Source organism: Vitis vinifera, chromosome 3 (assembly GCF_030704535.1).
Source record: "Vitis vinifera cultivar Pinot Noir 40024 chromosome 3, ASM3070453v1".
NCBI classification, from domain to species: Eukaryota; Viridiplantae; Streptophyta; class Magnoliopsida; order Vitales; family Vitaceae; genus Vitis; species Vitis vinifera.
The window spans coordinates 8,217,023-8,288,461 of NC_081807.1; the positions used below are offsets into that span (position 1 = coordinate 8,217,023).

General features: G+C 35.3%; 5 protein-coding genes, 1 long non-coding RNA gene and 2 pseudogenes across 17 annotated transcripts; 1 reads left to right on the plus strand and 7 right to left on the minus strand.

Moving 5' to 3' along the window:
- LOC100855413 (serine carboxypeptidase-like 17) overlaps positions 1-2,963 on the minus strand; it is a 4,157-nt pseudogene extending 1,194 nt beyond the window's left edge.
- Positions 2,964-15,084: 12,121 nt separating this feature from the next.
- Positions 15,085-18,319, minus strand: LOC132252646 (uncharacterized). The gene is made up of 4 exons (XR_009465398.1): positions 17,368-18,319; positions 16,966-17,290; positions 16,054-16,320; positions 15,085-15,974 (listed from the first exon to the last, which is right to left on the minus strand). It is a non-coding gene; the product is annotated as an uncharacterized LOC132252646 (long non-coding RNA).
- A 20-nt stretch (positions 18,320-18,339) lies between these two features.
- On the minus strand, positions 18,340-24,178 carry LOC100855373 (putative disease resistance protein At3g14460). 5 transcript variants are annotated; one of them, XM_059735957.1, is made up of 6 exons: positions 23,843-24,178; positions 23,705-23,754; positions 21,291-23,561; positions 18,667-20,091; positions 18,507-18,563; positions 18,340-18,385 (listed from the first exon to the last, which is right to left on the minus strand). In XM_059735957.1, exon 4 carries the CDS (start codon positions 20,083-20,085, stop codon positions 18,700-18,702), a length of 1,386 nt encoding a protein of 461 aa, XP_059591940.1. In that variant the 5' UTR covers positions 20,086-20,091; positions 21,291-23,561; positions 23,705-23,754; positions 23,843-24,178; the 3' UTR covers positions 18,340-18,385; positions 18,507-18,563; positions 18,667-18,699. The 5 variants fall into 5 exon arrangements, with proteins under 5 accessions (XP_059591940.1, XP_059591939.1, XP_059591941.1 ...); XM_059735956.1 differs by lacking the exon at positions 23,843-24,178 and having other exon boundaries at positions 21,291-21,399; positions 22,714-23,561; positions 23,705-23,782; XM_059735958.1 differs by lacking the exon at positions 23,705-23,754 and having other exon boundaries at positions 21,291-21,399; positions 23,843-23,930.
- A 9,424-nt stretch (positions 24,179-33,602) lies between these two features.
- On the minus strand, positions 33,603-37,242 carry LOC100266130 (uncharacterized). Its single transcript, XM_002265681.5, has 5 exons — positions 36,822-37,242; positions 36,220-36,421; positions 35,806-35,874; positions 35,571-35,703; positions 33,603-34,652 (listed from the first exon to the last, which is right to left on the minus strand). The coding sequence occupies exons 1-5, from the start codon at positions 37,033-37,035 to the stop codon at positions 34,113-34,115; spliced, it is 1,158 nt and encodes a 385-aa protein (XP_002265717.1). The 5' UTR covers positions 37,036-37,242; the 3' UTR covers positions 33,603-34,112.
- Positions 37,243-37,329: 87 nt separating this feature from the next.
- LOC100853868 (dolichyl-diphosphooligosaccharide--protein glycosyltransferase subunit STT3A) lies at positions 37,330-42,216 on the plus strand. Of its 8 annotated transcripts, none has more exons than XM_019219032.2 (5): positions 37,330-37,755; positions 38,202-38,329; positions 41,265-41,362; positions 41,833-41,922; positions 42,012-42,216. In XM_019219032.2, exons 2-5 carry the CDS (start codon positions 38,284-38,286, stop codon positions 42,117-42,119), a joined length of 342 nt encoding a protein of 113 aa, XP_019074577.1. In that variant the 5' UTR covers positions 37,330-37,755; positions 38,202-38,283; the 3' UTR covers positions 42,120-42,216. The 8 variants fall into 8 exon arrangements, 5 of the variants coding, with proteins under 5 accessions (XP_019074577.1, XP_010648025.1, XP_019074574.1 ...); XM_010649723.3 differs by lacking the exon at positions 41,265-41,362 and adding an exon at positions 37,882-38,074 and having other exon boundaries at positions 37,335-37,755; positions 38,192-38,329; XM_019219029.2 differs by lacking the exon at positions 41,265-41,362 and adding an exon at positions 37,931-38,074 and having other exon boundaries at positions 37,335-37,755; positions 38,192-38,329.
- Positions 42,217-42,959: 743 nt separating this feature from the next.
- LOC100855301 (replication protein A 70 kDa DNA-binding subunit B-like) lies at positions 42,960-45,391 on the minus strand (annotated as a pseudogene).
- A 9,978-nt stretch (positions 45,392-55,369) lies between these two features.
- On the minus strand, positions 55,370-59,992 carry LOC100265220 (serine carboxypeptidase-like 16). Its single transcript, XM_002272080.5, has 14 exons — positions 59,734-59,992; positions 59,489-59,625; positions 58,075-58,151; positions 57,846-57,968; positions 57,660-57,762; positions 57,528-57,565; positions 57,328-57,429; positions 56,668-56,754; positions 56,425-56,565; positions 56,255-56,326; positions 56,045-56,163; positions 55,848-55,961; positions 55,703-55,757; positions 55,370-55,604 (listed from the first exon to the last, which is right to left on the minus strand). Exons 1-14 carry the CDS (start codon positions 59,889-59,891, stop codon positions 55,521-55,523), a joined length of 1,410 nt encoding a protein of 469 aa, XP_002272116.1. The 5' UTR covers positions 59,892-59,992; the 3' UTR covers positions 55,370-55,520.
- Positions 59,993-62,900: 2,908 nt separating this feature from the next.
- Positions 62,901-63,356, minus strand: LOC104878845 (uncharacterized). The gene has a single exon (XM_010649721.2). The coding sequence runs from the start codon at positions 63,354-63,356 to the stop codon at positions 62,901-62,903; it is 456 nt and encodes a 151-aa protein (XP_010648023.1).
- Positions 63,357-71,439: the final 8,083 nt, after the last annotated feature.

Here is a 71,439-nt window from a genome sequence, read left to right on the forward strand (position 1 = left end):
ATCTTCGAATTTCTTTGTTTTGTTTTGGGGTTAAGAAACCACAATTTGGCTCCAAAATATTCTGGAGGCTTATTTGTTATATGCACTGCAAAGATCAGACAGAGTCGGTACTACTCATCCTTCGTGCCCAAAAAACTTAGAGAAATTAAACAACATGCAGAATGGAAAAGACACAAAGCTATTAATCCATCAATATTTTACCAGAAGGATAGATTCAATAGCCTCTACACATTTTGCATTGGAGGGCTCTACATCAACATATCTTCCATTGCAACTTGTTTTGGCAGCCTGAAAAAGCACAAACCATTAGATTTTCACAATAATATTTAGTTTATATGAGATTATTACACATTCAAGAAGAAAAAACAATGCCATTTGGGTGAAGGAATTAAGGGAATCAGATATAAGTGCCATCCGGTGAGCATATACTATTCTTGAGTTTTTTTCAAGAGTGGTATCAGTATGAGGACATCCAATCAAGTATCCCTGAGATCATTCAAAGAACATTATATTCATCTTCAAAGACTCAGAAACTGTAATACATAGATAGTCTATAGTCTAACTGGTCATATTACTTTGAGATTAATGTGGGGTTCTTCTCCAACTTCATTTCCTGCAAGTCAATAATCAATCAACCTCCAAGACTTGATATATAGGATGATTTGATTCAAAACATCAAATGAAAAGCCCACTTTTACAATATGTAAAAGATATCATAGAATTGAACCACGACCTCCCATCAAACTAAGCTCTAACATCATATTAAACAACTAATCCTTTTAAAAGCTTAAACTGATAAGATTTAGCTTCAATCTTACAATATGTCATATTACTCTTTAACACATAACATTTTTTATTAACATTACCATCTATTATTTCTTGAGCAATGATGGGAGCAAGTATGCCTGAATAGGAATCCGTCCCAAGAAAGAATGGATTCGAGTTGAAATCCAGGTGATCATTCAACCACTGCATCACAACTCAAATAAGACAGAAAATGAATTCAATTATAGCGATATAGGGCACAAATATCACTATAATTGCTAAACAAAAATTAGGCCAACTCAAATAATTTTCTTAATTCTTTGTAGCATCTCAACTCACATTTTTCAAAAACTCAATAGTCTGAATGGCGGACAATGTGTCTGAGGTGGTGTAGGCTTGGGTTGTCGTTGCATAGGAGAAGCCAGTGCCCACAGGTGCATCTAAAAATATTATGTTGGCCGTCTGGAATATCATCATCAACATTTGAGGAAATTAACTTTACTTCATCACCTAGTCCTACTAAATCAGATCCCATGAATTTGGAATTAAACACAAGTAGCAGTATGAAATTCTGTATATACATACCTTGGTCCATGAGTGTGGATAAAGTAGCAATGTTGGTAAGCCACATGTATAATCTGTGGTGTTGAAAGCTACTGGACCTGTTCAGGATAATAAAAATGTCTTTCGCTTTCTGTAAGTAGTTTAATCAATTTTGAAATTCTTAAAAATAAAAAATAAAATGGATCGGTTTTGATCCCAAATTCCAAATTTTCATGGATCGTTACCTAACTTTCCAAGTCATACACGAGCATGACTCTGCATGAGTGATGAGTGTAGTAGGTAAATAATCTCAACCAACTACCGTCATTGGTAGTTGGAACACCAATAGGTGTGGGCGGGTTCAAATGTGAACTTTAATATTTTTTTTATATTTTTGTAAAGCTCTTGTGCCCTTTACGTAGCCGAATTAGAAATCCTTAAAAGTCATATACAATCTCCAAACAAATAAAAAATTAAAAAATAAAAAATTGTTAGGTAGAATAAAGAGTAATCAATTACCTAAAATAGTCATTAAAATATCAAAATTATGAAAATATCGTAATTGGATTTTACTAAAATGTGGGGTAAAAATTTTCATCACAAATCTCAATAACATGAAAATTGATCAAAAAAACATTAAAAAAATTAAAATAATAATAAAAATATTTTATTAAAAAATTTAATGTATGATAAAATTTATAATGTTTCGTGATAATATACATATTGAATTTAAAAGTATATTGAGACAACAATGAATTTAATTTTCATATATTCAATAATATAAATGAAATGATGATGTATATATACTCATTTTTTATTTAAAAAATAATTATATTTTTTTTACATTTAATTATAAATAAAAATATAAAAATGATCATAATAGCTTTACATTTTCAAAAACAAGTAAACGTGATTTCAAAATTAAATAATCAAAATTTATTTATTTATTAAAGTCTCATTTTAATATTTCATGAATAACATATATAAAAAGGTGACAAACGTGCCCTAATGATTGCGCTTTTGGGCCTCCACATACATTCGGCGGCCTCGAGCCTCGCCCTTTTTATTTTTTTCCTTTTTAATGGGATGCTTACGTGGATAAATTATGATCAGAATATCGCTCTCAATTCGGCCCTTGCCTATAGTATGAAAAATCTAGTAGAACTCAACAATTAGAAAAAGAAGTGGAAATCTTGGCATACCAACTTGATAAACGAAGCCATTCAAGCCAGAACAACCAGGGCCTCCATTGATGTAAAGAATAAGAGGGTCAGCTCCAGGGTTGCACTGAGACTCCACAAAGTAGTAGAAGAACTCTATATCACCCACGCTCACATATCTGATCAATTCAGCAACTCCATTATCAATTCAAATGATGAAAATGTAACATAGACCATGAATTATGATCTCCACAGAACTGACAACATACTTACCCAGTTTCAAGCTTAAAGGGAAGCTCGCCGGAGAAACCAGGCAGAGTCCTGACAATGTTTTGAGACACTACTACAGTTGCTGAGAAAAGCAGTAGAGGTGGAAGCAGAAAATATTGCAGATTCATGGCTCTCGTAGTTGCTGCAGAGTGATCGGAGATCAACCCTATTCTATTTTATTTAAGACATGAAGGTCATAGATGTTTGGGTTCTTAACCACATGATTAGATGGGGTTGAATGTAGGTTAATTGAATATTAGGTGGAAGAAACATGAAGGTTAGATGAAATCAAGTCAATCTCACACAAATAGAGACTATTAATAGTCTGATGTGATGGGTTAATAAAATATGACTGTGCCCATTTGGAAGTGCTTTTGCAAATTTATTTAATTATTCAGCTAGATTGTGTGTCCTCGTGCTCTCATGATTATTATATGTATCTAATAATAATAATTATTATGACGCTTTTTTATAATTACTTCTCATTTTTTATTATATTACCTAACATATATAAATTTAAAACAATTAAGGCTCTGTGTCTATGTATATATATATATATATATATTTAGATATGCTGAGCTTTATAGTTGGTTAGGAGAAAGTTCCAAAATTCATATAGCACTTTTTGTATTCTGTTTTTTACACAGTTCAACGAAGGAAAAACCGAGCTATTTTTTCCTTTCTTCAATCTTCATTTTCTTGAAACCAGTAATATGGTATCGGAGCTTTCCCTTTTGCTCGCCTCTGTTTCTATCTTCTTCTTTTTCACCTAATGCCTATGAGATCTGGATAGACCCTTTGGGAAGAGCTTAAGAATTTTCAAACCCTATCTGTTTGCCATTGTGGTGGAATGCAAGCTTGGTCAGATTATCAATAGCAAGAATATGTAATCCAATTTTTAATGGGGTTAAACGATTCTTATGCCTAGACCCAGGGTCAAATTTTGATGATGGAGCCTCTTCCACCTCTTATGAAAGTTCTAGCACTTGTGATTCAAGAGAAACAACAACTGAATATCAACTATGGATGATCCTCTAATTCTGGGTAATTCCAATTCAGCTTCAGCAAATGCTCATACTGGCAGTGTTCCTTCTAAAGGAAATCGAGAGCATCCTCAGTGTGTCTATTGTGGTCTTCAAGGGCATACAATCGACAAGTGCTACAAGCTTCATGGGTATCCCCTTGGTTACAAACCTCGATCGAAGAATTCAATGGGTTAAGCTCAAGCCCATCAAACCACTTCTGTTGTATCCGGTGATACGGGCTCTACTTCATCAGATGCAACATTGAGCGCTCTTTCCTCCAGCTAATATCGACAACTTATTGCTTTGCTAAGTTCACAACTGCATCGAAGCACGATTGCCACTCCAGAATTGCAAGAGCAGGGAGCCCCTTCAGTCTCAAATTTCCTTGGTAAATATTATTTCTCATCTTCCTTTTGTCATAATTCGATTCCACCCAATTCCTGGATACTTGACATCGGTGCTACACATCACGTGTGCACTTCTTTGTACATATTTAAAACCTCTTTTCCTTCATAGAATTCTAATGTCACCTTGTCGAATGGTCACTTTGTTCCCATAACTTGAATTGGGTCTATTGAGTTTTTTAGTGGTCTTGTTGTTGATAATGTTTTATATGTGCATCAATTTTGATTCAATCTTCTTTCCATTAGTGCTCTCACCCAACTTTACCATTGTTCAGTACACTTTCTCTCTAAATCTAGTCTTATTCAAGACTGTATGCAAGGGAAGATGCTTGGGATGGGTAGTCGCTTCGGAAATCTCTATACCTTGGATCCTGAAAACCTTTTCCCTATGTTTTCCTATGTCTCGGTTGTTTGTAATAATGCCACAAAGTTTGATCATCAGCTTTGGCAGAAATCCCTCTCTTGTTAGGCTTAACACTTTGAGAAATGTATTGAACCTTAAGAATTTAGTTTTTCATCCTTCTCATTGTAAAGTTTGCTATTTGGCAAAACAGAAATGATTACCATTTCTTGTTTCTAATACCATTACACATTCTCCTTTTGAGTTGATGCATCTTGACATTTAAGGATCTTTTCATCATCTTACATATGAAAGATACCGTTATTTTCTTACTATTGTGGATGATTTTTTATATTTTACTTAGGTTTATTTGTTGTGTTCCAAATTTGATGTCATTAGCATCTTTCCTAATTTTTACAAGCTGATTCAAACTCAATTTGGTGTGCATAATGTTGCACCTGAACTCTTGTTTTAGTCTTGCATTCCATGGACTATTGGAGTGATTGTACACTCACTACCACATATCTCATTAATCGCATTCCTAAAAAAAAAAAAAAAACACTCTGCTACACTAATATGTTTCATAACTATTTTTTAAAACAATTCTAAAAAATAGTTTTCAAGAATAGTTTTTTAAAACTATTTTTTGTTATTGTTTTTTAGAACAAAAGTCTGTTTGGAAACTTGAAATGTATTTAATTTGTTTTTAATATTTTTAAATGTGTTTTAAAAATAATTTTCTACGTCTATAGCTTTATTTTTAATCATTGTATATGTTTGTATAATTATTTTTTAAAAAAACTCTCAAAAAACAAATGAAAACAACTAAAAGATGTTTTCAGAAAACAAAAAATAGTTTCTAGTTGTCAAACGTATTTACAGTTTGCTTTTGGAAAACAAAAAATTGTTTTAAAAAACAGTTATTAAACTGATCTTAACTTTTCTTTTCATAAAAAAGATTTGTGGTATTTTATAATAGAGCTAATCATGTATCTATGAGAACAAGTTGGAAAATACATCAATCTAAAACATTCTCTGTAAATAAAAAATTAACTTTAGTTTGTATTAAATAAAAGTTCATAGTTCTTCTCACTTCGTAAATTCTAAATTAAGGTTAAACACCGCAAAAAAAAAAAAAAAAAAAAAAAAAAAAAAAAAAAAAAACCTATTGAATCTATTTAGTAAAAGAGATTTGAGTGAGTAGTAAAGGCAAAATATGATAAGTTAATTATTAAATTTCATAAATTTTTTATTCTATGTTTATCTTTTTTGTGAAATAAATGTATAATTGTTAAATAACTTTGTTTAAAATTTATCTTCTTTTCAACCAAAACTTTTATTATTAGTTCTTTCATGTAATAGAATTAAAATCCTAGAAAAAAAAAAGACCATTTTTTAAAACTATTTTTATACTAAATCAATCAATATTTTTAATTGATTTACATTGAATTAAACTTTCTTAAAAAATAGAAATATTTATTTTTAATTATTTAATATAATAAAATTAAATTTTCAAATAAACTCTATTTAATCATTGAAAAGGACTAGGTTTAATGGTTAATTAGAATCTAAAATTATGATTATATTTATTTAAATGGTTTTGATAAAATAATAACATAATTATAAAATATTAAGTAATACATTATTATTATTTGTTATGAATCATTTATGTTGCATAATGTGACTATACTATTAAATAGATCGTCACATGTACGCTATCCTCGTGAAGCCAATAATGATATACATTTTCTTTTTAGGACAATGAGTAAAAATATTTTCTAGAATCATTATTAAAAATACTTTAAGTTAATTAAAATGAGAAATATAATAATAAAAATGATGGATTTATGATAAGTATATAGAATTCTTTTTTTTAAGTTAAACTACTTTTAAAATTAAAGTCTTCATTATATAAAATTAATTTAAAATATAAATGAAAATTTTTAATTATTTTTATTTTTATAATTAAGATTTATAAGTTAAAACAAAGTATTGGATGAGGTTTGATATTAATTCTTTCTTTCAAAGAAGATAATTATCCCAAAAAAATTTAAATATTTATACCCACTTCTGAAATGAATAATAGTTAAAAAATAGTAGTTACATTTTTTAAGAAGATCAAACACTTTTCAATTATATCAATTCAGTAGTTATAATTTCAATGCTTATAATTTAGCATTAAAATTTTTCATTACTTAATTTTATCAAACACCACCCAATAATTGATTATTGGATTCAAAGGCACAAAATAACTAATTTAGTTACACCCGACAAACCTTAACGACTCTTCAATTGAAATATTTAGCAATTGAGTGATTAAAATATGGAATTATGAGATTTGATCTTTTCTCTGGAGAAGTTCAGGTAGTTAGGATCTATGGTTGTCGGCTACAAGTCATCAAGTACTAGTCCTAATCATGAGGTTATATAGAAACCCATAACAAATGTAATGATACTGATCTTATCTTAAACCACTTTTTAAGTTCAATAATAATCCACTAGTGCTGGTGTAGACCCTCCATTTTGTTTCGTTAGCACATGTCTTTAAGTTCACTTCTAGTGCTCCATAGTAGTTCCTTGGTGACCTATTGCTACTCATACTACTTACCTTTTTTAGTCACCTTGGAGACTTTGATTGAGGGATTTATCTGTCTCTCCCCTTTGTAACCTTGGCAGCCCTTTGAGTTTAAGTTGGGCTTCACTTAGATGCACTTTAAGTTAGATTCCATTTAGTTCACCCTACGTCACTTAGGCACTTTTTGACTCACTTTCCTGCATGTTTTGCATAGTTGTATGACTCACATGGCTTATATAACTTGCATGTGCTTGATTCTTTTTTATATTGGTTAGTTTTATTCACTTATTTATTTATTTACTTGTTTTTAGGAAATTGCTTAAGATTAATGATTCTTTCTTTAAGTTATTTGAAATTTTATTTTATTATTATTAGTATTTAAATATGCATGCGTTCGATATTTTAGTTTTAATCGTATAATTTTAATTTTTAATTTTCAATTACATGATTTTTTTTTTTATTCTACTCTTTACTTTTTATTTGGTAGAGGGTCTTCATTGAAAGACAACACCATGGGAGAGGGAGGAGGAGATTCAACCCGTGGGCACTAGGAGGAGATTCAACCCGCGAGCACGATCAAGAGAATTTTCCACTGGCTGCAACCAGCAGGCATTCTAGACACGCTCCATGGATATTGAGGAGCAGATTCTTTCATAAGAAAATCATAGAGGCACCATCAATTTTTTTAGGCTCCACACACATATTGGGAACGATCAACTCTTTTGGAGATGAATACGGATAAGATTTATCACAGATGAGGGCAATAGATTTTCAAGAAGGTGCTGATGGTGTACACAGTTTGGTTATGCATAACCTCAGATTTTAGAAGTTGCATGAGCTTATGGTTTTTTTATGAAGAGCATCAGGTTTTTGGAGGTAGTGTGAATGGTTGTATGTGAATGATGAGCATCTAAATTCTCTAGATGAAAGCTAATGTTGAATTAATGAGTACATCAGGTTTTTGGAGGTAGTGTGGATGGTTGCATGTGAATGATGTAACGACCCGCTCCCAACCGTATAAATATTATCTGCTTTGGACCCAAGGGGGCCCTCACTGCTTTAAAACGCGTCTACTTGGTTAAAAAGAGTCTCTACATATATAGTGTCAGGAACATTCTCCCCTATCCGATGTGGGACATCACAAACACCCCGTGGGATTACGGGGTCAAATAGACAAACACCCCTTACGTAGCCAAACAAACCCCCACATCGGGGTCGAGGATCTAAATTCTCTAGATGAAAGCTGATGGTTGCATGTGAATGATGAGTATTTAAATTCTCTAGATGAAAGTTGATGCTGAATTGATGAGTACATGGTTCGATATTATTATTATTATTATTATTATTATTATTATTATTATGGTTGCATGTGAATGATGAGCATCTAAATTCTCTAGATGAAAGTTGATGCTGAATTGATGAGTACATGGTTCGGTATTATTATTATTATTTATTATGGTTGCATGTGAATGATGAGCATCTAAATTCTCTATTATTCCCAGAATATAACACGCAAAAGGGCGGCCATAAAAATTAGCCATGTACAGCCCACTGGGAGGATGCACAACCACCATTGGAAAGTGATTATCTGCCACTTAGAATACGCAGCATGCACCCGGGGAGCAGGAGAGATGGAGTGGTATGGAAGGTCATCTCAAACATAGGTATCTATTGAAAATTTTCTGACCACACGCATAGGTTATGAAGGAAGATTCATTGGGTATCTTAAGGATCAGATAGTAGAAACGCAGATCAAAAATCAGCCGCAACTGACAAAGAAAAGCATGATCACGCTACCAAGGGAGATCTGAAAAAGCAAGGTTGTCACTCATTGAGTCGGGACCATTGGGAGCATCATGACATATACATAGAGTCTCAGACTGAGGAACAGATCGGATGATCTGGAGGGTCCATAGCCTGTACACATGATCAATATCCCTTGAATGCATGATGATAGGAGCGGTCACAATCTCGACATACACAGTCCACTTTGAAGGACAACATACACGCATGCATGGAGATGAGTGGATGCACAATCCACCATTAACCCACACGTTTGTTGGATTTTCTCTCATGTGAAAGGCCCAAATTAAGAGCCCAAAATTAAAGGCCTCTTAGGCCTTTATATAAAAGGGTTAGAAGAAGAATCCCTCTTCTTCTTCTTCTTCCAATTTTTTGCAGCCACCGAAGGTAGAAGAAAAAGAGAGTAGAAGGAGAAAAGAGAGAGAAGGGGAGAACCACCATTTTTTAAGTTAGAGAGAAAAACTCAGTTTTTCTTCACTAGCCAAATTTCATCAAAGGTCTGATCCTGCTTTTTCTATGGGCCGATCGATCTAAAATTTGGAGGAGAGGTTCGTGACTCATTGATCTTCAATCTGAACGGTAGAGATCGGATTTGGAGATATAACGATTGTATTTCAGTCTGAGAATAGAGCTTCTGTTTTTTATGCATTTTCTATCCTGACAGTTTTGATCATGAACTCCGATCAAGGTTAATCCATGGTTCGATTGAGCCTATTTTTGGAGAGCACGTTCAAAACTCATTGATCTTCATTCTAAACGGTGGAGATTGGATTTGGAGTTTGGAACAGTTATATTTCAGTTCTAAAACAGTGGTGAGATCTTTCCATTGTTTTTATGCAAAGTTGTTGAAATTGCCAAGATTAATTTGTCTTGAGATATGGTTGATATATGTCTCTAGTTTTATCTAGAGAGAATTGTGTAACCCATTGATTATATTAGTGGAGTTTTTAAGTGGCTTAAGGGTCCCGTGGTTTTTACTTCTCATATTAGAGAAGGTTTTCCACGCTAAAAATTATTGGTGTTCATATACTTGTTGATTGGGTGAATTCTTGTTACTTTATTTGATTGATTCCTATTAGGTTCTCACAAGAGGGAATAAAAGCTGGTTGTGCATTGTTTGTATTTATCCCATCAACATTCACATACAAGTGTACGCCTTTGTGAGAGACATGCTACTATTGAAGAAATAGCCACATCTTTGAGACAGTTTGTGCACATGGGAAGAAAGCCGCAGTCCACGCATGGACCCTTCTCTATGCATTGGAAGAAAGCCGCATCCTTTGGGCAACACGCACCTAAGGGAAATCTACCAACAAAGGAGAAAGAATTTTGAAAAATGTGAGACTTTGAAAAGGAAAGGAACTCTCTTGAGCGCACCAAACACACAACTGCAACCATTAGGACTCTGGACATGAATACAACTATAGATTTTGAAGGAAAATCGGCCACACTCCTACATAGAGAGGCTCCGGAACACAGCACCATGGAAGGAGGAAGGAGAGACATGCTAGAATTTTCCATTGGGAGGAATTTACACACACCAGATTTTTTTTCTGAGAAGTCCATGCATAGGTCATGGGGAGTTTTCATGCATTAAGGGGTTTGCCTAGATTTTTCGAGAGAAAAGGCGGGCTGCCACTCAGCATATGGTAGCCATACAGTCCAACGCACCTCCATGTGGGTTGCAACATTGAGGGGAAACACTACAAGAAAAAGGGTCATTGTTAACATATATTATCTTTACTTAAAGTAGTATATGTCAATATCTTTTATTTAAATGGGCAACTATGACATATAAAACTTAGTTAAAAGAAATAATGACATATATGAATTCCAGTGATTATTCCATGACTTATGACAATGCAACCTTGACAGAAAATTTATAAGTCAATATAAAATTAATATATTCATATGTAAAGGTATGTAAATAAAGGCAATAATGACATATGTGAAATTTGCTAAAATTTTCTTTAATTTATAGTAATACAATCTTGACAGAAAAATTATAAGTCAATATATAGAGTTAAAATATTTTTATGTCAAGGTTGGTAAAAGGTATCGTGACAAATAATTTATAAGTCAATCTAATTTTATTAATAAATCTATCAAGGTTATATTAGTAAATATTGAAAATATCACTTCTCATTTTTTTTTCTTTTAATTATTTTATTTTTCTTTTAATTCTATCTAAGCCCATTCCCATCTACAAGCAACTTGAAAGAAAATCCTAAGACAATAGGCACCTGACAACCCGACTCTTGGTAGCTTGGCATGTAAGGGTATCAACAAAATTTATACCTAAGGTCCTTACACTAAAGTAGCAAAGCTACTATAGCATAGTGGTTCTAGGATCGAACACTGGGAAGGGTTTTTACTTTAACTGGTGAAGTTCGGAGGATGGAGTGAACTTTTCTTAATAAAAATTAGGTTTAAGATGAAAACATAAAAAGATGAAGGTGTTGTAAACTAAACTAACATGAAAATAGGTTGAAAGATGGAAAAAGAAGTTTCTCAAAGCTTTGGATAGCCATGCTTAACTCACTGTGTAAAAATGGAGATTTTGGAACTTTTCACCTCGAGTTGGGGAAGCAACTAAGGTGATGCTTACTTCCCGATCCGGTATGAGTTTAACAACTGAGTTTTAGTCCTTGAAAACTTACAAAAAGGGTAGTTGAACCTCATAAATGCTCTTTTAATGATATAGGTCATCTCCTCGACTTGCAATACAATAGCTCGTAGGAGATAACTAATGAACGTCAGTGGATCTAACAATAAGAATCCACTGAGACCAAAAGGTTATCAAGTATTGGTCATTCAAAGCAAGTCAGAGGGATTAAAAGCTTTGCTTTGAATGAAAACATTTATGACGCTCAGCTCCTTACATTTATGGCTTGGAAATCTCCATCCTGACATAGGAGCTTCACATGGCATCCATTACTTCAAGAAACTAAAAGGTTTTAGCCTCTCATCCTTGGGGATTTAATCCTCCAAGGATGTTTGGTTACTAAGAAAATGAGAAAGAAAAGAGAAAAGAAACGTATGAACAAAAGTGCTCTTATAACTTATAAAGTTACAGGTTACAAGATATTTTTGTCTGAGGCTCTTCACCTCTATTTAAAGACAATAACAAGCTAAATTACAAGAGCTATTACAAAAGCAACCTTTTCATTGGTTGATTACAAGGGTAAAATAGGTATTTGCAAAGCTAAAAATCAAGCAAAATATCTTGGAGAATCGGCAGTGGAATATCATCAATAGCGTCTCAAAACAGGGGATTTCAAAGGCATTTTTGCAAGGGGGAAGATGAAGGGTCCAAATTTCGCAAGGTGAAAAGCCACCTTACGAAAATTTGGCATTTCGCAAGGTGGTTTTCTTCATGGTGCGAAATGGCCAAATTTCGCACCATGAAGAAAATCTCCTTGCGAAATGGTGTTCCCATGGCTTGATGCAGTCGTCTTCCTCAAGCCATATCTTCCTCATTTCAGCTCCAAATCGTACACAGTTTGAAGCGTTGGATTCTTGACTTCCTGAGCTTTGAAATGAAATATAGCATGTAGAAAATGGACTTCGGGAAGTGCTCCAAAAGTGCGAAAGAAGACTGCAGCTGCTGTCCTCTGATTTCTTCACTCTGTTTTCCTCTTCTCCATTGTTCTTTCCTTGCATACTTTGAACGACTTTGGCAAAGGGTTATGGAGCTCCAAAGCTTGGTTCTTCATGAATTTGAGCTTCCAAAAGCTTTGTCATGAACTATATACAGCTCTCCCTCATTCTTGGATTGCTTTGGTGTAGCTAAAAGCTATCAAAAACACCAAAACTTAACACAATTTGATTAGAAACGATTGCAAAGGTCCTTAACATGTCAATTGAGTTAAAAGGTAATAATTACTACTCAAGGGTGTTTAAAAGAGCTAATTACAAGCTACAAAATAGCATGTTTTGAGTAGTAATCAGCACCATTAAAAATTTTGTGAAAAGTAAAAATAATTTTTATGAAAATTTATTGAATTAGATATTTATTCTCCATGCAAATATATATCCTTTATAGGGTTTTTGTTTTTGTTTTTGTTTTTGTTTTTTTTTTGTTTATTTTTTTTTTTCATTTTTTATGACATTTATTAAATGATGCAACATGACTTCCTTTTATTTTGTTTATTGTTGCAACCATAATAATGTACGCATGTAAAATGTATGCAGTCAGTGGTCTTTGTCACACATGGACAAATCATTTATAATGATATTTAGATTTAACAATTTGGTGTTATTTGTGCCTAATACTTAAATAGCCTCTGCAACTTTGACAGTGCTGATACCGTGAAGAGCGTTTTGGCCAATGGAAGTCCACATTATGTTTGTGGGGCTCGTGTTCTTGTGAAACCTTACAGAGAAAAGCCAAGGAACCTCAGATTGTCATGACCAGAGCAGGCAGCACCAGTGGATTGCATTAATGACATGAAAATCTGTGCACAAGCTTCAAATCTGCTTACGTTTGCTGTAGGATTTGGAACCCGGTTGAAAGGTTGTTGTTCCAACATGTGAACTTCAAGGCGAAGTAAGAAGCATGCATGGCCACCCTGGTAGCCACATGGCTTTCTTTCACTCCATCTTTGCTTTTTAAAAATAACTCCCTACACTCCCATTCTTTAAATGATTTTCCAGATTCTAGGTTTTTTTTTTTTTTTTTTAATAATCTCAACACTATAATTTTTCATCCTCTGAATTTTTTTAAATTCCAAAAAATCCTTCCATTTTTAATAAGATTTATTGCCATTTTCTTCGACAAGCAATTTTCACATTTTCTTTGATTTTTTTAAAATGTTTTAAAATAAACATAAATCTAATTTTGTAATTCCAAGTGATGGAATTTACAGAATTGTTCATGCAGAAATAAATCAGGTTTGGTGGGGCTCAACATGCGTGATTTTTCTTATTGATTGTCATGCTTGATTGATTCGCTTTGTGATGTACATGCGAATGTTCTATGTTTGTTCACTAACCTTTGTCTTCCATGAAGCAGTTAACTCATTACTCAAGTACATTCCTCGCCTCTCTTGTTTATTCGATTATTTTTAGATCGATGTTCTTCAGATATCCATGTTTAATCAATCAAATGTCACACGTATTTCATCTTATTTAGTAAAGACTCATTTTAGGGGCTTAGAGAGGTGCTACAGTCTGTACCGTACCTTCGCAATAAGTAACCTGACTTTAGAGTCCAGATTTGATTTTTCACAGACCATTTTTTCCAAATAAGGAGTCACATTTAGGGTTTTTTTTCTTATTTTATTTTCCTTTTAAAAATAAAACAAAAATAAGTGACGACTCCAAGTAATTTTCTAAAAAAAAATCATTTTTAAATAAAAATCTAGTTGCGCCATTGAGTGGAAGCGCATGAACAGAAATGCAGGGTCCACACCACCACATGGCAACACAGGAACAAATTCATAAACAACCATGAACCAACAATAAGTTATCATTTTTTGAATAGAGAAGAACTACTAAAATGTGTAGGAAATATTTTAAAAAGGAAAAATCCATTAACCTTCGTTAAGACTTGAACTCTATAATTTTCTTTTTAAAAAGGAAAAAATCCATGAATAAAAGTTGTCACATTATGAAGGTTTTTTTTTCATAATAAAATTATTTTTCGGTGATAATTTTTTAAAGTGTGCAAAAAGATACAAAACTTTAATGTTATGTTTGGTATTTGAAAATTTTGAGAGAAAATGTTGGGAAAAAAAAATAGGAAGTAAAATTTGAAGGAAATCAAAGCCCCATACTCAAATGGGCTTGAACCCCATGGGCGCACAAGACTCTCCCATACCTCTTCACATGCACATTCACTCATAGAAAGTGGACTAATTAATAAACCTACTAAAGGTGTTTCTCTTTTCCTATGTGGGACAAGCAAAAAAACATTTTTCACATTTAAACTCTTCCTACATATATCACCCTGGAAGGATCTAGATCAAAGGGATAAGTCCCTAAAGCTTGATCAAGTTTATGATGTTCAAGAATTGATGAGCGTGATATATATCAACATGATATTGCAGAAGACAATAGAGCTTCTGAAATATTTCAGGTTCAATAGTAGGAAATCTTTTCAGCTGTCACTTACTGTAATCCTATGCTCTCAATATTCAATTGTTGAAGAAGAAAGAGGCATCTTGAAAAAAAAAAAATTTGCTTTCACACTACTCAATTACGGGAGAATGTTCAATTATGGAAGAAAATAATATTCACTGGACTTTTTCAACTCACTCAACATGCAGAGAAAACCAGTTGGGTGACCAATTATTTACATGATAACTTACATACATAGTCTCTCTACGTCTACTTGTTACTCATCAGCCAAGCTTATAGTAATATAAGCTTGGATTCATCTCTCTATACCACTGATGCCAACTCTACATGGACTTCGCCTTCTGGTGATTTTGCATTTGGATTCCGACCCTCTCCAAGTGAAAAGGATCTATTCCTTCTTGCTATCTGGACTGCAAATGGAAGTTAACCGGTGCCAAGAGGATCAAAAGTTGAGCTTACCACCAATGGACAGCTTGTTCTCCTTGGAGGCCAAGAGATATGGAAGACAAAGACTGGTAATATGAGCAGCGAAGCAGTGCATGGTGCCATGCTTGGAGATGGAAATTGAATACCAGTATATGGAGAGCTTCAACCACCCAACTAATACCATATTGCCAACCCAGGGATTGGGTGTTGGAACCTACTGTGCAGTTGCTATTTTTGAGGACCTGAGGTTTGTAAATGGAACTGGAAGCTGTTGGAGGATAAGACTACCTCTTTCAAATGGGAGGTTGGATCAAACTGCTGTTGCCAGAAGTGCCCTAATCAAGATATTGAAGTCCAGTGAACTAACTTCAGGCAGAGGCAAGCAAAATAAAGCAATTCTAATCCTCTAAGTCCTGGGCCCCTCTGTTCTTCTTCACTTCTTCGTTGCAATTCTCTAGTTTTCTACTGCTTGAACCTCAAAAATCTGCAGCTTTATCACAGAATCCTGAGTACAAGCGATGGTAGAAGCCTTTGGCACTGTCTATAAAGGGATATTACCATCAGGTTCTGGAAATTCTGTTGCTGAAAGAAGTTGGAGAAGGTGGTGAGAGAAGGTGAGAAAGAATTCAAAGCAGAAGTGAATGTGATAGGCCAAACTCACCATAAGAATCTACGACACTTGCTGGGTTACTGCTGTGAGGGTGAACACTGACTTCTGGTGTATGAGTTTATGCACAATTGCTCTTTATCAAGCTTCCTTTTTGGAGGTGCCCGATGACTTGTGTACCTACATGAAGAATGCAGTAAACAACCAGACTTGAACACTCAGGCATCAGAGGGACTGTGGGGGTATATTCAGACCACTCGGGCAGCCTCTATCTCTTATAATAACACATTATGAAGCATCAGCTCAACGCCAGTGTTCAATCTGCAAAGCAAGGGATTCATCAATGTTTCCTTCAAACTAAATAATAAGGAACAGAAATGGATCATTCTGCATTTTCAGTTGTGTTTGTTATAGCATTTATACAAGAACTTTTGGGGTTTCTATGTATGACTTCATTCCTATTTTGTCAGTGAATGTGGTGATGGTGTTACATTATAAATCATAGTGAAACGGTGGAATTTTATAATTTAGCCAACTTCATCCAAAACCGTTTCACATTTGAGGGGATCATTAACTTTGCCATGGGCCAAGCAGCAATTTCTTAAGAAGCTGGGTAACAAAGAGTACCATAATTTGGACTAGTTTCAATGGAAACTCCCCTGTTTTTGTGCATAACATCTTCAGCTTCAGCTTTTCCTTTGCTTTTGACTAGGCTGAAACTGATCCAAATCTCTTCAATCGATTAAACGTATAAATGAATCCTATTCATTGTTTGAAGTAACAAACAAATTCTGGAAGACCGGGAAAGTATGACACTGGAGAGAAAACAAAATGACAAGACCATAAATTCTGGAAGAGGGCTTTGCTTTCTAACCATTACCATAATTTTACAGCTCAACCCGGATGAATAAATTATATTTCAGAATGTTCAGAAGATAATTCTAAACAGATGGACCTTCTACTCACAGTTTCTTGTTCTTCTTGAACAGAGCAATGAACATCAATAGTTCAGCACCCAGGAATCTCCCCTTCCTCCGATTCCTTCACTGGAAAAACTCTACCAAAATCAGAACAATCTATCCTCTTCCTTGGAGGAAGAGTCACCTTCCCAATCAAGAAAGCCTTGCTCAAAATCAAAATACATCAAGAGCTGCTATTTTCTTCTATTTCCTCTTCCCTGAATAGAATACCTTTGGACTTAGGCGATCAATGGTAACAGTCTAACACACTCCTTAAGCTCTGATTGAGGCTGACGGGGATTGGCATCTTTAATGACTTTGAAATCATAGCTCTGTGAAGGGAGACAAACATGAATCAGAGGATCATCAAGAAGTCAACAACTATCAATCAGCAAGGAAAAGGGAATACCTTTGGATATTTACCAATGAAAAATTTGAGAGAGTCCAGTTGCTCCGCACAGAAAGGCTTGAGCTTATTCCATGGCCCAGGCTTTAGACAGTTCTCAATTACAGATAAGAGGGCTGAATTTTCTTTTATTCTGCAATAAGAGTAGAAGCATCAATGAAACACTAAAAGTATATATGTAGAAGCCCTTCTAAATCACCTAAGAGACCCCACAAGCAGATTTGAAGAGTACATCAATGGAAAGTTCCTGAATCCATTGTCTAGCTAATTATCTTTCAATTTCTAAGGCTTGATTTTCCATTTGTAGTAGAAAATTTTTCTTATTACAATGCCACAAAATTGGTTGATCTAATTAAAACAAAAATGAGGCTCTTGACAGAAAATGATTAGGAAGGCATGCATGTAACAAATACAAATGATATATGATATAAGATTTTCACGGATTAAACAAAAATACATGGCAAAATAGAAGCAGGAGGATAAGGTCACAGACAGGACAATATTAAAAGAAGCAACTATTTTTCTGACCTGAAAATCGAGGCATTCAATTGATGGAAAAGTTGTAAATTTGAATTGAATAATTTTTTAAAATTCTTAATTATAAAACTATTTTGGTTCTCAAAAAATTTAAGGGAAAAGTTGTAAATTTTTTCTCTTGTTTGATTGTTAATGGAAAAATTGATGGAAAAACCTGAATCTATGAGGAATTTATTTAACACTTTTGAGGAACCAAAAATGTTTTAGATGTTATCAAATCCATAATTTAAAATTATTTCATATTTACTTCCATGTAAATGAGTTTGATCAAACAAATGAAATTGTGAATAAAATCATTTTAAAAGCCTTGACTTTTCCATAAAATCATTTAAAAAAGAATTAAATAAAATATTGAATCATAATATGCAATTATAAATCTTGTAATTTGGTATATTGAAGCAAAAAAAAAAAAAAAACATAGCAATTTAAATTACTCACTAATAAAGCAGCTAACTAGAATTCGTCCTTGAGTTTGCTCTGTGCCCTGTATATAAGAAATAAACAGAGAATATGAAAAAAAAAATCCATGTTTTTAATTTTTTTTCTTAATTTTTTGATAGTTATAAATGGTTCATTTGGTAAACAGAGCATGAAAATGTGAGTACCATTAGAATCAGACAATCCTCCTCTGCTTCTCTTTAATATTTGTTTGAGGCTTGAAGCTTCAAGAAAAAGAAAATTTTAAATCAAATAAACAGGACTAGCAAATGAATTGGAACATAAATATTTTTCTGAAGAAAAGAAGTTCATGCACAAAAGAATTACCTGACTGTATATTGGTGTAGTGCCACACTTTTATTAAAATAGCACATGGTTGATCACTACTTTTGGAATATGAGCCATATAACGCCATTCTTTCCCTTTCTCAAATTGACATGGCTTTTCTAGTAAAGGACACCCGTTGACACGCAGAAAAGAGAGGGAGTCTGGAAGTCTCTCTTTTGTCAAGTATTTGAGCTTACGGCAGTCTATGATCTCCAATGTTTTAAGAGAGATGAGGTGTTGAAGACCCTCTTTTGTCAATGATTGGAGCATTGGGCAGTCCTTGATTTGGATTTGTTTGAGAGAGATGAGGTGTTGAAGACCCGAGGAGTCTTGCAGTCTCTGTTTTGTCAAGTATTGGAGCTTAGGGCAATTCTCGATATGCAATGTTTCAAGAGAGGTGAGATGTTGAAGACCCACTTCTGTCAAGGATTGGAGGTTTGGGCATTCATCAATTTGTAATTCTGTGAGAGAGATAAGGTGTTGAAGAACTGATCCTGTCGAGAACTGGAGCTCTGGGCAGTTTATGATCTCTAATTTTAGAAGAGAGGTGAGTTGTTGAAGTCCCCCGCTGTCAAGAGACTTGAGATTGGGAAGCTTTACAATTTCAAGAGAAGTTAGAGAAGAGGGCAGCAGACACTCCTTGGGAAATAATTCAACGCCTTCACATCCACCTTCCATTCTTAAACGTGTAAGAGAGGTCAACCTTTGCAAACCCCAGTCCACCTGAGGCATGACTTTGTTACACCTTCGAAATTGAAGTTCACATAGGTTGGAAGGCAAACCCTCTCTCTGAAACAATAATTCTGGACAATCCCATAAATGCAGCTCCTGTATAGATGAGTGCATGTGCGCCAACGACCTGAGCTTGGAGGAACTCGAGATCCAACAACACTTCAAGTTAAGTGCGAGCAATTCGATAGATTCAAGATTAGGGCAATTAAGTAGATGCAAGAAACATAAAGATGTGGGATCTCCATTTGAAATAAAAATGGAGAGCTTCTCAAGCCCCTTAAGACCATCGATTGTGAAATAAGTCAACTTGGGGAAGATGCCTAATGAGAAGGATAACGAGAGAGAATCATCGATAACACCACCATTGATGCTTAGGCTTTCAAGGAATGGAAGATGGCATCTGAACAACTCAGGTAGGAGAAACTCTAATTCCAAACACTCAGAGATTGGTAGTAATTTCAATGCAGTGGGTAAACCAACCTTGTGCAGGGATCTGGAAAAACTACAATCATAGATTTCCAAATCATGTATGTTGGTTTGCAAGATTTCCTCCTCTAATAGAGATTCCACATGATCACATTTTCTGATTGAGAGCTGGTGTGGTGCCATTGGAAGTTGCTTCCACTGAGACACGTCTAAAATTTCAATTTCTGAAGTTTGAAGAGTTGTGAAGTCACAAGCTGGCATTTGCAACTGCAATTTACCAAAATCCACCATCCTCAATTCACGAATAGCAGGAACTGTGAGTGAAGCCATAAGCAGTTGTGGACATTCATGAATTTGAAGTTTCACCAGTGAAAGAAGCCGTTTTGGCAATTTTCCAGTGAGTTTGGGACAGTGTCGTATAGAAAGCTCCCGGAGATGAGGGAATTCTCCACAACATAACCATTTCTCCCAGTTCGGCATGTCCCCAAATGATAGTGTTTCTAGGGATTGAAAGGAAGCATTCCCATAAAACTCACTACCCACACACTCTAAGTAATGATTTTTCCTAATCTTAAAAGTATTATTTTATAAGGATTCTACTAAATTTAAATTTTTAGTTGAAAATTAAATAATATACAAGTTATTATATTTTGTAAAAAAAAATTCTATAATTAATTAGTGTTTTTCCCCTAAGTTTTTTTTTCTTTTTCTAATTTATTAAATATCCATGCATGCTAAGTTGCTAACAAATCCAAAGTTCAACACTTCATATTACCAATAAAAGTAATTGCTCATTTGAATCATTCACAGTTTTTCAATAATAAAATAAAAAAGAATATATCATAGGTAGTATATACATTACAAACAAATTAAAGACAAGGTTAAATATTAAGAACAGAGTAAATGACAAAACCACCACATGGCAAGACAGGAACAAATTCATAAACAGCCATGAACCAACAGTAAGTTATCATTTTTTGGATAGAGAAGAACCACTAAAATGTGCAGGAAATGTTTTAAAAAGTCAAGACTTGAACTCTATAATTTTCCTTTTAAACAAACAGAAAGCTCCTGCTGAGAAAAACAACGACAACCAATACCTATGGTTGCCCATAGAAGTGTAGGGATGGCAATGAGAATTCTACTAGTGAGAAGATAGCACAAGGAGAAAATACACGTGACATTGATTTCAATGATCATCTCCACCACACCAGAAAATATACAGAAACTCCTAGCTAGTCACAGTCCAAAACCTAAAAAAAAATTGGAACAGAAACAAGTGCATCAACTTCCTAACAAAGGCATATCTATCTGCCTTGCATTTGAAGGTTGTCCACTTGGTTAGTGCAAAATAGACTGGCTTTTGTTATAGGGACTCCCAATTAATCAATGCAGACTGCTAAACCAAAAGAGAGTTCAAACAACCAAGCAAGCAAACAGTTTTTGAAATGGTTATTGTTGTTTACCTCACTTGTTTTTCCATGGTCATATCCGAACTTTGTTTCTCATAAGAATTCTTATGCCCATCCTGGTAGCTTATTATGAAGCACAAGATGCTCTTGCTTTCCTCCATGCCTGTATAAGAGAAATGGATAGAGAAAGTGAGAAAAAAATCCAAAGCATCCATGTGTTTCCGTAGTTGTTAAGTGGTTCACTTGGCTTATTTAAAACTATGCCACAAAAAAAGAAGAAAACATTCCTTCCGTTCTTTCCTCAACATTCATAAAACTACAGCATAGATTACAAACTAGCCAAGAAGGTCAGAAAAATCAGATTCATAGGCGGGGGGGAATTCATTTGCATATACATATAAATGCTGTAAAGAGAAGAGTAACAGTTCAAGATAAACTGATGAAGACTCCGAAGGGGCGTGGGGGCACGGGAACTTTAACTAAACCATCTAGCATTTGTGTAACCTTCCTCATTGTTGGCCTTAGCCCTGGATCCTCTTGAATGCACCAAAATGCAACCTTTACCATCCTCTCCACCCTCTTTGTATCCTTCCTTGCTTCCTCATCATCGTCTACCATCTCCTCCAATTTCCCTTCCATATAGCATTCGTAAGCCCAATCCATTAGCACGTCCTCTTCTTCTTCGTTATCTGCAAATACAACACTGGACTTGGAACATATGATCTCCAGTAACATTCCACCATCACTGTAGACATCAACTTTAGCTGTGATTGATTCTTTCCTGAACCATTCGGGTGCAAAGTACCCTATGGTCCCTCTAATGCCTGTTCGGGTAGTTCGAGCTTGATCAGCCAACAAAAGCTTTGCTAGTCCAAAGTCTGAAATCCTAGGCGTAAAGTGGTCGTCCAGGAATATGTTTTGAGGCTTTATATCACAATGGATGATCTGGGTGCAGCACTCTTCGTGTAAGTACATTAGCCCTCTGGCAATCTCAAAGGCAATCTGGACTCTTTGGCTCCACTCTGGCCTGAATATTCCAAACAGCAAGTTTGCTAAAGATCCATTGCTCATGAACTCGTATACCAGATGTAGGTGCTCTCCCTCATTGCAGTAGCCTAGCAAACCGACAAAATTCCTATGGTGGGTCTGGCTGATTACAGTCACTTCTGTTTTGAATTCCTTCTCGCCTTCTTGAATCACCTTATGTAACTTCTTCACAGCAACAAACCTCTCGGGATCTGATGCTAAAACCCCCTAATAAACTGTTCCAAAAGCCCCTCTGCCCAATATATCTTTGAAGCCATGGGTTGCCTCTTCAAGCTCTTTGTATGAATAAGTTCTTACACTGGTTGTCGCAAATATGATTGAAACAGACTGGAGTTTTGTTGATTTCTTGTGATAGCAGAAGAGAGCAACTGCAAGAATAGCTGACAGTAAAAAGAGATTAAAGAAAGCAGAGCTGCCAAGGAGTACTGACCCAACAAGGATCAAGGTTGACTTATCCCGGCATCTTCGTGTAGCATTATTTGTGGGTACCTTGACAGTAGCGGTAGTACATTTAACAGCAATTTTGCCTCGTCTTCCATTTGAAAGAGGGAGCTTCTTCTTCCAACACATATTGCTGCCATAGATAGCAACGGCACAGAGGTGATCTTCTTTGCATGACTGTCTACACTTCTTGTCGAAGTCAGGTCCTCTCTGAAGTTGATAATCTGACAACGGCCGGTTAGTTGCTTCTAATTCTCTGAACTCTACTGCCTCCTTATTTGCTTCCCATCCATCTTTTTGGCAGCTGGGCAATTCAAAATTTGGCTAGCAGCCTTGTTTTATTTCATTATCATCAAAGATGGTTATAAGAAGCTCTAGCTCAAGCTCACAGGGAGAAGGTATTGAAAGAGGTTTTTCCAGTCAATTCTTACACTGCAGAACTATGGGAATGGTCAAACAGACATGAAATGAAAAAAACCATAAAAGAAGCCAATAGTTTCTGAACAAAAACAAAACTATTAGCAAAGCATAAGAACAATCTCTGAAAAAATCCACTCCTATGGTCTTTGAAAACAATTTTCATACTATTAAATACTATAGGAGTCAACAAAAATCAATATGTATTGCAATGAGTTTTGGCTCTAACATGCTGATTACTTCGAATCATTTCAAAGTTTATGGAAATAGTCCTAACACATTCCAAACCTACGAGTATATGCTAAGAAAATCCCAGCATCATTGGCCTTCCATCTTAACATGTGATCCCATTTCTGTGCCAAATCTCATAGTCATAGTCCAGGGTTCTATTAATATGGCATTTATTGACATGGAACTCCCCTGATATACAAAGAAAAATGCCATTTCAGAAATAGGAAAATGCAGTAAAATCAGAACTTTGATCAATATCACAGCCAAAAGCAAAAAAGAAACAAATATGAACAAAAATAATCATGAAAATTCTAAGACTCCAGAGATTAAACCTGAGTTTCTTGGAGCTTAAAGCTAGCAAATACATTGAAAGCTGGAAATTCTGAAAAATAGTGTGTACCAGGCATAAGCATCTGAATTCTACAACAGAAGTTTCAAGAGAGAATAAAGAAAAGTAGGGGCGTTAGTACTATTTAAATGTGAGTAGTTCTGCCGTCTCAGTAGATTGAATTCGAGGGTAAAGGGCATGGGGGTGCAGGAACTTCAAGAACTTCAAGCATCTGCATGACATTTCTGATGGAAGGCCTCAAAGCAGGGTCCTCTTGAATGCACCAAATTGCAACCATCACTAGCTTCTCCAGCCTCCTCATGTCATTTCTTACCTCATCATCATTCCCCACCAGCTTTTCCAATCCGTGACCTCTATAGCAATCATAAGCCCGATCAGTGAGGATGGCTTCCTCTTCCTTTTCTGTTTAGAAATCAATGCACTTCCTGCAACTAATGATCTCTAGTAACATGACCCCATAACTATATATGTCCACTTTTGCTGTAATTGGCTTGTTCCTGAACCACTCTGGTGCGATGTATCCTGTCATGTCTCTTATGGCTGTAAGTGTCCGAGTTTGATCACTCATCAGAAGCTTTGCCAATCCAAAATCTGAAATCCTTGCTGTGAATGAATCATCCAGGAGTACATTTTGGGGCTTGATATCACAGTGGATGAGCCCCCGTGCAATCCCAAATGCCATCTGGGTTCGTATTGTCTATTCAGGCATTGAACTTCCAAAGAGGAAGCTAGCCAATGTGCCATTGCACATGAACTCATAAACCAAAAGCTTGTGCGGCCCTTCATCACAGAATCCAATCAACCTCACTAAGTTCTTGTGATGGGTCATTGCTATTGTCCTAGCTTCGGTTTTGAATTCTCTCTCACCCTCCTGCCCTAACTTGTCTACTTCTTAACTGCTACTTGAGTTCCTGAACTTGATGACAAGACTCCTTTATACAGAGTCCCAAAAGCACCTCTTCCAAGTTCTTCTCTGAACCCATCCATGGCTTGTTTGAGTTCTTCATAAGTGAGAGCATAGGTTTGTTTCCAAAATGCTTGATGCTCTTGTGAGTTTGTCTCTTTTGGCTTGAATAAGATCTATGCAGAGAAATTGCTGCTACAAGTAGGAAGTGGAGAAATACAGAGCTACCTAAAAGAATTGACCCCACAATAATCAGAGTTCCTTGATCTTTCTTCTCCCTATTTGGAATATGAGAAGGCAGCACACCGGAAGAATTATTGTGTTTTGGCACTTTGATGAAAGTCTTCCCAGGGATACTCCCGTCCACCCTCCCATTGGAAAGTGGCAGTTTCTTCTTTCAGCAGGTGCCTTCTTTGAGGACAGCAACCACACAATTGCAGTCATATAAGCAAGACTTCCAGCAGAGGTCTTCACCATAGGATTCCATCTTCTCAAAGTTTGCAGTTGCAGCCCAAAATGTGTTAGACAACTCATGCTTCTCAAACAAGTCCTCTGGATTTGAACCTCCTCCCGGTTCACATTTTTGTGTTATGTTCTGCTTGCAACCATTGACCTTCTTATATGTATCGACAAGGGAAAACCCTGGGAGGCACTCACAAGTTGGCCTTCCATTTGAGTCAGGAATTCAGTAACTGTTAAAGCCACAAGTCCCACCCCCCAAATCTCCCTGAATCTCAGAGCAAATGTCCTTTGTAACATACCAGGACTGAGCCCTGCTTCCATTGCTTTGGAGCTTGTGGTGACCATATATTCTGAAAACCCCATCAAAATCCAGTGTTGCCCGGTGGTAGTAATCTCCACTTGAATCTTCAGCGCTTCCTGACTTGAGGTTAACACTCCCTCCATTTTTTAGAACAACATAGAGGCGACCCAACTCATCAAAAATCACCCTTTCCCCAGAATTGCTGCTATTTCCAGCATCATGGGTGTTGCTTCAATAATAAGCATCATATTCAGTATTGGTTTCCAGGTTGAAGGTATTAAGCACAAGATTTCCATCAGGCACCAAACGGATCTGAAACCTCCCCTTTGAGTAGTTGCCTTCAGCTTGCCGAGAAGACAGCATGCCACCAATCTCCAGGACTTGGGTTGGCAAGATGGTGTCTGCAGGACTCTTGAAGCTCTCCCATACATAACTAGAATCTTCACTTGCAAGAACAGAGTTCCCAGATTCAAGCATAGCAGCATAAGCAACCCCATGGGCCCCAGACTGAGCTTGCCATATGAATTGGCCCAGTGGATCCTCAAGTGTGAACTGACCATCAGCCTTAAGCTCCACTTTGGATCCTTTTGGTACAAGATGGCTTCCATTGGTTTTTTTTGATAGACAAAGAGGACCATTAGATTAAAAACACGCCAAAAAACAGGGGGCACTCCCTATGTACACAGGCTGTATACAAAGAAGGCCCAAAACAAGGCAACAAAAGAAAGATAAAGCCTAAGAAAGATTAGTTAAACAACAACCCGATCATCCAACAAATTCCAAAAAGAGAGATAGCCCAAGTCCAAGTCCACAAATTGTTGAGACCACTCGAGCAGGGACCGAAGAAAGAGTTTCCTCAAGCTCATATCTGACATCTCTTCCTCTTGGAAGATTCTTCGATTTAGCTCTCCCCAAATACACCAAAACAGACAAATAGACGCCATTTTCCAAACTACACTCCTTTTCTTCCCCGGGCCTTTCATTTTCCATTCAAGAAGCAAATTTCTCACTGATTCAGAGAGCACCCACACCACCCCAAAAGAAGAAAACAACAAATTCCAAAGATCCCTTGTCTTACCACAATGAATTAGGATGTGGTTCGCCGTTTCCTTATTTTCTTTGCACAGATTGCATCTATTAACCATAGACCAACCCCTCCTCATTAGCATATCTACAGTGGAAATTTTACCCCAAACTGCTTCCCAAGCAAAAAAACGAGTTCTTAAAGGGCTATTGTCTTCCTTCAAAGACCTATAATAAGATTTTACCTTAAAAGTTCCTTTCCTCTCAATTTTCCAAACCAGAAAATCCTCCCCTTCTTGCACCTTTACTGTAGAAATGTAACCCAAAAAGCGGCTCACCTCCTCCAACTCCCAATCTTGAAAGGGTCTTCTAAAGTGCACCTCCCATCCCCCGCCTCCACCTTCTTGTCTTCCCCAAAAATCAGCCACTACTACAGAATTATTAGCTGCAATTCTAAACATCAAAGGGAAGAGATCCTTTAGCTTAGAGTCTCCTACCCAAATGTCCCACCAAAATCTGGTTTGTCTCCCATTTCCAATACGAATCCTAGTTTTAAGAAAGAACTCCTCCCAACCCTTCCTAATGTCTTTCCAAAGGCCCGTCCCATAAGACTCCCTCACCTCTCTAGTGGTCCACCCACCTTGCACCTCCCCAAATTTACCAACAATGACTCTTCTCCAAAAACTCTCCCTTTCTATAGGAAATCTCCATAGCCATTTTCCGAGCAAAGCATGATTGAAATCCTTCAAGTACCTTAACCCCAACCCTCCATGCCTCTTATCTTTGCAAATAACCGCCCATCTTACCAAGTGGATCTTCCTTCTCTCCTCCATATCTCCCCACAAAAACTCCCTTTGAATTTTTTCCAATCTGAGTCTCACTTTCCTTGGGATAACAAAAAGTGACATAAAGTAGATAGGGAGATCTGAGAGTGTGCTCTTTATGAGGGTAAGACGGACTTAGAGAGATATTGTTTTTTCCACATAGCCAACTTTCTCTTGAATCTTTCTTCTACCCCATCCCAAACTCTACACGACTTATGGGAGGCTCCAAGAGGTAAACCTAGATAATTTGTAGGGAGATTCCTTACTTTACACCCGAAAACTGCAGCAGCTCTATCCACCTCTTCCACTCCCCTAATTGGAATAATTTCGCTTTTCTACAAATTAATTTTTAGGCCTGAAACTACTTCAAAACAGATTACAACCCACTTCCAAAAAATCAGTTGATCCCTATTATCCTCACAAAAAAGGAGAGTGTCATCAGCAAACAACAAATGGGAGACCGAAACCCCTTCTCCACGTCTTCCCGTTGCCTTGAGCTTCCCTAATAAAACCATTCTCCTCAGCTCTTGAAATTAAACTACTGAACGCTTGCATGATCAGCACAAACAAATAAGGTGAGAGTGGATCACCCTGCCTTAGGCCTCTAAACGTTGAGAAGAAATCTATGGGAGTACCATTCACTAAAATTGTCATTCTCACAGTCGATATGCAGTAAAAAATCCATTTTCGTCATTTTGGACCAAAACCCATCTTCTCCAAGACTGACAGAAGGAACCTCTAGTTTACGTGGTCATAAGCCTTTTCAATGTCCAATTTGCACACTAAGTCTGTCCCAACACGTCTCTTCCTTGAGTCTATCGCCTCATTAGCTACCAATACAGCGTCTAAAATCTGCCTCCCTTCCACAAAAGCATTATGACCATTCGAGACCAATTTTCCCATCACTCTTTTCAACCTATTTGCTAGAACTTTAGCAATAAGTTTATAAAGACTCCCCACTAGACTGATTGGTCTATAATCTTGCACATCACTAGCCCCCTCTTTCTTCGGGATAAGCACTAAGAAGGTTGCATTATGGCTTCGAAAAAACGCATTCTACGAATGGAGCTCCTCAAAGACCTGCATCACTTCCCCCCCAACAACAAGCCAGCAAGACTTCCAAAAGGCCAGTGTAAAGCCACTCGACCTTGGCACCTTGTCTCCCCCCAGATCTGAGAGAGCTCTGAGCACCTCCTCGGTCGAGAATTGCCCCTCCAAAATATCATTATCCAAGGAATCAAGAGTATTAAAAAGACCGGACTCCACTTCTGGTCTTCTCACTATGGGGTCCTCAAACATGGACTTAAAGTAAGACCCAATCCCTTCTTTAAGCTCCTCCTCTTTACTCAGCCTAATACCCCTAACTGTTAGGCTACTGATAAAGTTTCCCCTTCTCCTTGCATTAGCCATCCGATGAAAGAACTTGGTATTGCTATCTCCCTCCTTCAACCAAAGGGCCCTTGACTTCTGCCTCCAGGAAATTTCTTCGAGGATGGCACAATGACTAAATTTGTCTCTGGCTATCCCCTGGCTCCTCCTATCTTCCTCAGAGAGAGAGCCAAGTCTTTCTAAATTGTCCCAATATTTTAACTTCTCCTAGGTTGCATCCTTCTTAACTGACACATCGCCAAGGGGTTCTTTATTCCACATCTTTAGGTCGTATTTCAAAGCCTGAAGCTTCTTCGCAATCACAAAACTCGGACTCTCCCTAAAATTGTAAGACTGCCACCATTCTTTAACCTTATCCATAAATCCTTCCACCCTTAGCCACATGTTTTCAAACCTAAACGGATTTTTACCTTTTCTCACCCCACCACAGTCTAACAGAATTGGACAATGGTCAAAAACAGGTCTTGTAAAAAGACATTGCATTGCCCCGGTCACTCGTTCCTCCTAGTATCCTGAGAACAGAAAACGATCTAACCGAGCCTTTAGGACCCCTCCTTCCCCTCCTATCCAAGTGAAGGCTTCACCCCCCAGAGGTGGGTCAACTAGTTCAAACTCATCGATAAAGCTTGAAAACTCTCTCATCGCAGTTGACATCTGCCTTCCATTGCTCGTTTCAACTGGGAACCACACTACATTAAAATCCCCTGCTATGCACCAGGAATCATTCCACAGCCCCTTGATTGCGGCTAACTACTCCCACAACTCCCTCATCTCCCTTCCTTTGCTTGGGCCATGTAACCCAGAGAAAACCCAAACAAAGCCCTCCTCACAATTTCTAAAGCGACAAGAGATAGAAAAAGACTCCACTTTAATCTCCAACCCTTCCAAAACTCTTTTATCCCACATTACTAGCACCCCACCTGCCGCACCCCTAGCATCTAAAGACACCCAACCTAAATTCCTCCCAATCCCCAAACTCTTGACAACCCTATCAGACATTTCCTTCATCTTTGTCTCCTGAAAACATACCAGATCTGGCTTGTGTTTTCTCACCATCGACTTGATGACCATCCTTTTATCTAGGTCATGCATGCCTTTAACATTCCAGGACAGTAATCTAAGCTTCATAAGGGACCACGGTGATTTGCCTTCCCAACTCCCCTTCCTCTGTCTCTTTTCCAACCACTCCATCATAGTTAATGGTGCTGACGAGCTTCTTCAACTCTCTGTCCTTCCTTGAGCCCGACAATGTGCCTCTTTTTTTCTCGTTAGACTTTTTGATAAAACATCTCCTATTCTCAATCTCCTTGAGGATTCTCAAAATATCCTCTTCAAAACCTTCAATCGAGACCCCCACCGACTTGTAGAATCCTAGGAATTTCTTATTTATCCAAGGGGATTTGTCGTTTTCCTTTTATCCTACTCCATTGATCTGAAGATGTGGCATCTGGACCTCAACTTCTTGAGACCGAAGGGATACCACCCCTATCCCTCCCTCTTGGCGACTAGCCCCTTCATTACCTAGCAGAGAGAAGGAACGTCCATCCTTGAGAACCATACAAAGCGGCAATTCGGTCTCCAAGGGGTCTTCAATCATCTCCTCAAGCTGCCTTGACTGCGAGAGCCCCATGGAATCCCCTATCCCGGGAAGAGAAGGAGAAGAAGAAGAAGAGCTAGACGATTCCCCCGAGACCCCACCCCCCCCCCCCCACCCCCCACCCCCCCAAGAATAGTCGAGATGGGGAACATACCTGATGTATAGCTCTTCCACGGCAGGGCGTTACGACCTTGACCCAACGACGGCGCCTCCTGCGTCGAGAACTCCCTGGCACAACTTGGCGTCGGGAGCTCCGCCTTGGACTCCCCAGCCGCAGAGGAAGGGAGCCCTAGGAAGGAATCACGGGCTGACCCCTTCTTAACTCCTTTTGATCTATTGGGCCTAAATGCCTCAGCCCATCTCCCCTCCTTTTTAAAGTAGCCCAAACCCACTTTCTTAAAAGGACTTTTGGCCCTATGGGTACTGGGCTTCTAAGAACAGGCAGGCCCTCCCAACTGGTCCACCAACTCAGCCCACTTGGAGCTTAGCCCATCCTTTCCAGCCTCAATACTTCTTCCTTCTTCAAAAAGCTTCATTTTGTCCTTCCTAACCACTTCAGCCGCCCCACCTTTTGTCGCGTCAGGTGTCTCCTTCACCAACCTAACCACCTCTTGCAAAGAAACAAGACCTCCACAGTCTTTTTTCCCAGCTTTATCCTCGGGAATCCGGATCTCCCAGCCTGTCGCTCTATCGCCTACGCCTGCAGCTGGATTTCCTCCTCCATAGCGCACCTTTTTCACGCGCACCTCAGAACGTGGATCGTACCCTCCTTCTCCCTGTTCGGATGAAGCCTTGCTCGCCTTGCTCACTGGTTCATCTGCCACCTGGAGTGCCGAGAGCCACACTGAGTCCTCCCACCACAACGGAATAGAGAATGAGGCGAATCTAGCTATCACCTCTAATCTTCCAGGCACCTCCTTCCCAATGTTTTTAACTAAAATTCTAGCTCCCCTTCTGTAGCGAGACTTTTTGGTCTCCTCATCCACATCAACAAAACCCCCACAGGCATCCCCCACCCTTTTGAAGAACTCCATGCACCAAAACTGTAAAGGCAGCCTTGGGATTCTCACCCAGGAAACATCCCTCTGAAACTCCATTCTTGAACACCCCATAGTTGGAGGCCACCAGTCTAGGGATAAGCGGACCCCCTTGAGCAAGCGACTCCCCTCCTATAACACTCTTTGAGCATCAACCCCTTTGGAAAATTCAAAAAGAAACAATGCATCTCTTAATGCAGCTACCCTCACTTTACCACAGAAGCTCCACTGGGTGTTAACCCAAATCTCCACCACCCTTAAGTCGGGTCCTTCCTCATCCTCCGCATCCCATTTTCCCACCAAAAAACGGTTGAGATCTTTCAGCTTCGAGGTGTAGGCCTCATTTCCAACTTCAATCCACACTTCTTCACTCCTTTTTTCCGTTCTCTTGGTTGCATTCACATAGCTTAAGTCGGGTCTAACAAGAGAAAGTCCATGCCCTCCTCCCAAGGGACATGAGACCTCTGTTCCACACTTAGAGACCTCACCTATTTTAGCTAACTCCTTCAACTTACATCTCATGAATTCCCAACCCAAAAGATCAAAACCCTCTGGAATAAAAATGAAGTACCTCCTATCATCCTCTGAAAGGACAGAGAACAAAAGGTAACGACCAGCTTCATTTTGACGCATTTCTATCTTGTATCTCCTACCTCAGTCATTCGCATCTTCCTTGAACGGCTTCTTCTCTCTCCATTTGCAGCATGCTTCCAACGCCTTCAGAATCCATACCACTACCCCCCTCCTCACTTTGATCCATCTCCAAAAGCCTTTGCCTTTCTCCATTATCTGTACCTCACCCCCACCCTTTGTCCAATCGATCCACAACTCAAAGGATTTGGAATCGATGTGGAAGAAGCATGAGCTATCCCCCATTCTAGGGATACTGGAAATTGTAGAAAGTTAGTTGAGAATTTTTAACTATGATACATAGATATAGGTTATATGTCTTGAAGTGGTTTTGTTGTTTGGTTGGGTTCTTGCTAAGAGAGGCAATTGTTTTTTGTGTTCTTTCTACAGAAGACCCACTAATCTCACCCAGATTTGTTTAGCATGCTCTCCTACCCAAAAGCATCCTATCTCTGATGACTTCCATTGGTATACCGTACTATAGTTCTTTCAGGGATTTTCTCAAACCAAATCGCTAGCAGGAAGAGTGATCCATCTGCAAGTGGACGAAATCCAAAAGCAAAATCCCCTGATGGGGATTTCCATGAAGAAGAGCCATCAGAAGCCAAGAGAGACATCCCAAACTAACATTATACTTGGTTTCAGAAACAGCAAGAAACAGTAGAACAAAGACAAGCACGATGCAGTTATGGCTAGGAATGGGAAAAGATTGGTAGAGAGATTTTTGAGAACTTGTTCAAATTATACTACTCTTTTAAGCAGAAAAATAAGTTGATTTCAGAAACCCCATGAGGAACAAGGCCTAGTTACCATCCAAAAGGCATGTAATCATGTTTTCATTCTCTCTAATCTTTCTCTATGTTCAATGTATACAAAAACTATTGCTATTTTATCAATTTTCCATGAGCAGATTTGATGAGTACATCAATGGAAAGCTACTGAATCCATTGTTTAAAGCCTGGTTTTCCATGCATGGAAGAAAAAATATGTTTTTGAGTTAGTCAAAGTAGGCAAATAGTTGACTTGCTAACCGAAAACGAAAATATTTTTACTACCAGGTTCTACTTTTTCAGGAATAAAATCCTACTTGAAAATCTCTATCCTCCCTGAAGAAAGTTTCCTCATATGCCTATGATGTAATGTTCCCTGCCTATTCTCCTTAGTTTTAATTATTTATTAAAGCACTTAAAATACCTCAAAATTTTTCTCGATCAAATTCTTTTAAGCCTTTTTCAATACAAAATTTATTGAATATGTCTTGAACTCAAAAAGCATTTTTCTATCATAAAAATAATAATAATAAATAAATAAATAAATTATTTTTAAGAATAGTGATCAAACAATCCCTACAGCATTAGCTAAGCATAATAAAGAACGAGTATGAAAGAGTAGGGCCAAAAAGGGTGAAAGCAATTGAATGAGTACATTGAAAGGACCTGTTTTTACTGCAATGCCACTTAAACCCATTTAAGGAAAATGCTACACCTACTAAACTTTCAATGCAGGCTACTCATGTGTATAATCAAATTGAATACTTGAATCGTGTTTCAAAGAACTGAGATCAAAATATAAAGAAACAAAATTTAAAGACAAACAAATGAAATCTGGATAGATACAAAGACAAATATATAAATAAATGAGATCATTTTTATCACATGGTTTTTTCTGATTGGTCATTACTTTCTGGGGGAAAAAGAATTGTAAATCTAGATGCTTTCCCAAAAATTCCAACAGTTTCAACTTTTCCTTTTGCTTTTGACAAAAGGCTGAAACTGATGCTGGAAGTAGATATATAACACAGAAGGATTCAAATTAATTGTTTGAAGTAACAATATTCCAGAAGAACAGAAAGTTTGACACTGGAGAGAAACAAAATGACAAGACCATAAATCACTATAACAGTTAGTGCTGCTCCAAGACATCTATGTTGCACCTCTGAAGAATACGATGAAGATCAAGAAGCCAGGCTATTTCAGAACTTGAGAAACCCCACCAACAGAGACTGCAGTTTCAAACCATAAGCATTGCCATTGATCACAAAGGGATGAAGGTGTTGTGCCCACAATCACTCAATCCACAGCCTCCTCAGGCTTCATCTAAATGGATGTGTATCATGCACAAAGAATTGAGGACTTTGCTTCATGTTTCAAGATAATTCTAGGGAAATGATCCTTCTACTTTGAGTTCTTATTCGTCTTGAACAGAGCAATGAGCATTCAATTGTTCAGCACCCAGGAATCTCCCCTTCCTCTAATTCCTCCACTGGGAAAACTCCACCAAAATCTGAACAATCCATTCCTTCTTCAGATTTCACTTCCTTGGAAAAGTCACCTTCCCAATCAAGAAAATCATCAGGATTAATTTGAGCAATGATATCAGAATATACATCAAGCAAGCCTTGCTCAAAATCAAAATCTATGTTTTCGCTTGGTTCCTTCTTCTGGGGACTGGACTGTGGCTTATTAGCTTGTGTCGATTTCACATGCTGCATGAGATCTAGAACCTGAGAATCTAAAGAACCGCCATGTTCTTCTATTTCCTCTTCCCTGAATGAAATGCCTTTTGGACTTGGATGATCAATGGTAAGAGACTCCTTAAGCTCTGCTCGACGATGGCAGGGATTGGCATCTTTAGTGGCATCAAAATCATAGCTATGTGAAGGGAGGAAAACATGAATCTGGGGGTACTCTAGAATAACTAAATTGGCAAATTGCTGTCTTATTGGAGCACTTATATCCAACTCATGGAAAGGTGACCTGGGGCCCTGCAGTGACATGGAAGGGTTAGATTTTGTTCAGATAGAATTTTTTCTTCTTCCCAAGGGGAAAAAATGTTCCAATACTGTTTTTTTTTTTTTTTTTATTTTGCACAAGAGAAAAAGAAATAAATACTATAAAACGAGGAAAGTTATATACAAGGATATGCACAGATAGAAAAAATTTGAGTAGACATCAGGTAATGACTAGAGTTCAGGTGGGAACAGTAGAAAATTCTTTTCACAAGTAACATGGGTGCTGTAGGATTGAAGGCCAACACAAACCCAAATAGAAAATCCACCAATAACCCAATTCAGTCCCAAATGAGGATGCTCATTTCCCAAATCCAAGAAAAAAAAAATGAAAATTCAGGTATTTTGGTAGGGCCAGTTGGGGGACCATTATTTTATCCACCATAAACCATTATTTGAATTAGAGAGCCAAACTTTGTCATCCATCTAGACATACTAACTTACAAAGACTACATACAATAGTGATAGAAAGTATAATTTTTTGGTTGGCAATGCACCATGTGTTGCAAGTTGAGCAAATCCTAGCCTCTCAATTTCAAAGATTTCAACAGCAGTGCCAAACATAAATGGACCATCTCCAAAGAGGACAAACAATAAATTACGGTAAAAAAACAGTGGTCCAATTAACAAGTAGTCCAGGGATGATGAGCTATAACTCAGCTGGCGTTTTGGCTTTATGGCCTCAACACCAGCTCAATGCAATCTGACAATAAATCTGGGTTCAGCATAGTTGGATTCCCAAACAATTTGCACCACTTCCACAAGGGCCAAGTCAATCCATTAAGTTATATTTCTATGGAAACACAAGAAACCTTTTTAAGGCTTAAAATCGGTGCCACAGGTGTCTATAATCAACAAGTCAACAACTATCAATCAACAAGGAAAAGGAAATACCTTTGGATATTTACGAATGAAAAACTTGAGACAGTCCAGCTGCTCTGCACAGAACGGCTTGAGCTTATGATTCCATGGACCAGGCTTTAGATGCTTCTCAATTACAGATGAGAAGGTTGAGTTTTCATTTATCCTGTAATAACATTGAATTAATCAATGAAACATTAAAATTTGATAGAGTAAAAAGACTATTATAGAAGCTCTCCTGAAGATAAGAATAGGTAAGAGCGCTCACCCGTGATCGAGCAAAACAACATCTGTTGAATGAAACCGCCATTCAATTGTCCAAGTAATGCATTTAGATCTAGTAAAAAAGACATAAAAAGGTAATGTCAGGAACTGAAAAACAATTCTCAATCTCCACTTTTTCAATTTATTAAAACAAAAAAAAAAACCAAAATAACCGCCAAAGACAGTTCATTGAGTTCAAAAACTCCTCTGACTACTAATTTTTTTAAATAACAGTTACATGGAAACAAAGCTAGAAAATGGGAACTCCATGTAAAATCATACCATAAAATGGAACTCCATTCAATTTTTAGAATTATAAATCATATCAAATTCAACCAACAAACAAACCATAAGTAGACATGTAGTAATCTTCCTTAAAACAAAAGACAACTGGTCGTTCTCATGAATACATAATTACCTTTGGTTGTATTGAGATTTATTTTTTTCCCTCTTTGACATTCCACTGGGGAGAAATAGGAGTTTCGTCCTGCGACTTCCTGCAGCATTCCTAAGGCCTCGAAGATGGTATGGAAACTTAAGCTGAGAATACCCGCACAGTTTAACTCTCCTTCTTTGAGCAGATTCTGCAACACTCTTCACTTCCTCGAGCAAATTGTAATCTACCAAAAAAAATTCCTTTTTCTTTTAAACTGAAAATTGGGTAAGTGAAATCCAAAGACAACACAACAAACTTCCTCAACAAAATCATAATTTACCCATATTTAAAAACTCAAAATCATGAACTGAGTACCAATCTGAAGAAGAAAAAGGAGCAAACTTCTTTACACAAATTAACAATCAACCCATTTAAAAACTTTGAAACCCCAAATTTTATCGAAACTTTGAAATTTGTAGACAAAATACTCAACTTTCTCAACCCAATTACAATTCACATAATACCTACGGATCAATCTTCACAGCAGCCAAAAGGTATGACAATCTACTCATGACAAATCTTCAGAATAGCCAAATGGGTATAGAAATTTGACAACAAAAACCCAAATTGAGAGAAAAAAGTACCAGATAAGAGGAGAGTATCATCAAATTGAGAGAGGGGAACGAACTGGGTCTGCTGCCTCTTGCCCGTACACCCAGTCTGTTGCTTGTGAGCTTTGACACAAGGAAGACTACAGGAGCGCACAGAGCAACCCGGGCATGTGTACTTTGACGGATTCAATTTGCACTCCTGGCAGAGAGGTGGGTGTCTAGGGTTTTGGGCTGTTTGTTCTTCCATGGGTGAAAGGTTTAGGGTTTCGTCGAGCCGCCGACAACTCCCAGGGTTCACTAAAACAGGGGTACTCCGCGAAAGACTATTGAGTGACCCGTCGAGCTGGTCCGACACCAAGTGGGCCGCACCTCTGAGAACTCAATATGAAAGAGGAAAACTGTGTTTTGCCCTGAGCATTTGGGCATAACAGCTTTTTCATAACCCAATATATGTCCGCTATTATCCTTTTCATGCACTATGTACTATTTTATAATTTCATTTCCAAAACTACCCCTCCACGTCCATGTCAGCAGCCATCTCCCTCTCCATGTCACGGTCGTGCTTTTAATAAATAAACACAAAAATCTTAAACAAGTTAGCAAAACCCACGCAACACCCGACTCTGAAATGTGGGGAAACCAGGTTAGGGCAAATGGAGAGAAAGTCACAGAAAGTCCTTAGCTTCTTTCTCTTCTCTCTCTTTTCTCTCTATTGTGTGAATTTCTCAGTGAAAAATCGAATAATCGATTCATGCGTGTCTCCGTACTAAAGCCCACGCAACACCCGACTCTGAAATTTGGGGAACCCAGGTTAGGGCAAAAGGAGAGACTCAAAACTTACACGAATATTACGACCTTCACTTGACTTGGAGGAAATGCTCGAACAGCAATAATATGCACTGTGAGTCCAGGATTAAGTGATGTAGAGCAATCAAGGAACACGCTCTCATTTGCAACTAATGCAAAGGTATGATAAGTAACAAAGTTTTCTTCAATAATCAAAGATTGTGATTATATCATATTCAAGCTTTGGATATTTTTTAATGTCTTGATTCAAAGAACTGCTTGTTTTTCATGTTCCTATTTAACAAAGGAAAATGCTTCTTTGTGACCACTGAGATGGACAAGTTTAACTTCTCTAGAGCAGTAGGTGAATCCATTTCAATGAATCACCACAACAATAATCCAAGTTACTGTAGAGTTGCATGCTGAAGTCTGGCCTCAGAGCCTTTCTTTCCTTAAGGTTGCATTTAAATATATCTGACAAGGAGTTAACACACCTGCAGGCTAGTTTCTCCCCACTGATTATTTGTGGTACCTATTATATGTATTTTACAAACCAATTAACCACTCTAATGATAAAGACTTGTTTTCTAAGTCAGAAAATGATTTTTTATGGGTAGGTTGTACCAGGCAAGAAATTAGTAAAGCATTTACAAAAGGAGGTTGCCCGACTTGAAGCTGAGCTACGAAGTCCAGAACCTTCTTCCTTTGCATGTTTAAGAACTTTACTGATGGAGAAGGACTTGAAAATCCAGCAGGTATGCATCGTAGTAATGTGACAATTCCTCTTCATCTTAGGAGATAATTTGTAACAAGCCAGTCAATTAAGTGCGCTTAAATACTCTTTCAGCTCCTAGAAATAAATATACTTGCAATACTTTCTGTTTTTATTATTAAAATATTTATGAATGTAGAAATCCTAGCCAAGAAAAACACAGAAATAGGATAACTACAGTGTATAGCATCTGGATTGTCGTCCTCCGGGAATGATATAGTTGATTGTTTGTGAATTGTTTAGAGTATAATATACCTAGGATTACCTTTACATAACTAAAAATATCTTCCAATTAAAAGATCAAATTTTGTTTCCAAGTTGAAAATGATTTAAATCAATCTGTAACTACAAGTTTTCACAATCCAGCTTTGGATCCAGTACACAAGAGAGAGCAATATTGAGATCTATGGCTTAGGATTCAAGATCTGTTTGAGATCAAATCAAGCCTAGGGACCAATTCAAATTTGAACCCTAAAAATTGATTCTTTTTATATTCATATCACTAAACCCAATCAACTTGAATGGTGGTTTAGGTCTTTTAAGTTCATTCATCCAACTTGCATATTTGACTTTAGACTTAATCACAATAGATTAAACCAAGTCAACTACTGATCAAGCAGTGCCTAGTATCACTAGTACCTCAAAAACATCTTCTGTAATTTTTCATCAGAAAAGGTGAAGAAGAATACCATTTCTGTTGGTACGAATTTCCACCTTCAAGGAGTAATCCTGTCTTCTTCTTCACCTTTTCTGAGGAAAAATTAATAATAATGGTACCAGCAGAAAACCATTTAAATTCAACATTTCAGTGTATTTTTGGGAAAGTATATAAAAAAAAAGGCTCTCTTTTACATATGGGGTCGAAATTGATTTGATGATTTTGGTCAGCACTTCTCAATTATAGAACCATTCATCCAATGACCCACCTCAAGTTAAGGCTCAATAATAATATTTTAGAAGGTAATTTTGGGAAGTAGTCTCGTTTTTTAGGGACTGTACCTTAAGTACTACCTTAGTGGCCTTTAGGTACTACCTTAAGGGCCCCTAGGTACTACCTTAGTGGCTTTCAGGTACTACCTTAAGGGCCCCTAGGTACTACCTTAGCTAAACTTCAACTCAACCTCTCCCAAGCCTCGGGTCTTCATTTGTGACCCTTAGACCATGCCATTATATGCTTCTCTTAAGTCCTCAAGTGGTCCACCAATGGTTTTTGCCTACTGTTCCTTAGGTACTACCTTAGTGGCCTTAAGGTACTACCTTAGTGGCCTTAAGGTACTACCTTAGTGGCCTTTAGGTACTACCTTAAGGGCCCCTAGGTACTACCTTACCAAAACTTCAACTCAACCTCTCCCAAGCCTCGGGTCTTCATTTGTGACCCTTAGACCATGCCATTATATGTTTCTCTTGAGTCCTCAAGTGGTCCACCAATGGTTTTTTTCTACTGTTCCTTAGGTACTACCTTAGTGGCCTTAAGGTACTACCTTAGTGGCCTTCAGGTACTACCTTAAGGGACCCTAGGTGCTACCTTAGTTAAACTTCAACTCAACCTCTCCCAAGCCTCGAGTCTTCATTTGTGACCCTTAGACCATGTCATTATATGCTTCTCTTGAGTCCTCAAGTGGTCCACCAATGGTTTTTTGCTACTGTTCCTTAGGTACTACCTTAAGGGACCCTAGGTACTACCTTAGCTAAACTTCAACTCAACCTCTCCTAAGCCTCTGTTCTTCATTTGTGACCCTTAGACCATGCCATTATATGCTTCTCTCGAGTCCTCAAGTGGTCCACCAATGGTTTTTTTTTACTGTTCCTTAGGTACTACCTTAGTGGCCTTAAGGTACTACCTTAGTGGCCTTCAGGTACTACCTTAAGGGACCCTAGGTACTACCTTAGCTAAACTTCAACCTCAAGTGGTCAACCAATGGTTTTTTGCTAATGTTCCTTAGGTACTACCTTAATGGCCTTCAGGTACTACCTTAAGGGCCCCTAGGTACTACCTTACCAAAACTTCAACTCAACCTCTCCCAAGCCTCGAGTCTTCATTTGTGACCCTTAAACCATGCCATTATATGCTTCTCTTGAGTCTTCAAGTGGTCCACCAATGGTTTTTTGCTACTGTTGCTTAGGTACTACCTTAATGGCCTTTAGGTACTACCTTAGTGGCCTTCAGGTACTACCTTAAGGGACCCTAGGTACTACCTTAGCTAAACTTCAACTCAACATCTCCCAAGCCTCGGGTCTTCCTTTGTCACCCTTAGACCATGCCATTATATGCTTCTCTTGAGTCCTCAAGTGGTCCACCAATGGTTTTTTGCTACTGTTGCTTAGGTACTACCTTAATGGCCTTTAGGTACTACCTTAGTGGCCTTCAGGTACTACCTTAAGGGACCCTAGGTACTACCTTAGCTAAACTTCAACTCAACATCTCCCAAGCCTCGGGTCTTCCTTTGTCACCCTTAGACCATGCTATTATATGCTTCTCTTGAGTCCTCAAGTGGTCCACCAATGGTTTTTTGCTACTGTTGCTTAGGTACTACCTTAATGGCCTTTAGGTACTACCTTAGTGGCCTTCAGGTACTACCTTAAGGGACCCTAAGTACTACCTTAAGGTAAACTTGAACTCAACCTCTCCGAAGCCTCGAGTCTTCTTTGGTGACCTTTAGAGCATCCCATCATGTGGTTCTCTTCATTCATCAAGTGGTCCACCAATGGTTTTTTGCTACTGTAGCTTAGGTACTACCTTAAGGGCCCTTAGGTACTGCCTTAGTGGCTTTCAGGTACTACCTTAAGGTAAACTTTAACTCCTTGGATGTAAAATATGTTCTTGTTGTCTTCGGATGTTGGTTTCTTAGTTGTTTTATGAGATCATCTCGATAAAAAAAATATAATCACTACACTCTGATGTGCTGCCTAGTTTTTAGGTCTTGTTGGATATCCGAGTGATGACATTAATAAGTTCCTGTGGATGGTTCGCATAGGAGGGGGGGTATTCCCTCACATCAAGGAACCTGATTATCTGGTGAGTTGTTGGTTGCTTGTAATATGGATTCTAAGTATGTCTCCTTTGGGTTCTTATTGCTGGTGTATTGTTGGTACACTAGTTTCAAGCTTTGTTCCATTTGAGATTCCAAATATTTGTCTTGATTGGCAATAGACTAACATTTAAGTTGAATCTCACTTGATGGTCTCACATTATTGGTGAATTTGCATTTGGTTGAAAGTTTACTTTTCTTTATGGCTTTATTGTGGTGAATATTGGAAACAGCTTGGATTTGTTTAATTTCCATGGAAGGTCCAAATAGTCCATGAGACATGTCTTTGTAATGTGAGTTAAGAGAATGTTGACTTGTTAGTGTTAGTGTTGGACGGCCCATCCAAATGGCATGTATTTAAACTTGCCATACAGGAATCCTAGAGACATGTCTTTATTTTCCCTATAAAGTCCCATGTCTGTTCTGATTAACTTCCCATGGTTTATAATCAATGAAGGTGTTCACTACTCACCATTGGATGGTTCGGATATACAAATTAAAACCTCCGAAGAACAGGATTCGTGTAAAAATAAAGAAATCAAAATCGGTATGCATGATAAACATCTTTAGATTGTATTCGTTTATGATTCAGTGCAAAATTACCCACTGACCTTTTGTTGCCTCCTCCCTTTGCAGAAAGCAAGCTCCACAACCAGCTCAAAAAAAGAAGTGGAAAAAAAAAGAAGAATCCCTGGCAATGAAAGGCACTTTCAGAAGATGCTGTCTCCAATCAGTTACTTGTAACCCACATATTTAATATCCAAAACACTAATTCGTTCTCTTAAAAGTAATTTCTACAGCAATTTTATCGTGGTCAATCCCAAACAGGCCTTTATTATGATTTCCATATCCATATCCTCTCTTTTCAATTTCTTCCTTTCATTTTCCCTCTCATGTGGGATGGGTAAACTTTGCACTTTCTAAAGTCATCTTTAATGTCTGAACTGAGTGGTATCCTACATAAATATTTTCTACAAACTCAGAATGACCTCAGTGACAAAAGCCAACCCCTTGAAGTAGAGGTATAGAAGTAAATTGCATTCACAGCTGATTTTGTCCCCTACTTTCAATTAAGTCACAGCTAACAATTTTATATATAGCATTCAAATTGCATTCAGATGCAAAATTGTCTTCTTACCCTTCCAGAAAGCCTATATCAACCAATCATTCAAAACTAGGACATAGAAATGCCAAAAGTACATAAACAGAATGCCACCTTATGAATCTCCACAGTAAAATTATCAATCTTTTCTCATGTCATTCAACATTGTTTTCATAATTTTCTCACTTTCATACAAGGAGTATATATTCAAAAAACAAAGAAACAGAAAAATCAGTTATATTGGCAAGAAAAGGACTTTCCCCAGTTAGACGAACATTTGTGAATAAGATTGATTGGACAGAGTTTCTACTGGATATGAGGTAGTTGGCTGAAGAAGAGAAAAATTGATCACTGATGTCTGCACACTTTCTTTGAGCATAGAAACTCCCAAGCTTAATTAATCTTCCAAACCATCGATCAAATACACTATTCTGAGTGAGACCGTGGAAAGGGCATCTCAGCAAAAAAAATCCAACAACAAATTTTACTATACAGGAGCTATATTTTATTCCAAAAGGAGACGGTCTTTGATCTTGAAGCCCAAATCAATATATATATACTAGGAGCTTCTGGCTTCTCCCTGGTGTAATAAAAAGTGAGCTACAAAATGACCCAGAGCAGGTCCCACCTCAGAATTACCTTCATCTGGTCATTTTCTTGACACCTCATAATTGTTACAGTTTCTTAGGCAGGTTGTAATTTTTATTGAGAATGCACATACCATTACTGTAATATATATTACAGTCCTCAAGCTTCCTCTATATTCAATGGGGTGTGTCTTAAAATATAGAGGGAACTAAAGGCATACTGCCTAACTACCCTTATCCAAATAACAAAATAAACAAAGGAGCCTATTGTGAAGTCTTCATCTTTGATATCTCCTCCAACAATAATCTGGATTCAGCTGCAAAATCAACTGCCACAACAGCCCTGGCTGTTATCCACTGCCTTTTCTCATTCATGTATTCATGTTGTGCAACACTAATCCGGAAAAGATGAGGGACCCAAATAGCTTCCTTCAATTTCTGCTGGAATCGGTTCTCCTCTCCCTCCTGCAGAGAAAATTGGGTTTTTAAAACATCAGATTTTGAATGCCAGAAGTTCATCCTTTTTTTCTTCCATAGAACCCAACTAGGCTACCAAATAAGTAACCAACTACATATGAATTAACGCATCAATGAGCAACTCTTTCAAGTTAACTAAGATTTGGACAAACTCCTAGATATTTCAATATTGTCAAGAGTTTACCTGTGATTTAAGCTTATCAAGCTCATCAGCAGAGCACCCAAATATTCTCTCTGCTTGTTCATTAAACAGAGCAAGGCAAGCTTCACCACTATCATCTGAAACTTTCACTACCATTATGTACCTGGAAAACATAACAGAATGTAACAAAGAAACATCATTCATAGGACAACTTTTCCTATTTTAAATACTATCACTGAATTCTTATTGATTCAAATTCCATGAATCCCTCACCTTCAACTGCACTCATCATCATTCTTTTCACATCCTTCACACCAATACCCAGATTCAATAGCATCTGTGACTTTCTTGTTGCATGTCTTACAAGCCTGGTACCACATTGTTTGCTCAGGCTTGATGAAGCTTATGTATGCTCTGATGCTAAAAAATGAAGGCTGTACAGAGACAAGCCCACATTATCAAAACTTAAAATGGTTTTAACTTAAAACTTTGGCTAAGACCAGTTTGATCATGTTAGGTTATTTTAATGACAGTAATTATTACCTTGTCTTCACCCAAAGATGGGTTGCTGGTTACATGAGAAAGGGAAACCCTGTCATAGTACATGGACCTCACTCCACCCTTAGATGAAGGACTGATATCAGACCCAATACAAGCCATTGAAGCTACTTTACCATGGTAATCATGATACCTGTGAACAAGAACATATGGTCAGAAACACTTACTACAAGAACTAACAAGGTAATAGGTCACTGGATGATTCCTTACCAGGATCTCAACTTTTTTGATTCCGGTGTATCTGGATTTACCAGTGCAATACTTTTACTCAATGTTGACAGTGATACACCTAAAACAAGATATGAAGAGAACATTACAAAGAGGACTTCTTATCATTCTCAAGTTTTTGAGAATGTGCTTAATTGCCATAATAATACCAAACTTCAAGAAAACAAGGGGAATTACCTTGGAAGTCTCCAACTTTGAGAGATTTAATTGCAATAATTGGAAATTTATCAGCATTATCCAACAATTCCTACCCTACATTAGTAGCATGATCATTCCACAAAGAGACCACAACACTCTTCTTCCTACAATTGAAACGTCCATAAGTTCAATATGAAGCAACATTAGACCAAAGTGACCAGTGCAAAAAATAAAATATACACTCACGACTTGTCCGCAATAGTAATATCACGCTTAGGAACAATCTCATTGGTACTCTTCCTTCGTATGGTCATTGTAGGAGAGACACTTTGAACAACTCCACTAACATCTGGAATTAATAATGATATGGGTCATATTAAACAAAAGAACGAGTGAACAGGAAAATAATCCTTTGTTGATTCTAAGATTGGTTCTTACCTACAAGCTCCTTCCCATTGACATAAGGACCCAACTCTTCAATGTCAAAAATTTGAATTTTGCTTCAGGGATAAAAGTTTCTTCATTACTGGCCTCCTCAACCTCTGAATTTTCATTCAGGGTCATTCCATAATCATTTTGTACAGTTTTAAACTGCTTGTTGGCTACTTTTAGAGCTCCTTTTCATATGTAATAGACCTTCCCCAATTGTCTGTGTTTTCTCTATATGATCATCCATTGAAATTTTGGAATTTCGGTTACAAATTCCTAGTATTGCCAATATAGAAAAACTACAAACCCCATCCATCATAAAAACAGACAACTCTGTTCAACACACCTCAGACATGTCTCTCTATTACCATAGGAAAACAATCATTAATTAAATCAAAAACGAAAAAAATGGGAAGGGATGCAAAACTTTGCATTGGAATCTGGAATGACCTAGTTGCTGAGTATAGCTTAACATATTAAAAAAGGAACCAGGAGGGAAAAAATGTGGGTATAAAGACCTGGAAAGAATGATCACAACTGCCTCCACTCTTCGCCAGCATAAACCGCTATTTCCCCAAGCTCTTCTTCAATCTGAATCAACTGAAAGAAATTTAGCAGTTAATTTCATATTTTCCTTGTTGTACATCTAAACCACATGATTTCACAAACTTGCGTTTGTGATCAAAAGCTAAAGACTTTTTGAACTGTTGACTACATTAGCTAAAAGACTAAAAGATCATGAAAGAGCTGAGTTTTGGGGTTTCATGCGATTTTTTTGTTCAGGAGTCAGTGATTCACGAATGTATACTACAATAATGACTAGGGAGAAACTAAATCAGGATATGTTAATTAGAGTTCTTCCGACGTTGCATTATATTCTCCTGCTCATTTGGAGCCTGCTTTTCTGTATGTGCAAAAGCTTTATCTCCCTCTAAAGCTAGGGAGAAACTGCATTGTCAAAGCATTTTTCAACCCAAAAAGACCCAGTAAACGCTCCGCTTGTTTTTATGGAAAACAAAATCTTGGAAAGAGAGGACACTATGCCATCAGATGAGCATTATATCACAACTATGGTAATATCTGCAAGTTACTTGAATATTTGCAAAATATTACACAAATGAATTATGAACATCCTTCCCATTTTCTGGAAAGCAGTCTCCTAGATAATTATTATTTTTTTTTTAAATCTGGAGATCAAGAGAAAGCATTCTTTATCCTAAAAATAACCTTGACAGTTAACATAACCTGAAGAATTATGTAGTAGTGCAATATACAAAACTACAAATTAAATTAGCAAAAAATACAAGGGTCAGAAAGGAGGAAGATGCATATTATTTTCCAGTTGAAAATGAAACAGATGAAGGTACATGACTAATTATGCAAAACAAGTACTTCTTAGTTTAAATCATCATCAATTTCATGCCAATGAAGAGCAAATCAGAGAAAAGTCAAATTGTTATAGGGTGTAACATACCTTTGAAATAGTGTAAACTGCCAAGCTTAGTACCGGTAGACAATTCCCACATGTACACAAGTCCATCATGTGTACCAATGATCCCATGACTAGCTGAAGCACCAATAGCAGCTGCCCTGCACAGTGAGATGATTTAAATACTGACTACATCAGTCAATCAGCCTTTTAAAATAAGAAAATAAGTTGTGGATTCCCGGTCAGACTTCAGTTGAAATAATAGTTTCAACACTAGTTATTGTCCATCAGAGCTTCAAGTGCATGATACGTTTTAGGTTCATGCTTAATGTTCCAGAAGTATATTCCTCATACTAGTTTCCCAGAAAAGAACATTCACTAGTACTTGTCTTATTAACCCATCTCCTTGTACTAAAAGGATTTAAAGTAATGAATAATAATCTATTAAGTGGGGGCCACTTAAATGTTCCTTGGAAATTAAAACATCACTTTGCAGTTACCATAGCTTTCTGGATCAAATCCACCTTTAAGGTGAAACCCATAACAAGACCAAAGTGGCACAATAATGATTTATGTTTCCAAAAACCTGGACTCACATCATTCCTGAAATCTTAAATATCATCCTATGCATGCCATGAAACAATTTTATTACAAATGCTATTAAAACATTCAGAAGGTCATGCAAAAACACAATGGAACCACTTCTTTTCTATGGAACATTTAAGTGCCCCTCAATGTTTAGAACTAGGAAGCCTTCATCCCAATGCTTTAAAAAGACATAAAGCAAAATCATTACATGAGATACAGTATATGTTGTATTTAGATACTGTTTTAAAACACTAGAAAGCACCTTGGACCTAATGCACTTCCCAGGATGACCATATTTTTCACCAGGAGAGCTAGTCTCCACCATCCAACTGGATTTGTTTGGCAATCATTCATTTGATTGTCATGCTGAGTGTCAGAGTCAGAAAGAGTTGCAACAAGAAGCCACACAGCAATGCTTTCCCCCCCTAATGGAAGAAAGGTGTAATTTTCATTGTGCTTTGAGAACCACATTTTTGTTGCAGCCATTATTTTGTTGATGTGAAAATCCACATCAGGATAGCTGGAAAGAGGAACCTCACTTTGGAAACTAAACAAGCTGATTGGAATGAACTCGAAAATTGAAATGCTTGGCATTGCGAACCTTGATATGAGGATGCGTTGGGAAATGTCCCTGAAAGAAGTAAAAACAGGTGTGCATCATCAAATAACAAGAATAACAAGAATTACAGGACAGGCTGATGCAGCTTAAATGTTGATAAACTTTGTAATAAGAGAATTTAATGAAAGTACAAAAAAACTTCAAAAAAAAATTGGAATTTATAAGAACCATAAGTGGCAATAAAAACTAAATAGTCAATCACATTAAACTCACCTGGGGAAACGTTGTAATAAGATACAAACTGATTCCACATTCCAGAAATTGTAGAGGTAGTAATTACAATGAAGCACCAGAACATAACAAATTGGATGAAACAAAAATACTAGCAAAAGATAACCAAAGAACAGAAAATAAAATCCTGGAGTGCCAGACGTAAAAGGCCATATTTTGACTAAATTTTATTTTTAAAAAAAAATTATCATGAGAAGGACTTGTTGACCCTTAGAATAATTGAATGCTGCTGGTTGATGGTTATTCCATGTTTGTGTGTGTTCCATCTTTGTTTCCAAGGCTTATGGTCCAGGACTTCCTCACTTTAGAAGAGGGAAAAACAATTCACTAGTCACAGTGGCTGACTTTTTATCAAGCTTATTATAAGTTCACATTTGGATCAAGTTAAATCCTTTTTAAATGACTGATCATTACAGGCATTTTCCTTCACACAATTAAGAGTATCTTGATGTTTTTTCATGACCTAGTAATACGTTTCAGTTTCCACTAGAAACAAAATTAAGTAATAGAAGCCTGATCTTTATAATTTATAATACAGAAGAATCTGCAGATGATATGAATATGATAATAGAAGTTATAACATTAAGAAATTGATCTAGACAACAGAGTTCCTTAACTTTTCAATTTCAATGAATTGACAGATATCAATTAGAGCCCTATAACTTGGTAGCGGATTGGAAATTCAAAAAATTTTCAATTGCACATGAAGGAAAAAAAACAAATATCACTGCTCACCATGTGATTTAAGCATACTGGGCTACACCTATGCCTAATTTGAAGTGCAGGAAACAGAAATAATTGGATCCATTAAGGTAAGACAGGGAAACTAAGAAGTACAAGAAGCCGGTTACCACTCAAAAAATGTAGAGACAGTTCAGTTAGCAATCAAAATTCCGAACCAAAAAGAAATTATGATAATTTGATATTTGTTTCTATTCAAACCATTTCAAAACTTTATTCACGCATTTTCCTAAGGACAATCTTAAGTACTTTGCCGAGACTTGATATTAAGTATCAAGTGCAAATAAGTCAAAACCAGTGCAGAAAATCAGATAGAACCTTTTTATCCAGATAATACTAATGATGTATCTTAATAAACCTGAATTATGCTAGCCAATTAATTCCCATATCAGTAGCCTTTCTATGGATGGAAGAAACTAATATGCAAGCAGAGAAGGCAGCATACCATAAACTAAATTCCCCAAAACCATGCTGTCTGATGTGAAGCTCTATGCATTAAAAAAAGGAAAAACAAATTATAAACTTAATTTTTTTAAAAAAATTAAAAAACAGCTCTTTAGGTGGCAGGGGAGGTGGGTTTTGGTTCAAATAGCTTATACTGCCTCTGGCATCTGTTCTTGAATTCTCCAACTTTGTCTCCCAAACATGTCCTAATTCCCAAGAGCTCATATTGTCGGACCTACTCATTAGGGTTTGCATCAGTTTCCATTAACATTTAACTAAAAAGAGTTAAAAAATTCAATCAAGGTCAAAGAAAATCAACCATCCCACAGAGCAGAAGTTGCATAGATATTCGAGAAAATCAGTCATGTCACAAACTAAGCAATTAATCACATAGCAGAAGTTCAGAAGTTCAGCTTTCCTCAATCCAACCAGCTTTGAATACATGTTTACAGGCTTATATAATCTGCTCCTTACCACCTTTAAACAAAACCCTCGAACGAATTAAACCAAAAAACCCAGAAAAAAAAAACAAAAAAAATAAGAAGAAGCACAGAAAATTAGGATTACAATCAATCAATCCACACAAAGTGCTAAAAAAACATTAATAAACAAACACCCAACAAAAAAACAGCAAGCTTTTATTAAAAGAACACAAAAACAAATAAAATAAAAACATACCCACAACTTTATCTTACCTCAAGAACCGAATCCAAGAGCGAAAAAAGAGTTTAAAAATTCAATCAAGGTCAAACAAAATCAACCATCCCACAGAGCAGAAATTACATAGATATTCGAGAAAATCAGTCATGTCACAAACTAAGCATCTAATCACACAGCAGAAGTTCAGAAGTTCAGCTTTCCTCAGGTGCTAAATTGCAATTAAAAATAAAAACAATAATTAATTGTCAATCTCAAGAGCTGATTTTGAGCAATAATTTCAAAACATGCTAAAATTTGAATCAAACTTCTAAAGTGAAGGGCTGGATCGATGAATACCTTTGTTGTCCCTGCAACTTTGATGGCATCTATAATATTGAGTTGGTCAAGAACTTGGGGATATGCAAGGGCCGAGATGACCACATCTACTTGTTGAATCACCAACACAAGCTTCTCATGCTCATCCAGTTCTCCCTGTTCCAACAGCATATATATTGATCACCGCAGGAAGTAAGAAAAGAAACTAAGACGAAAAAGAGGGGAAAAAAGGTATTACTTGGACAATGTCGACGCCCATGGACTGGAACTCTTTGAGAAGTTCTATCTTGGAGGAATGTGTTTGTGGAGTCGTAGGCCTAGAATAAACGTACGTTGGATGACCCATCTTAACGCTGGCCTTAACCATACATCTACCAATATAACCTGTACCACCAAATATGAGAATGCTACTTAACACGCTCTCCATTGCTTTCCCACTACTTCTTTGTTGCTCTCCACCCCCCACCTCTCTATTGCTGATCTATTTATAGAAAAATAATAATAATAATTTCTTCTAGTTTTTAAGACGAAGGAAATCAACAATACATAAGAAAAAAGAAAGGTTTTGACGAAAGAGCTTATCTTTAGATATTTGAAAAGATTTCTGGACCCATTCGTCACATAGAGCTAGATGACTTTAAATGATGAGTTTCGTACATCACAACTGTTGAAATTCGTGCAACAATTTATAGTGAAAAATAATAGTAAAACGAGAAAAAAGAACACGCAGATTTAACATGGTTCGACTAATTGCCTATGTCCATAGGAATAAAGAAAAGGATTTTCACTATGTATCAAATTAGGGTTACATAAAAGAGTATTTATATTATCCCTTAAAAATAAAAATTCCAAAAATACCCTTGGACCATACCGTAGGGGGCGTTGCTCCCCGTAACCCCCAACCTATCATTCACCCCACAACAAAAGAAATACAAGCCTAAATGGCAAATGTTGTTGCTTCGGCATTTGCCCATTTTTTCTTCATTCATCTTTTCGTTCAAATATGAACCACATACTACAACAATAACCATGTACGATATTGGAAATTTTAAGTCAAAAGCGCCCTGTTGTAGGCTGTCCAATCTGGAAGCAACACTGCCAGAAAAAAAGCTCAACTAATGGAGTGGTAATGTGGTCATTTTTATAAAACAATTTCTAGGGTGGAGTGCAACAAATTCAACAACAAATCCCAAGTTATTTCCATGTGTGTGCTGACAACTTTGAAGCTGCAGCTTAGCAAATCGTGGAGGAGAAGGAAAGGGCTGCCAAAAATGCAAACAAAGATCAATGACTTTTAAGTCTTCTGCTGCTTGGTTGAAATTAGGCACCGACTTTGCTAGCTATCTGGTACTATGTTTCAGCATCATACGGAGTTTTCATTCGTCTCCACTATAGCTGGTTGCTTTGCACATTTGCCTTCTTTAGTTACCTGCAGCTTATGCAACAATCAGTCAAATAATAAATGGGGCTAAAAACAACTGTTTGGATAAACATTCTGCCAAATCAATAGCTCATATGGCTGGCAAGTGTCTGCACTACAGCCACTTGCTTTACATATCTATCTTCTTTATCTGGGAGCAGCTTATACAATAGTAGTCAACTAATTAAATGGAGCTGCAAATTATACTACTAAACTTTATGGAGAAAGAGTCAACAATTAACAGAACTGTTTGGATAAACAAGTTTCTCCACTATAATTAACATAAATTTTACTTAGGTATTTTCCATGCAAATTTATGGAATCAGAATCAAGGTTTTAATTCCTCCTGGCTAGGATTTCCCATATTCTTTTTTAAATATAACCTAGGACTCTCCCTGCAAAATATGACAATATCAATACTTATTTTATACACATATTTAGATGTCTGTATACATAAATTTACTTTATGAGATATATTCACTAAAAAGTGATATATTAAAATAGTTACAAAGATTAATTCTAAGGAAGTTAAAATGGGGTTTTTTCTTTTTTTCCAATTTCTAAGTTATGAGAAGAAAAATGAACTTTCAAATAACAAGCTCAAGCTAACTCGAAATCTTCATTCTCCATCAACTGTAGTACGATAAATACACAATAAAACACTAAAATCTACTAAAAGTTTTCAAGTTTGAGTAATTTTCTAGAATAGTGCATTTTCATTACTCAGTGAAAAACTAGTTTTTCCTTGAGGTTTCAAATCATAAGCTATGTTTGGTTCCTAGAAAGTTTGAAGGAAAATGTGAGGGAAAGAAAATTATGAGGAAAAGTCGAAAAAAAATGATGTGGTAATTTATAAGAAAATTTCTAGATTTTTTGGGATTTTATCAATTTTTGAACTATTGAATGAAGGTTTAAAAGTCAGGCAAACAAACCAAATCACCTATTTTGAATTTTAATGATATTTCATGAATAAGTGTATATATTATATATGTTTTTAAACTTTTTATAAAATAGTACCTTATCAAATAAATCAATTTTAATTATTTTATTTTTATTTTTCATTTAATTTAAATGATTATTAAAAATATAGAACCATGATGTGTTAATGATTTTTTCCCGTATATATACCATAATTAAATACAAGAAAATAGATATTTATAAACTTTTATACATATATATTTCTAGTTTTTCATAAAAATAACTATAATAGGTATATTATTGTTTCTCTTATCATTTTTTTTAAGTTTTCTCTAATATTTTTATAAATTTAAATGAATTTTGGTTTTATCAATATTTTTTTATTAAAATTTTCGATGATATTTCTCAATATATCTGTAAAATCGAATTATCGATATATCTATAAAAGCTAATATTTTAATTCATGGTTGGGCTCTTGTTGTCTTATTACCGCCAACCATGAAAACTATCGTTACATGTTAATGTGTGCAAAATTTTAAGTATCTATTTGATATTTAATATAATAAAATTTAGATCAATTATTAACTATATACATAAATAAAAGTAAATACAAAATAATGGAACAAGAACCACATAAATAAGATAATCTAGATGGTGTTTGGTTTTTTTATTTAAATGTAAATAAAATTAAATTTAATTTAATTATAAATACAACTTTATAATATTAAATATTAAGTTATTTATTTTTTAATTATTAAGTATTAAATATTAATACTACAAGGACCATATTGAGATTGTGTTTTGATTGGTTCAAAAAATTATTTTTAATATTTAGTAAAAAATAAAATATTTTGGTTTTTTTTCAATCAATTTTTTTTTAAATAAGTAATAAGTAAGAGAAAAAAAAAAGGTTAAAAATAAATTATTTAAAATATTAAAATTGAGTTAAAAAAATAAAGACCTCTTTAATCATTTTAGATACTACTTTTTGTATACAATTTGTACCTCTAAATAGAAGCAAAAAATGTTTTTTTTCTCCTTAATTTGTCATATTTACTTGAGTCATCCTTAGAATGAATTGAGGGTAATCTCGAGTTTTTTAGATTAGTGTAAATCCTAAAAAGTATATAGACTTAGATCAATAATAAATTTGTTAATCTAAAGTAAACATAATAGTAAAACGAACTATCCATATTCTTATGAACACGAGCAATAATCCATGTTCTTATAAACACGGGACAAGTCATGTTCCAATGGACACGAACATTAATCCGTGTTCTTATGAACACAAACATTAATCCGTGTACATAAGAACACGTATAGATAGCTATGACCATGTAAATATATTTGTTAAGATTTAATAGAACATTTTCTGTTATAAATTGTTATAAATCCATTCCACTGAGAAGATGACACGTGGACTCGTGAAAGAAAATAAAAACGAAGGAAACGTTCCGGAATAAAGAAAGTGAATTCTCAGTGTACCAACACCAACCATGCTCATATTTGGTACAAACTTTATAATGGAAAGATGTCAAAAAATAAAATCTACTTGTTTTACGTTCCTGCTTCAATCTTTTAATGGCTAGTGTTGATGTACATATATAGGTATGAATATATGGAGACAAATGGATATATGCTCTCTGATTTAGATATCTGTATAGATAAATTTACTTTATGAGATATATTCACTAAAAATTGTATATAATAGAAATATATTTATTTGATAATTTAAACAATATTAATATATTTACATTTATTCTTATTATGAATTAAAAATAAAATTAACGAAATACTTTAAGTTTTAATTATTCACATATAATTCATTTTTTTATAATTATTTTTAATTTTAATAATATATAAATTATATATTTATAATGTGATGTTGATATCATCGTTTGGGCCACGGTCCAACCATCTATTCAATCATTAAACCACAGCCCATAACCCTATAACTAATTCAGTTTAATGATTAATCCGATCAACAACTTAAAATTTTTATCCTCATTGAACTTTTTTTTTCATATTTAATTTCTACATAAGACTTTTTTGAGTTCTTCAATGACTGAATCGTTGATCATTAAAATATATGTAATAACTTATTGGTAGTTAAAATAGACGTAGGAATTATTAAATTTGGTTGTTTAAGGATCCATGATGATAATGTTGGCAAGTTTTTAGTAACCAGAAGTTTCAAAACACAAAGTCATGACCATTTGTAAGCCCAATGCCCAGCCAAACCCAACTCAAACCCAAACCGCCTGCCTCTAGCATGGGACTGGGTATCGGCACGGAATCTCCAGCCCAGCCGAAGAAGAGACCGGAGCCCAACATCAACCGGCCAATAAAAATATAAGGCAAGCTTGGCCCATTCTGTAGTTTGTCCAAAGAACAAGTGCTCTTCGGGAAGAAAGTAACGGTCTGATTGGGAAATGTTTTTTAGAATAGTTTTCTATGTTTCAAAATTTAAAAAAAATACAAGAAAAAACGTTTGACAACCAAAAATTGTTTTTTGTTTTCTATTCTTAAGAACAAAAAATAAAGTATTTCCATAAGACATCTTTAACACATCTTTTAGTTGTTTTCTCTTATTTTTTAAGAGCTGTTTTAAAAATAATTTATACAAACATGTAGAATGATTAAAAATAAATATTAGATATAAAAATTATTTTTAAAATATTAAAAGCAAATTAAAAATATTTTAAGTTTTCATATAGACTTTTGTTCTATACAAATCAGAGAACGGATTCTAGAAACTGTTTTTAAAAACTATTTTTTGAAATTATTTTTTAAAACAGCTACTAAACAAACCCTAGACAACTCTAAAAACACTTTAAAATTGTTTTAAAAATAAATTCGCAAGAAACTATTTTCTATCAAAAGTTTGTCCATGCTTCCCCCTGTTCATGCATATGAGCAAAACCAAGAAATCCATGAAAAAACACTAATATTCTCGGGAGGACCCGAATCATAGAAACCATGGTCTATTATTAAATAGATACTCAATACATCTAGATTGCAAGAAACTAAACCCAAAAAGGATTACAGAAGGTAAAATAAAAGCACTCCCTCCCCTTGAGGACCTTCATAATAGATTTGAAGTAGTGGGTGAGGTTGAACTAGAGAGGGTAGTAATGCACCCACCTCTTGAACATGTAGTAACATTCTCTTCTATAGTACTCTGGAGCCGTGTGGCCTGCACCCTGTTGAACCCAAAACCACATATCTTCAAATTCTATTATTTACTTTCAATTTGGCAGAGAAAAAGACTAGGAAATGTATAGAATATGGTTGTGCTTGCCTTCACGGTCGCATAAGTCAATCGGTACCCATTTTGTGAATGCTTCTCCGTGTATCTACATCAAACACCAATGATAACTTAGCCATGAATTTTCAGAAAAATCACTAACTGCATTGGAGACTTGGGAAAAATTCTTCAAACCTACCCTGCAATTTCACCATCAACAAACCATGGCCGCCAAGGACTAACAATTGTCAAATTGAGGAGTCTAATCCATTCTACCGCCCCCGGGTATGGAACAACCAAGTCGCGATCGCCACTGCAGGAGTAAAAAAATCAACCATATTAACCGCTAGGGTTTGAATACTTCTTGTTTTAATTGGGAGTTGAAGTGGTGCTTACACTTCTACAAGAACTTCCAGCTGCTTTTTACTGAGATAACGGTGAACATCGATTACGCTCTGAACATCTTTTGTGTACGACAAGCTCTTGTTGCACCTCGACCAATATTTTACAGTTCCCTGATCCGACCATAAAACAAAAAAAGGGATGAAAAAATGTTCAGTACTCTAATACCATTCATCACTGAGAGTTGATCAGGTATTCACATACCACTCGGACATTTAATGCTTCTTGGACACTTTCATCATTAGCCCAGATGTAGGACAATGCATAATTGAAGTTCTGCAAGAAGATATGAACCAGTTGATCATCAGCCAGCCATCTACATTTCCAAAGAAAAGTATAAATTCAGAAGGAGGGATATGAGGTTTTTTTAGTACCCGGCACCAGAACTCTTCAAGTTTTGGTGTATTAAGAATGAAGTCTCCAGGCTTCTCATCCAGAGATCTTCGGGTTGGTTCTGGGGATTCAAAGACACACTTGGGCTCCAAAATATCATTACGGAACAAGTCTTTGACACACTGCAAATTCGAACATAGAGATGATAGACAAGTTAAAAGGAAGAATGAATTAATTAACTATGTGATTGATGGAACCCGAAAAAACAAATAATCATGACTTACATGTTGGATTTCACCAAGACTACTTAAGCACTTTGTGTTAGATGGATCTACATCTGCATAGTTCCCATTGCAGTTTTCTTTTGCAGCCTGGAAAAGCACAGACCATTATAAGCTTTACAGTTCAATCCTAGTTTTAGTAGGGCTACACTAGAAGTTGTAACAATAAAAGAAGATAAGAGGTTTTTGAGGGAAGAAATTAATACCAAAATATCAATTAAGCAAAGGAAATTTTGGCAAACAAAAGACAAGAAGAAGTGAAGGGAGATAAAAATGATGTGATTTTTGTTTATCAAAATACTAGAAATTATTGGTTTTTTGGGGTAGTATTTTCAGAAACAATTTTAAAAATCTCTTTTGAGAATTATTTTCTTTTAAAAAAAAATTATTTTACTCTTTAATATTTCATAAAAAAGCCTATTCAAAAACTTTAAATATTCTTAACATGTTTTTTATGTTGTTAAATATTTTTGTAAAGTAATTTTTTTATTATAATACTATTTTATTTTCAATCATTATTTATATTTTTTTAAGAATAGAAGTTTATTTATTTTTAATTAATAAACATATTTTTTATTCGTTTATTCTTAAAAAATAAAAATAAAAATAAAAACTGTTTTCAAAAACAGCTTCTCAAATTAAGGGAAGATTGCTCGAGATTACCTCATAGAGCTCATCGGATATAAGGGCCAACCGGTGAGCAAATACAACTTTTGCATTTGTATTGATGTTTTCATCTGTTGTCGGGCTCCCAACCAAATACCCCTAAAACCATCATTGAAAGAGAATCCAAATCAATTAATTGGGATCACCCCAATAATAAACTAATGAAATCATTCAAAGTTGGTAGGTCAGTGGAGTACTTGTAGGTTAAATCGTGGCACAGTGTGTTCATCTATAGCTGCAAGTCCATATACCAAAATCTGAGCTCAGTACAATATTCATACATGAAAGAATAGCAAGTTGCATGCAGTGACAAAATATAGGTTAATTACCATCTACTATATGTTTGACGACTAGAGGAACGATTATGCCTGAATATGAATCACCACCCACATAGAGTTGAAGAGGGAGGTATTTAGGGTGTTCAATCAACCACTGCACCATTATTCATACATAACTTAGTCAAATAAACTACGGAATTAATCAATATTTATTACTTAATTAACTTAATTAATTACCTTCCTCAGGAACTCATAGGTTTCAAGGGCTGAATCTGTGTCTGAACTAGACCAACCATCCGCGGATGTTGAGTAGGAGAAGCCAGTGCCAACTGGGGCATCAAGGAATAATATGCTGGCTGTCTGAGGAATTGTCACAGCACAATTATGTAGGAATTATTGGCTAAGTACAATTTTTCAATGGTGAAGTATGTACTAGTAATGAAGCAAATCAGTATGTTGAAATTACCTTTGTCCATGCATATTTGTAAGGCAGCAATCTTGGTAACCCTCCTGGGTAGTTGTGGATATCAAACTCCATTGGACCTACATTCATAACATAAATAAATTATGGGTTTTGATAAGGAAATTAAGCACTTATTTTTCTAATTGCTTGATTTTATTCTTATAAAAAAAATAATAAGAGGAATAGTTTATGGAAATTTCCTTTTGAGAATCTTTTTTGAATGGATGAAGTGATGGTATTCTTAAAAAATAAAGAGAAAGACTTATGCCAATTTGAAAATACAGAAGAATGGAAGGTATGGAGGCCAAAAATCCAAAGCAATTGTGCGTAATCAAGTGAGACTCGTAGCTTTACCAAACACATCACGTGCAATACAACCACCAATTAATACCCAATGGTCAACTTGATCATTTGAACTTGAGAGAAGAGCTACCTAAGGCATGCATTGATGCCCACTAATTGTGATCAGTGGTGATCCTACCAACGCCTTCTTCATAAACTTACATGAAGACTAATACCTTATTCATAAATTTACATGAAGACCCGCCACATCTGATTTATATGGGGATTGTTAATATTCCAACGCAACACTCAAAATATGGCAAACATTAGTCTTAAATTTAGAAGATACTATGATATCTAATGTTAATTAAGGAAAGAAATTTTTGATATTATATATGTAATGATCTTTTCTTAATTATGTAAATATGTTTTAAAGTTACAAAAATTTACTGGTTTCAAAATAAACAATATCTGCATAAGAGGGGGTGAGTCATTTTAAATAGTATTAAAGTTAATCAACTGTAATGTGACATTCTTTGTATTCAATCCAATAAAAAATCCCTATATGTTTAGCATATATGCACAAGTTTACAACCTTGGGCTTAAACCTTGGACCAAGGGTTCAAGATGAGCACGGTTGCACTAACTTGTTGCTAATTGGTTTGTGTCCATAATAAAATCATCTCAAATATCTAATATTTTTTAAAACACTTTTATTTTCCGTATGTAATATTATATATGTTTTATTTAATAAACTTTAAAATATTAATATATTTATATAAAAGATGGAAAGTAAATAAATATTATTGATTTTTAATTTATTTATATTTGTATTTTTTTTAAATTATTTTTTATTTTAACAAAATATAAATTATATATTTATGACGTCATCAGTTCGACTGCATTTCAACCACCGGTCCAACCACTAAACTGTGAATTGATAACTTTTTCGGTTCGCTAACCGGTCTAGTTTTGAAAACATTGGAAATGTCTACTCCAAAGCAATAAAAGCTAAATGGTGATATCACAACAAATATGAAAATGAAAGAGTATAATTCATTTTGTTAAGCACTCAAATGGTTATATATAATCGACTTTCTAAACTACCCTCATGAGGAGAAGAAGAAAAGTATACCGATTTCGTAAATGAGTCCATTGAAAGAAGAACAACCGGGGCCTCCAGTGAGCCAGAGGAAAAAAGGGTCAGTCTGAGGGTTCCCTTGTGACTCAATGAAGTAGTAGAACAACTCCGAGTCTCCAACGCTTACGTATCTGGAAAACACTAACCCTATGACCCATCACCATTTCCACCTCCAAAAGAAAAACAATCTAGCGCCACAATGCCTCAAAAAAATTGCAAAATTAAAGAAAAACACTAACCCGGTTTCAAGCTTGAAAGTAAGGTTCCCATAGCCAGGCAGATACTCGACGATGGAACCGGCCGAGGCTGCATTTGCTGAGACTAACACTACAAGCAACAACCGCAGAAACAGCCCTCCATGAAACATACTAGAATTGGATGGCCTTTTTGCAGCCATACTTCAACTACACAAGGCCTAAAGAATGTTGTAAGAGAGACGATCAAATGGTGTACTTGCACTTTATGGACTTTATTTTATATATATATATATAAATATATATATTCTATGGTGGTGGGGAAGGAAAATTAATGAAGATATACTTTGGAAAAAGGATTTCTTTGTTACGCCCACATGGCCAATTTTTTAAATTCTCATTGATTAAGCTGGTCAGCACTAGCTAACCCACTTCTTTCCTATCTAACATTCATGTCTTTTTAAGTACAACAAACCATAGGTTTCAATAGCCAAGTTTTGAAGCAAGGATATAGCCGTTTGGTAACGCTGTCTGAAGGCTTGAATGGTCTATATTAATACAAGACTTTGTTAACACATCTTTAATGCAAAATAATAATATTTGCCATTTAAATTTACTTTTTAGAATAAGTAATTGTTTTTCAATACAAATATTAAAATAAAAATATCCAATTTTATACTATAGCATCCCTTTTATTATCATATTTTTAATCATTGGTCTATGGATAATTTTATTGCATGCATTAAAAATTAATTAATATTCATTAAATATAAAAGTTTTTTGGAATTCACTTGATATATAAATAATTAGTAAAAAATGTGACTCAAGTAATGAAAAGAATAATATGCCATTATTACCATATGCTTATGGGCAATGGGTGATTGAATATGTTCAAACAAAAGGAAAAAAAAAACCAACAATAAAAATAAAAAGGTTAACATACATTAAATGCAACAATTTCATTTTCCTAGATGTCATTATACATAATCGGAGTGGGGTAGAACAAAACAACACTAAAACTCATCCTAAATTTAAAATAAAATAAAATAATCTCAAATCCTGTCTTAAATTGATAATTTAAATTTCAAACTCGTTTTATTAATACAAGATGAGATGAGTATTAAAAAAATTTGTCTCGTCCTCATCTCTAATTTCAATCTATTGTTTTGACGATTGTATTTGACTGAAATCTTCAAATGAGTGAAAGTTCAAAATCAAGCCTCAAGTTAGAAAATTACAAAACTTGGAAACGGCTGCAAAAATGTTTACTAATATATCATAGAATATGTGAGTGTTAGATATATAGTTGACCCTATAAGTTTAATTAAAATAAAATATATATATTTAAAAAATAAAAAAATAAAAATAAAAAGCCAAAAATCCCATCAAGTTGACATGGAAAGCCTTGGTTTTCCCATTTTTGCTTTTCCAATGATTTTTCGAAGGCACGTATGAATAAAAAATATAGAAAATGAACACCAAACTAACTGGATTGGTCACGTGATCATAACCTCATACAACCAATTAGCACCCAACAACCTCATATGAAGATTGGTGTGGTTGGTGGTGTCACATGGAAAGCTAACCCCAGCTGATTGAATGATGTAAACATGAATCCAAGCACGTGTATACCAAACCCGCATCGAAATGCCCTGGTGGCTGCTAATTCATGTATGCCAAAATTTTCACTAGTGTTACCAACCTTATCACTACTTTGTAGTGGTTGGGACAGAATTTAGGTTACAATCACGTGCTACTCACACTTATTCTATGCCAATTTTATTTTTATTTTTTTAGCATAGAGTAAAACATAAGTGATTTGAAGGGACAAAATGGAAACTGTTATAGTAAGACAACTCTTCTCCCCTTGGTTTATCTTTCTCATATTTAAAATAAAAATCTTTATTTTTATTAGACACAGCCAATAGTTTAGTTTAGGGAGAGCACCCCTGAACAAATACAGGTTTTACCCTAATAGTCTAAAATTATCATCGTTAGGGAGAATAATAACCGATCGGAATTCAAGTTCTATTATTACAAGAAGTGTAATTTTTTTGTTTTAATATTTTTGAAGGAGGTATGTATACCGAGGAACCAATTGGCTCCTTAATGTTTATTAGCTTTTTGGAAATTATAAAAAAAAAAAAAAAAAGGTTTGAAGTATATAAATTTTTAAAACAATTTTATCATATTTTGTTAATATTTTTCATTAAATACATGATTGTCAAGTTTTAAATGATGGTGATATAAGTTTTTTTTTAATTTATAAAAGCATACATTTTATCTCACTTATACCTTTTATAAAAGCACACACAAAAATAAAAATAAAAATAAAATAAAAGATGAGGGCCAGGAGGATGCGCCCAAGTCCTAACAGTGGGAAGTTATGAATCATCCTCCCTTGAAAGAGAAGGGCAAAAGACAAGGACGCCCAACACTTGGGATAAGTGCAATGGACATGGGCCACTTGAGATCCCACTGAAATACTGTTGTGTCTTCCCAGACTACATATTGAAAGCCCAAATCCACATGGATTCATTACGTGACAGCTCATAGGCCATCATGGGCCTCCTTCACCCAGGCTCTAATTTGACAAGCATTTGGCTGATAAAGGCCCATGGGATTTGTTGAAGTCATTACAATTGTCCTATGCTTTAATACTACAGTATACAATCCACCTTAAAATTATGAAGCAAAAAAAAAATATTCCAATTCCAAAATCACCTTTGTTTATGTACATAGTCTGAGTTTTAGGGTTTTTAATCATGGGTGTTACACAACATCATCGGAAAGGCATTTTTTTCAATATATATAAAAAAATGCATCATCATTCCCGTGGTGTTAAGTAGTACATACGCATCTTCAAGTTTTATAGCATTATATCCGAGTCTCATTCTTTTGTACTTTGATCTCATTTATTTGTACTTTCATTTAATAACCTAAACTTGTTCATGCACATTCAATGGTTGAGATGAGAAGCTTAATGGGTATCAATTCGGTACCTCAAATATTTTCCTTAAATTATATGACAATTAAAATACTCTGAAGATGATTGGTTCAATCCTCATATCATTTGGAAATTCAACAATTTTATTACAAGATGATCTCTCTCACAGTAGACTACATATGGAATACAGAATGAATAATGAAGATGATCCACTTTCCATACAAACAAACACCTAATTCATGGTAGTTTTGTATAGATAGACAATCTAATAAAACACAGCATTTCTCGTTGTAACAGCACAGCTTCTGCTTCTCGGATACAACACATCTGCTTTGAGCTTACCATCATCATCTTCCACAAACTCACACGGCTTCTCCTCATCAATTCTCCCAATCCTCCCTATCCCAACACTGTAGCTCCTCATTCCCACCCCTTTACGCCTCTCCATCTCCACCCTACTCCCTCCACTCCTCTTAGACACCCTCCCTATGGTCTCCCTCAACCTCAACTCCTCATCTCTACGCTTTGAAGAACTGACGCTAAAGCTATTAGGCAAATGCGAGACTTGCAGGGCCGGACAGCCTACAAGACCACCATAGCCGACGCCCCCGCTACAGTCCATCATGCTTCTCATGTAAAAGTCTCCAGCCTTGGCCAGAACCCTAAGTGGAGCTCCAATGCACTGCATGGCCTTGCTTTGCTTTTTTCCCTTGGTTTTCATGTTTGTACGGTGCCAAAAGAACTGAGATCAAGGAAAAGAGGCTTGGAAATGATAGATGAAAGTAGAGAAGAGAAAAGCCTGTATGTGTATAGATGAGGTGGGGGTTTCAGATTGATCGCTGGTGTGTTTGTTTCTCGGAATATGCATGGCAAGAGGAGGAAGAGGACTAGTTGAGGGTGAGATAATCCACTGCGTGTGGACTCTTTCAGAGAAGGAATTCAATAATTTAATCTAAGAAGACACATTGTAGGCCAAAATATAATGATAAAGCAAAGGGAGAGCTGGCTAGGCCTTTAGAAAACAGTACACATTTGCCGTGGACCTCCACATTGTCTTGTTATGATCGTGGGTGTTTTAAAAATGTGAGGGAATCACCCTATTTTAGTTGAACAGACAAGACCATACTATGTAAAATTTCCCAACGACATATACAAGCTGACAGAAGTACGTAATTCACATATAGTTCATCAATCCCTTGTTCCTATTATTTCTCCCATTGATTTGAAAAAACTCATTTCATGGTCAATATGCTCTTGATTACTATATAGAACCATATTATTTTGGTTGTCATACATTACAGATTATAGATCTAACTCTCTTTTAGAACTGTGGATGAAGGAGTTACATGTCATGAATCCCTTGTACAAGACTAGTCACATGGGGAGCGAATGGGGATGATTAAATCAATGTGGATTGTCCATTGTATAGGGGCCGGACTAAAACTACTGAAACCAGACAAGGAATGGGCAGGAGTAGGGCTGAGTGGTATGGGAATTAAGAGTCTATCAGAAAAGTAGTTTCAGTGGGATCCCTATTCCTGCACCCCTCATATGAAAAATAAAAAATAGCAAGGTTGAATCATTTGGTAGACTGTTTGATATTTATGTATATAATTTCAGTTCCATATTTTGAATTGCAGTGGATTCTATCACAAGATCTCGTTATGATAGAGTAATTAGGCACACTGCTTTTGGTGAAATCGGCAAAGCTTGCTGACAGGCTCGTGACATATTCAAGCCAACTTGCCAAGGAGTGGACCTTGTGTGTTTTGTGTGAGCAAAAGCTTCAATGTAAATTCATTAATATATTCATATACAAAACATGAGTGTTTTTACCCTTCTCGGTGCCACCCACTCTTTCTCACGTATTTATCCATCATATATAGTTTTCACAAGTTTATTTCTATCTAACTTTAACTTTTTCCCCTAATGACTTATAATGTTTACAGAAAATTTCTAATAATATTCCTTATTTTATAAAAAATTATAAATAAAAAAATCTAATTATAATGACATTTGAAATTAGGAAATATTTTATTTAATATTTCTTATAAAAATAAATATATACTAATAATGAATTTGAAACATTTTCTAACAATCTTCACATTAAACCAAATTACATTAAATCAATCTTCTATTTCTCCATGATAATACAAGCTTTTGAGAAACTTTTCTAATCCAAATCCTTATTTCATACTACAACTTCCTTATGTGTCATGGTTCATTTCTTATACCATGGTCTTATTATATACCATGATCCCCTTGCTTTTTGTGTCACATTTCAATAAGAGAACAATTAACTTTACATTCAACTAAAATTTCTTTTTGTAACATCTTTTGTGTTTTATTCTTTTTACTCTTCAAGAAGCCTTCAATATAAGCTTTGGTACTACTTGTGATAAAAAACTTAGTCATCTCATTTAAAAATCAATTGGTTGTCAATGAGGTCAAGCTAACCCTCTTTGTGTGGTGTGATGTCATACTCATTCACACTCACCTTGGGGCTTAACCATTTGGGGGTATACAATAAGCTTGACTCATTGACTCATCCCACACAACACACATCTCTAAGCCATGACTCATTCCAAGGCTTATAGTGGCGCCTAAATATCTTGAACCTTCCACAATTATCCCAAGGTCATTTTTTAATAACTATTTTAATTTCTCAAGAACCAACATTATTTCATACCAACAATCTCTCCTCAACACGTAGCTCCTACATAACTCAGACTCATAACCTAACTTTGATACTACTTTTTCTACCAATAAAAGCTTCAATGCAAACATCTTAATGCAAAAACATAAAAATCAAATAATTCACACAAATGCACATAGGATTTTAACGTAATTCTATCAATCATACCTACATTCGCAAATAAGAGAAAATATTTCTTATATTATAAATAATATTACAATAAACCTAAAACATATATAATTATTAGATTTCAAAACATCTAATGTTTCCTCATTCTTTGTATTTACACCCTAAGTAATGAGCCATCTTGGTCTACTTAGTGTCCTTCCTCTTCTTTATATTTCTATCTATGTTCATCTTTGTTCCATAACTTTTTTCTCTTATAATTTACAACATTTATAGAGATATTTCTAATAGTTTTCCTTATTATATAAACAATCTAAATACAATAACATAAGAACTTAGAAAATATCCTATATCTATATATACTCAAATCACAAGTGTTCCTAAGCTTGAAATCTTTTCCCAGACCAGATTATAAGATGGCTTTACATGCTAAGAAGCTCTAAACCAAGATCAACAGACCGGTCAAGATTTTTGAACAAGTAATCCAATGCTTGGCTGTATATGGATATGGAGTTCATGGGAAATGATGTTGAAGGAGAACTAATTACACCGCATTAGATATCATCATCATGAACAATCCAATCCAGACAAGACATGTGATTGTCTGAGCTGAAACAGCTTAATCAAAGTAATCAATTCTCAACCCCTATAGTTGAAATTAAGGCACGGTTGAACAAACAAAACTAGCTGTAGGCAACTGGAGCTACACCAAGTTGGCCAGGTTCGTCCATTCAAGCTCATCTATACCTATCAAACAAACCAAACCAAGCCAAGCCAAATTCAAAATTTAGCTCCAATGTTCAATATGTAGTTTGTGTGTGTGTGTGTGTGGGGGGGGGGGGGGGGGGGGCGCGAAGTGAAAAGTGTCTGTATATACCAGAAAGGATACCATGAAAATGACAATCCAACAAGCTCACATGTTGCATGAAAATGACAATGTATACAACAACTTCACATGGGTTAATAATGAATTTGCTGGATTTCCCATTTAATGTTGGTGGGGATTTTTCTCAGGGAAGGCATGGGTTCATCACATGGAGGTAGTACTCTGATATCCGTTTGTCTTTTAACTCATCAAGCAAAACATGAACTTCTGGGGGTGGTGGAGTCCCGGCTCCAGATACGAACAATCATATATGTGCAGGTGGGAACAAGCTCAAAAAGGAGAGACCCCATCATTGGATGCCCTTTTCCAGTACATGTTTTCTTCATCAAAATCAAAACTAGCTAGTTCATTCCAGTTGGGTTACCAATTATTAGATTATCACCAACTCCCAGTTGCTAAGCAGGAAGTGAAGGGGCTTAAGATTTTGCAACTCTTTCCACAGTCCCATTTTTACAGATGGGGGAAAAATGGAACAATTGAACCTATTTGGTGTTTTTTATTATTCATGTATATCCTTTCGGTTTAAAAATTTTGTAGTATTTATGTGCTGTACACTAACCTCATACCTTACTCTATTTTAAAGAAAATTATGGAATTCATCTGCGTCTACACAAGCAGATTTGACTTCTCATCCATTCCCTTCATAACTAAAAACACATGGTTGAATTGACGTATAAATTTATAAGTTTTAAAATTGTCACATTAATTAATAGTACCAAACTAAAAATATATTTTCAACCTAAAAAATTTATACCCTATTTTTTTATCAACAACCAATATTTAAAATGCTGCATGAAACCGGAATTAGTTTTATTGTACTCCACTCGAGATGTCAAGAGTCAAGCTACCTGCTGAGCTCGCGAGATTAAAAGGGACAAAACATCTTAGATAAATTTTTTTTATGTAATAAACGAGGAGTTTGTTCCTATTATATATTTAATTCTTTTAGATTTTAGGGTTTAGTTTTTTAGATAGCGTGGATAATAATTAAAAGTAGTTTTGAGAGTTTCATCATTATATTCCTTTTCGTTCCTTTTATTAATGGACCGTGAATATATAAATTACATTAATCATTGAACCACGTTAAAAATCTTATCTCTTTATTTATTTTTTTATCGTGTGCATGGTTTGATTAATATAAAATTTGATTAATAATGAATCGATAAATTAAAATTTGCTAAAAACTAAAAAAGAAATTAAAGAAAAACTAAGAAAATAGAAGGTGGGAAACCATGTTGGTGAAAAGGAGGAAAAGAGGAAGAGGATGAATATGGGCGTATCGACATTGACTTCCAAATCAGAATGCCAAAAGTAAACACCATTACTTGCTGCACTCTTTGAACTTTCCTTCCATTTCCTCCCTATGGTCAGATGGAATTTATTCATTGGACCCAATATTTGACAATTTTAAATTGTATTAAAAAAATAATAATAATAATACAAGGGTATGTTGTTTAAGTTTAACAATTGAGGCTACTTTTCCCTCTTCATTAATAAATCCGTGGATAGAAAAACAGCCTTTCCCCATGCCCACAAGGGATGGCTGCTGACTTTGCATCCCATTTATGTGGTTAGCATTTACTATTCAATTTCCATGTCACTGCCCATCTTATTTGACAAAGAGGGGGGAAAAGTCCATTTACACTAAATTGGTTGCTCCATCACACGATCATTAATATCACTCTCACATTTTCCAAAATATACTTCAATTCCAATCTAATAAAATTACCTCCAATACAAATTTCTAGAAAATATACATTCTATACGAGAAAAAAAAAAATTATACTCCAATTATTACCATTTTAAAAATAAAAATAAAAATAAAAATACCCCGAGTTATATTATAACGTATTTGAATTATTAGTTATTAGATTAATTTCATTTGCAGCCCCGCCATTTAATGTAAATACAAGATGTTTGATATATCAATTTAATCACTTTATATGATTTTAATAATTTAATTTAAGTTTTTGCTCAGGTTAAGATAGTGTTTGGTTTTTTTTTAATAAAAAAAATCAAAATATTTGATATTTTATATTCAACGATTTGATATGTTATTTTTAGTTAAATAAAAAAAAATCAAATGTTTTAGTCTTTTTTATTTAATATGTTTAATAAAATAACTTAATATTATAATAAAATATTAATTTAAAATAATTAATTTATTATTAATTTTAAATTCTTTTTGTTTTATATGTCTATAATAAGAATACATTTTAAAATTATGATTTAACATTTATGATTCATTTTCTATAATAAATATTTTATAATTATTTTATGTATCTATAATATTTTCATATAGATACTTGATAAATAATTTTATTATTTAAAATTAATGAAAATAAATATAAGTAAAAATCAATAAGGATAAGTATTAGTGAATGATGATTTAAAATAAATTTTAAGTTAATTTTATTAAATAAATTTAATAATTAAAATAAATAATAAATAATAAATTTTTAATTAATAATTTAAAAATAATTTAACTTAAAATTAATATAAACCATTAAATTTTATCAAACATCCACTAGATTATCATTAATTTCAATATAATAGTGTATTTTTAAATAAATAAAAAATTATATTAAACATATTTATATAAAATATTTTTATTTAAAATCTTTCTAAAAAAATAAATTTTATAAATGAAATATATTTATAGAATGTTGATAGAAGAAATTTGGAATTTGAAACCAACGGTATGAATATTATAATTTTTTGGGAAAAGAATTTCAAAAAATATTGAAAATTTAAAGAGAATTTATGCCACGTTTATTCCCAAAAAAAAAAAAAAATGGTTACTATGATTCCGTATATTGAGGGGCCCAGTCGAAAGCAAAGAGCTCTTATAACCGTACGTCTGCCAGAAAATTTTAAACACCGAAATATTAATTTTGTTTTAAAGCGTGAGATTCATGAATCAATATAAGTAAAGGTAAAAAGAAAGGTGAAAACAGACAGGCCGCCAAACAAGACAGAAACACAGATTTTCTGCCGTCCCAAACAGAAAATTTCCTCCTCTAAGACCAGTCCTACATCGCAACAACAATGGATCTATTTTTAGTCCTGACCACACTTACTACCACTGCCAATACGATACGATCAAGATTTCCTGTGATGTTTCGTGATTTTTTACCCAATTTATTTTCCTTTCCTGGATTTGAAAGGGAAAAAAGGAAATGAAGGAAAGTACCAGAAAACATGCGTTAGTGAGATAAATATTAATTCTTTCCAACCAAACACCCTCTGGAAATGCGATAATTGTTGAACATAATCATTCTAAATAGAATTTGTTTTTTCCAGTCGATCTTCATGAACATTTTTTGTTAATAATTCATAAATAATTTGAGATATGAACAGATGAGCCAAATGATAATTCAAACTCGTTGAGATTGAAAAGAAAAATCTTCATTTTTCTAAATATATAGATCTATGAAGCCGAACCGAAACGGTTCCCAGCCCTACGCCGGTGCTATTACCATTTCGCCGGCAGTAATTGGCGCATTCCTCGCCAGGAAACACAGAATTGGTCGGCACATCAACAAAGCAAAACAAACAAGCGGAAAAAAATTTAAACAAAAGCAAAAATAGAAATTCCTATCCCATATCTACAGATGGATACAGAGACAGAGGGAGTCAGAAAAAGAGAGAAAGGAAGAGTTACGAAATGGTTCTCTTTCCGGGACGATCGGCAGCTCTCATGGTCTTGTCAATGAGCTTCTTAGCCTTTCTGCTTCGGATCTCCACCTTCACGCTGGAGCTCTTGTCCATCTTTATGTATGGCTTCTTCGACTTCTTCAGCGCCCGAACCTTCGACTTTATCGACTCCACCAGGTTCTCCAACTGAATCGCCATCACTATTTTCCAATCAAACCATATGCCGGGAGGATCAGGGTTTCCAGGATTTTTGGAGATCGCAGTGAAGCCCTCGACGTCGACCTCTATGTTGATCAGTTGCTTCCGGTTGGTGAGCCGAGCGGTTTTTATCAACAGACGAATACAAATTCACCTTGGTTTTCCTAGATTATTACGAGTTTGCCATTTTCCGTACTCATTGTCCGACGTGTTGATTTTGGTTGCATCTGCACCGTTGATTCGCCTTGAAATCACTTCGAAATAGAAATTTGAAGTACGCAGTCGGCAGGGCAGATTGCAGTCAAATCCGTTAGCCTACAGTGCCGAAAATGTAGTTGTCAAACTTGAAAGGGTATTATGGCTAATATTAATTTTATTTTATAAAAGTATGACTTTAATTTTTAAAATTTTAAGAATTTTGTAATAATTTTATTGAAAAAAATAATTTGATCTAAGAAAATATTATTGAAAATAAATAGTGAGAAATCGTCTTTATGAATTAAAAATTTATAAAATATTAGGTCATGTTTAATAATTATTTTTTAAAACACTTCTAAAAAAATAAGTGAAAACAACATAAAATAACTAAAAAATGTTCTCTCTCTATTTTCTGTTCTTAAGAATAAAAAATAAAAAATAGTTTTTTGTCATCAAATGTGTTTTCGTGCTTTTTTTTGTTTTTAAAATAAGAAAATCGTTCTTAAAAACAATTACGACACAATTCATTATTTTTTTCAAATCATTATGATTTGTTTAATATTGGATAAAGAAATTAAGGTTATGTTTGATTCTAAAAAAACTCGAGAGAAAAAAATTGGAAAGAAAAAGTATAAAGAAATAAAAAGAGAAAGAAAATAAAAATTAAACTTAAAGTTAACAACTTACTTGTATATACTACTTTAAACTCATTTAATTTATTTTAATTATTTGATAAAAGATTAAATAATTTTAAATGTATAAGTTTCTAACTAATTTTAATTATTTTTCATTTTTTGGTATTTTTTTATAAGACAACCAAATGCGGGAAAAATTATTTTTAGTTAAGTTATATTTGGTTTCTGGAAAGTACTAAGAAAATAAAAAATAAAAAAAATTATATTTAGTTGTACTATAAAACATAGTAAAGAAAGCTAAATATTAATGTCCAAGGAAAATAATTTTTTATATTACTGTCACATTCCCGTTCTTAAAATATATTGAGGGAAGAAAAAAATGTCTAAGAAAAATGATTTTATCATATTT

What these genes read in the sequence shown, in the direction of transcription:
- LOC100855373 (XM_019219025.2), bottom strand. Translation starts at nt 20,304, where the DNA reads ATGCCGAACTGGGAGAAATGGTTATGTTGTGGAGAATTCCCTCATCTC.
- LOC100266130 (XM_002265681.5), bottom strand. Translation starts at nt 37,035, where the DNA reads ATGGAAGAACAAACAGCCCAAAACCCTAGACACCCACCTCTCTGCCAG. An exon ending in GTTGTTTTGCTCGATCACGG is followed by an intron (nt 35,704 to 35,805) that starts GTGAGCGCTCTT and finishes ATGTTATTACAG; the next exon opens with GATAAATGAAAACTCAACCT. An exon ending in TCATTCGTAAATATCCAAAG is followed by an intron (nt 34,653 to 35,570) that starts GTATTTCCTTTT and finishes ATGTCACTGCAG; the next exon opens with GGCCCCAGGTCACCTTTCCA.
- LOC100853868 (XM_010649723.3), top strand. Translation starts at nt 37,994, where the DNA reads ATGCTGAAGTCTGGCCTCAGAGCCTTTCTTTCCTTAAGGTTGCATTTA. An exon ending in AGGACTTGAAAATCCAGCAG is followed by an intron (nt 38,330 to 41,832) that starts GTATGCATCGTA and finishes TAATCAATGAAG; the next exon opens with GTGTTCACTACTCACCATTG. An exon ending in AAATAAAGAAATCAAAATCG is followed by an intron (nt 41,923 to 42,011) that starts GTATGCATGATA and finishes CTCCCTTTGCAG; the next exon opens with AAAGCAAGCTCCACAACCAG.
- LOC100265220 (XM_002272080.5), bottom strand. Translation starts at nt 59,891, where the DNA reads ATGGCTGCAAAAAGGCCATCCAATTCTAGTATGTTTCATGGAGGGCTG. An exon ending in CGTCAAACATATAGTAGATG is followed by an intron (nt 57,566 to 57,659) that starts GTAATTAACCTA and finishes ATGGACTTGCAG; the next exon opens with CTATAGATGAACACACTGTG. An exon ending in GTCTTGGTGAAATCCAACAT is followed by an intron (nt 56,566 to 56,667) that starts GTAAGTCATGAT and finishes TCGAATTTGCAG; the next exon opens with TGTGTCAAAGACTTGTTCCG.
- LOC104878845 (XM_010649721.2), bottom strand. Translation starts at nt 63,356, where the DNA reads ATGAAAACCAAGGGAAAAAAGCAAAGCAAGGCCATGCAGTGCATTGGA.